The sequence below is a fragment of the Salvelinus namaycush genome, chromosome 31 (assembly GCF_016432855.1).
Source record: "Salvelinus namaycush isolate Seneca chromosome 31, SaNama_1.0, whole genome shotgun sequence".
NCBI classification, from domain to species: Eukaryota; Metazoa; Chordata; class Actinopteri; order Salmoniformes; family Salmonidae; genus Salvelinus; species Salvelinus namaycush.
This window is the reverse complement of record NC_052337.1, coordinates 25208261-25280349: the sequence shown is the minus strand read 5'-3', so window position 1 is coordinate 25280349 and position 72089 is coordinate 25208261. Positions and strand designations below refer to the sequence as shown.

The 72089-nt window shown below is 43.4% G+C and overlaps 3 protein-coding genes and 1 pseudogene across 5 annotated transcripts in view; 2 read left to right on the top strand and 2 right to left on the bottom strand.

Moving 5' to 3' along the window:
* The window catches only part of LOC120025680 (TNF receptor-associated factor 2-like), a 21184-nt gene extending 2276 nt beyond the window's left edge, over positions 1-18908 (top strand). For both annotated transcript variants that reach the window (XM_038970242.1, XM_038970241.1), the window contains exons 2-11: positions 6699-6897; positions 8092-8170; positions 8521-8619; positions 10921-11082; positions 11241-11315; positions 15043-15117; positions 16421-16657; positions 16961-17264; positions 17434-17582; positions 17731-18908. In XM_038970242.1, the coding sequence (XP_038826170.1) occupies positions 6728-6897; positions 8092-8170; positions 8521-8619; positions 10921-11082; positions 11241-11315; positions 15043-15117; positions 16421-16657; positions 16961-17264; positions 17434-17582; positions 17731-17949 (1569 nt within the window). In that variant the 5' untranslated portion in view covers positions 6699-6727 and the 3' untranslated portion in view covers positions 17950-18908. The remainder of the gene's footprint in view (positions 1-6698; positions 6898-8091; positions 8171-8520; positions 8620-10920; positions 11083-11240; positions 11316-15042; positions 15118-16420; positions 16658-16960; positions 17265-17433; positions 17583-17730) is intronic.
* A 4191-nt stretch (positions 18909-23099) lies between these two features.
* Positions 23100-38014, bottom strand: LOC120025531 (annotated as a pseudogene).
* Positions 38015-43870: 5856 nt separating this feature from the next.
* On the bottom strand, positions 43871-61669 carry LOC120026151 (delta-aminolevulinic acid dehydratase-like). 2 transcript variants are annotated; one of them, XM_038970971.1, is made up of 12 exons: positions 61616-61669; positions 60647-60769; positions 60035-60085; positions 58765-58861; positions 48263-48398; positions 48074-48157; positions 47846-47934; positions 47616-47671; positions 47429-47516; positions 47232-47318; positions 44615-44744; positions 43871-44510 (listed from the first exon to the last, which is right to left on the bottom strand). In XM_038970971.1, exons 2-12 carry the CDS (start codon positions 60760-60762, stop codon positions 44452-44454), a joined length of 993 nt encoding a protein of 330 aa, XP_038826899.1. In that variant the 5' UTR covers positions 60763-60769; positions 61616-61669; the 3' UTR covers positions 43871-44451. The 2 variants fall into 2 exon arrangements, with proteins under 2 accessions (XP_038826899.1, XP_038826900.1); XM_038970972.1 differs by lacking the exon at positions 61616-61669 and adding an exon at positions 60882-61081.
* A 25-nt stretch (positions 61670-61694) lies between these two features.
* Positions 61695-63575, top strand: LOC120026150 (transmembrane protein 203-like). Its single transcript, XM_038970970.1, has 2 exons — positions 61695-61774; positions 62346-63575. Exon 2 carries the CDS (start codon positions 62647-62649, stop codon positions 63061-63063), a length of 417 nt encoding a protein of 138 aa, XP_038826898.1. The 5' UTR covers positions 61695-61774; positions 62346-62646; the 3' UTR covers positions 63064-63575.
* The last annotated feature ends 8514 nt before the right edge of the window (positions 63576-72089 follow it).

Below are 72089 nucleotides of genomic sequence, written 5' to 3'. Positions count from 1 at the left end.
AGCATGTGTTCAAAAGCTTAGAAACACATTACAATTTGTATTTAGTTATTTCTGTTAACACAACTTTTTTGTTGTTGACATGATGTCAGAGAGCTGCAAGTGGGTAACTTGGAGCACAGAGAAGATGCTGTGTTTACGTGCTATGAGTTATCGGAAGTTCCTAGTTCACTAGAACGACCCTACAGGCTGGAATTTCAAGTGGGGAAACTGAGAAAATGTTGTTGCCTGGGTTGCCGAGTTGTGACGTTTCACCACTGACCTTTTACCTTTTCAACCAAAAGATGACCACGTCCGTTTTCGTCAACTACAATATGGGTAATGTAGCTGGTTTGACCATATTGTGAATGTTAAACAAGCAAGTGAACTTTATTATAAGCAATGTTATCGGTTGAAGAATTGTTCGGGCCAAAAACTACATGAATGAAACAAAGTCCTATTTCCGACGTCACAGCTAAGAAATAGGAAGCTCCGACGAGCACTAAAACACATCTTGATAGACAGGTTTCCCAGAAGTAATGCGAGTTGGAGGGACATTCAAGTGGATTTTTCCAGTCCTATGTTTGTATTTACACATTTACGAGATGTCATGAATGCAGCATAAAGGAAGTAGAAGTTTGACCTGCAGAACAACAATTAAGTTTAGGTATAGGAGGTTGAAACGAATTAAGGTTAGGTTTAGGAATTCGGGTTAGGTTAAGGTTGGATATAGTTTCAGTGAGGTTTAGGTTAGGGAAAGGCATAAAAGCTACCATCTGCCGGTCAAATATAGCATACACGGACAATTATCATTTGTACAAGTACTTCCTTTTTACAATCTTGAACACAGATTTTTGGTTTTCAATCTAGCCTGGTTCATAAAAACACTACACTATGAGACTGCATTAGGTCTTCCAAATTCTCTGACCTTTCTCCCATAGTGTGCACTTGTGTGAAAGCATCTGATGTTCAGGGCCTCGAGTGGCGGATGTGTGACAGCGGTAGGGTGTCCATCTCTCTGCGCTGTACTGGGGCTCCTGAATGGTGCAGCGGTCTAAGGCACTGCGTCACTACAGACACCCTGGTTCGAATTCAGACTGTATCACAACCGGCCGTGATTGGGAGACCCATAAGGCGGCACACAATTGGCCCAGCGTCGTCCGGGTTTGGCCGGAGTAGGCCGTCATTGTAAATAAGAATTTGTTCTTAGCTGACATGTCTAGTTAAATAAAAATGTAAAACAGTAGTGGGTGTGGAGTCACAGACTGCTTCATGGACTGCCACTTTCGTTGATCTTCTTAGGTCCTTGTTTCCAAAGACCTATTGGGACCCAGTGCATATGCAGCAGAGGTGCATCTGATGGCTTGGTGCATCTCTATTTGCCTTCCATAGACCTAGACGTACGTTTTATTGGTGCCCTGGTCACTTGGAATTTATTTCCACTCTGTTCGAGTGTTGCACGCTGCACGGAACAACGTTTCTCGTTAGTTGTTGCATCCCTTTGTCTGTTAAAGGTGCTACTACCATCTGTCCAGGAGAGATTAGGCTCTGTCCGGCTGTTGGGGTTGCTGCGGGAGAAGGAGGATGTAGCAGATGACTAAGTGTATCGCTGCTGCCTTTCTGAGACCAAGAAGTAGGCTTCGTTCACCTCGGCCCGGATCTAGAAATGCCTTGGCTTTTCTGGGTCAGTGGAAGGCCTATTGACAGTGCTTCTTGAGTAGGCTATGTTTTAATGGTGTGGAGCCGAGGACTGTGAGATTGTGCCCCTTTAGCGGCGGGATTTCCTTTCTGGGACACTTGTGATGAGTAGGCCTGTCCTGGAGATACTGAGTATCCCAGAGCTTGGCTAATATGGTCTTGATTCTTGAGTTGCACAGAGAACCGTGATTCAAAACCAGAGCGTTCATACCTTGGTTCAATTCCGAGATCCTCTGTGTTTATTGTAGCCTACACGAAATAGCCTACCAATGATCAGAGGTCCGTTGAAAATCAACCAACCATCACCGGATGGTCAAGTTGCCAAACATTTTGAGAAACTAAAGTTGATAAAATAGATGTGCTAATGATTGAAAAAATCTAATCTGTCTTGGATTGTATATGGCACCTCCCATTAGTTTAATCAGATAAATCTTTCTCAGAGAGCAAACTGGCCAAGACAATAGATATCTACTGTCAAAATTATATCCATAAAGTGACCGTGTACCTCATGTGCAAGAACCAGTGATTCACCCTATCCAACAAGTACATGAAATTAGGGTTTGGAAAGATGAATGAAGAACTTAAAGAGGAACGTGATAGAGGAACTTTATTTTTGGTGGCGGGGCTGCAAAGTTGCAGTATGAGCAGTGGTGTAAAAATACTTTAAAGTACTACTTAAGTCGTTTTTTGGCATATCTGTACTTTACTATTTATATTGTTGACAACTTTTACTTATATATTTTCCCTGACACCAAAAGGACTCGTTACATTTTGAATGCTTAGTATGACAGGAAAATAGTCCAATTTACGTGCTTATCAAGAGAACATCCCTGGTCATCTCTACTGCCTCTGATCTGGTGGAATCACTAAACAACAAATGCTTTGTTTGTAAATTATGTCTGCATGTTGTAGTGTAACCTTGGCTATCTGTAAATAAATTTGAAAAACAAGAAAATTGTGCCTTCTGGTTTGCTTAATATAAGCAATTACTTTTGATATTTTTGCAATTACATTTACTTTTGATACTTAAGTGTATACAGTGGGGCAAAAAAGTATTTAGTCAGCCACCAATTGTGCAAGTTCTCCCACTTAAGAAGATGAGAGAGGTCTGTAATTTTCATCATAGGTACACTTCAACTATGACAGACAAAGTGAGAAAAGAAAATCCAGAAAATCACATTGTAGGATTTTTAATGAATTTATTTGCAAATTATGGTGGAAAATAAGTATTTGGTCACCTACAAACAAGCAAGATTTCTGGCTCTCACAGACCTGTAACTTCTTCTTTTTAAGAGGCTCCTCTGTCCTCCACTCGTTACCTGTATTAATGGCACCTGTTTGAACTTGTTATCAGTATAAAAGACACCTGTCCACAACCTCAAACAGTCACACTACAAACTCCACTATGGCCAAGACCAAAGAGCTGTCAAAGGACACCAGAAACAAAATTGTAGACCTGCACCAGGCTGGGAAGACTGAATCTGCAATAGGTAAGCAGCTTGGTTTGAAGAAATCAACTGTGGGAGCAATTATTAGGAAATGGAAGACATACAAGACCACTGATAATCTCCCTCGATCTGGGGCTCCACGCAAGATCTCACCCCATGGGGTCAAAATGATCACAAGAACGGTGAGCAAAAATCCCAGAACCACACGGGGGGACCTAGTGAATGACCTGCAGAGAGCTGGGACCAAAGTAACAAAGCCTACCATCAGTAACACACTACGCCGCCAGGGACTCAAATCCTGCAGTGCCAGACGTGTCCCCCTGCTTAAGCCAGTACATGTCCAGGCCCGTCTGAAGTTTGCTAGAGAGCATTTGGATGATCCAGAAGAAGATTGGGAGAATGTCATATGGTCAGATGAAACCAAAATAGAACTTTTTGGTAAAAACTCAACTCGTCGTGTTTGGAGGACAAAGAATGCTGAGTTGCATCCAAAGAACACCATACCTACTGTGAAGCATGGGGGTGGAAACGTCATGCTTTGGGGCTGTTTTTCTGCAAAGGGACCAGGACGACTGATCCGTGTAAAGGAAAGAATGAATGGGGCCATGTATCGTGAGATTTTGAGTGAAAACCTCCTTCCATCAGCAAGGGCATTGAAGATGAAACGTGGCTGGGTCTTTCAGCATGACAATGATCCCAAACACACTGCCCGGGCAACGAAGGAGTGGCTTCGTAAGAAGCATTTCAAGGTCCTGGAGTGGCCTAGCCAGTCTCCAGATCTCAACCCCATAGAAAGTCTTTGGAGGGAGTTGAAAGTCCGTGTTGCCCAGCAACAGCCCCAAAACATCACTGCTCTAGAGGAGATCTGCATGGAGGAATGGGCCAAAATACCAGCAACAGTGTGTGAAAACCTTGTGAAGACTTACAGAAAACGTTTGACCTCTGTCATTGCCAACAAAGGGTATATAACAAAGTATTGAGAAACTTTTGTTATTGACCAAATACTTATTTTCCACCATAATTTGCAAATAAATTCATAAAAAATCCTACAATGTGATTTTCTGGATTTTTTTTCTCATTTTGTCTGTCATAGTTGAAGTGTACCTATGATGAAAATTACAGGCCTCTCTCATCTTTTTAAGTGGGAGAACTTGCACAATTGGTGGCTGACTAAATACTTTTTTGCCCCACTGTATATAAAACCATATACTTTTAGACTTTTACTCAAGTAGTATTTTACTGGGTGACTTTCACTTGAGTCATTTTATATTAAATTACTTTACTTTTACTCAAGTATGACAATTGGGTACTTTTCCACCACTGAGTACGAGAGTGCCAGCTTGTGGCTGTGAAGTAGTAGTAGTAGTAGAATAGCTCCGTCAAACTGAAGTAACATTTAAAAAAAATGTTTTTTAAGTAACACAATAAAATAACAATAATGAGGCTAAATACAGGGTACCGGTACCGAGTCAATGTTTGGTTGTACAGGTTGTCGAGGTAATTTGTACATTGCATCTACTTAGCTGGTTTGATTGGATCGGTAAATTGTGTGACAAACCCTTTGCAGTGGGGTGGTCACTCTCTCCTGTATAGGAATCGATAAATTGCCACAGACCGCAAACTCTCTTTACCTGACTCTACTTTTAACCAGAGCCCTGCTCATGTTCTGTTACCAATGGTTTACTGATTAGGGAGAACATCCCTAGGGACGCTGGGGTCTCCAGGATACCAGTAATGTGTTTTGGCGTTTTATGGTTCTGTTGTACACGGGCCATCTTTTCTCCGCTTGGCCTGTCTTACTGATATGGTTTCTATGGAGACTCAATCAAGCCTAAAACGTAATAATGCTGCAGTTACAATGTAATATCCTGCTATATATTGCAGTGGCAATTTTTAGCATGCAAATCTTGGTGGGCCAAATTCACCCAATTTTTATAGATGCATGCCAACAAAGCCCCTACACAACACTAAACAATACATGAATTGCACTATAACGGTGACAAACGGTGCCCACAAACTGTTAGGGCCTACATAAAGCTGTCCCAACAGTGGAGCTTTCCTTTCAGCACCACTTACCACCGCTACACCTGGCTATCAGCGGAGCCTTGTCTGGCAGCGAAACAGTTAATTCAGCCTCATTTACTGCCTTTTTAAAAACCATAGCTGATATGGCTGACTTGCTTAAATAAATATGGTTTATACTGACGCCTTGTGGATTTGTGTAACTCGATAAGAACCGCAATTCTCCTTCAATAATAATGAATGCCGACATGAGTTGTGACTTTTGAACAATACACAAACATTATTACATTTATGTTTAGTAAATTCATAATTTTCAGAAAGATGTTTTAAATCCTTAATGTTTGTTCTCATCATTAACACTTAGCTCTAAGTATAAGCAAGTGCAAGCAAACAATCTGCGACGAGGTAGTTCTATTTGTTCAGCACTTCAATGGACACCAACAGAAGTTTATCCTTTTAAACTTGAAAAGAGAACTTTTCAGACAGATGTTTTAAATCTTTAAACCCAGACTTGGACCACACACCCTCTCCAACGAATAGCAGGCATGCGAAGCAAAATGGGGATTGCTTTGCGACACTCGCAGTTAGCCACTTATTCCTTCCAAACCACTCATTGTTGAATTTGTGATTTCAGACTTGTGTAATATTTATGGCCGATGAGCACCGATACATTTTATCTATAATTTATTTTCATATGACAAGAATTGTAAAGGATTTGCCAGTAGAATGTCGATGTGATTCATGATGACAGCTTGTTTAGCTAGCTAGCTTGCTAGCGAAGATTTTGAAAGTATGATGTTGACATAATCAGTCCAATCAAAGCTAGGATAGCTATTACGTGATTTGACATTTTATCTGTGGCCAATGACCCTGGGCCTTCTTGGACAGGCACTTCTAATGTAAATCTATGGCAACACCCAAGGGTGTTTGAACAGCCTAGCTCTCCCTGTAGATTCTGCAGTGTCCCCATGAGTGACAGAACACTGAGCCAATCACGGCGAAGATGACCAACGCCTACGCTCCGTATTTTCACTGGCTGCCCCTCCACCACAGTAAGCACTGAGATGGGCTGAAAACCATATGCATTTTGGAGCTGCCTTACTCAAGAACGAGACCATGTTTGGTCTTTTTTTTTCATTAAAAAAAAAACTTTGTTGCAAACTGATTTGTGACATGAATTAATACCAAAAGAACATGCTTTATTTTTCAATTATTATAAAAAAATTTAAACTAATAACAAGAGCCCCACCTGCCCTTAATGGCAGGTCACCACTGGTATATTGTATGAAATAGGGTTGTAGTCTGTTGTACCTTACTGCCAAGTCATGCACTTGTCATCAAATTATCCTCGTAATACTATGTGCAGAAGTTGTATGTGGATGTGTTAGGGGGGTGCACAACTGAACTGTGCATGCATCCCACGTGCAACAGCTGCAAATGAATAAACATAACTGTTTTGAGTTCTGTAGCTAGCCTAAACTTGCAGTGGCCTGGGAGGGGGATTCGCTGCAGTTGATCTATCTACTCAAAAGTGTTTGATGTTTGTTTACACAGGAAGCTGTATCAGAAGTTGATGGAGGAGCATGGCCCTGCCCTCTTTAGACTCCTCCCTCCAAGGGATACCGAAGAATGTGCTGGCTGTTTCCATGGAAACTAAGTACCAATGCCAGCAGTGTCACCAGGTCCTGAGGAAGCCGGTCCAGGCTCAGTGTGGACATCGCTTCTGTGTCCACTGTTTCAAACTGCTCACCAGGTAGACTACAGGACCTCCTCACCTCAGCCACTCTCCCGGCTCTGCAAACCCTGCTCTTTCCCCCACCTTTAAAAACCCTTTCTCACTGAGCATGCTGCTCCACCCCACCCTGTCCTGCTGTAGTTGCAGTACTGCAGCATCTCTCTGTGGTGTTGTTGTTGCTCCCATCAGCATCTCATCCTTCCACTTGATGAGCCATCATGGACTGTGTGTCTGTCTGCGGTGGGAGTGTGGTAGTGCTGTCAGATGATCAACACTAATGCAGGTCCAGCCTCCACTGGGATTATCTGGAATGGATTTTAGCTCTGGAGGTGGTAACACTGGACCAAGCTGCTCTTGCTGATTACTACTCAAGATGTCTACTCACCAGGAGTGTTTTTACTCTCCATATCACACTGCCTAATCATTTATGTTTGTTAATCTGATCATTAACACACTGGTGTTCTTTTAACTTTGGGCACCTTTTTCTTCTGTGATTTCCCCCTTTTTAACAATGATCTTAAAGTTTTGTCACACCTTTAGTCCTTTTAAAGAGAAGTGGAATCATGGAATTTTTTATAATTCACATGCTGCTACAATTGATAGAGCAATGTTTTTGCCCCTTTAATTTGCGAACTCCAGTCAAAAATGTGCAGTGGAATTGAAAGAAGATGGAATGGAGTTGAGCATCAGCATTATGTAGTTACAGGATGTCCTGATTTATCACCTTATTATCAGTGAGTTATTGGAGTATGTTCAAGACTGGACATTTCTGACTTGTGAAATGTAAAGAAATCATTATCAGAGTTCAGACCACATAGAATCTGTACTGGGAAAAGCTATGAGTGAAGGAGTACGTGGAAGGTAATTTGTTGCCTTGCATACTGATGCGCCTGTCCTTGTACTGTGTCTTGCCCGTGCTCTCTAATTCTAGTGTTATTAATACCTATTATTAGTGTCTTGTTGTAGATCTGAGTATCACCTATTTTTATCCCACTCTTGACATGACTTGCCCAACAAAAGTGTCATGTATTTTGCAAAGTGCTACATAGTTACATGATTCATCTTTATAGTTTAGCCCTGTGCTTTATATCCCACTGGTGATCATCAGAGATGCTGGTAGTGGATCAGGTGAGGCTAATCCATTAAGGTGAGGCTAATCCACTGAAATCATGCTTAACTGTAAAATCCCATGACGTATGTCTCCATAATCAGCTCTGGACCCAAGCCCTGTGAAGCCTGTCGACAGGAGGAGATATACGAGGAGCCCCAGTCCATTCTCAATAGCAATGAGGTAAGCGTTTGTACCATTAATTTGACTTCTAAGAATATCACTGGTGAATCATGTTGCTCCTGGCGAAAAAAGGACGTCAATACTGGAGAGTTTTCATTCACAAGATTCCAATTCATTACAGTTCGAAGCTTGAGGGAGAAAATGAAACTTGAGGGAGAAAATGAAACTTGAGGGGGGAGAAGTGAACTATGTAGGATATTTCCCTGCTTAGGTAGTTGGCCAGATGTCATTTTTACCAGGCACCAACCACATCCTTCAAACATACCCCACATTGTCTGGACAGCTCACAGTGAACCAGACAGCTATGTAATTATAGTACTCTTTGTTCTTGTCCCCCCCCCCTCCCCAAGGCTTTTCCAGACAATGCAGCCGGTAGAGAAATCGCCAGCCTGCCTGCCAAATGTTTCAATGGGGGCTGCTCTTGGACAGGTTGCATCAAAGAATATGAGGTATAGTAAGGACTTAAATTCATAACTGTAGGTTTACTATTGAATTTGTGGTGCCTGATTTGGCACACATTTTGAGCTTTCGGGTTGAAACAGGATGCCTTTGTCTCATTAAGGCTCAGCCTGGAAAGTCCCTACATGCTTTGACTGGCACACTATGAGGTGGAAAGTACCGAAGTCTCCCTGGGCTAGATTAACCATGTTTACAGTATTCAGTACAATATTTAGCAATAATAGTCATGATAATGATACTGGCTGCTATACTAAACATCTCAAAATGTCCTTTGACTTTAGTGCCTTAAAAACAGGAGGGAAGTATTTTTTTGAGGAAGGAACTTTGCCCTACAGCTCTGAAGGTTAAAAAAACATGTACTGTTGTATAATACAAGGCATGTCAAGGTGTGTTTTAAAAGGCCATTTTCCTTTTTTATTTGGTCAGAGTGTTGTATTTGCTTCTTTGGGTTATAAAAGGGCTGTCAAGACTGTCAATTATATGTGACATGCTTGTCTACGCTAATGAAGTGAAAAGGGGGTTTTGGGTAATGATTGATACTGGGTACATGTATGTCTCCAAGCTGTGGGTAGAAGTTTAGCCTATAGTGTACTGCAAATCAACAGTAGTTTAACATGGGGAGGAAAAGTAGTGATACTCGCACTAACGGTATCTACACCGCAATAGGGCTGATTCAGGAGATAACTTTTTGCATACGTGCAGATGAATGTCACCCTGACAACTTGCTGATTAGCTAAACCTCTGTTGGTTTAGACTATCCAAATGAAGTGTGACCATCTGCAGATGCTTTACAGATGGTCATACTATCAACAAAACTACCTGCTGACAAGCAAATGCCTGCAAGGTTACTGTTAGGGTTAGGTTTAGAATAAGGGTAAGGGTAAGGGTTATGGTTAGGGTAAGGATAAGGGTTCGGGTTAGTGGATAGTAGATAGTAGATACTCTACAGACTATTCAAAAGAAGTGTTGCCATAATTTTTTTATCATGCAGAACAGACGTGATGTGTGGGGTTTCTCTGACCTTTTTAGTGTGATATGTCAAGATAGAGAAATGAAAGACAAACCTCATTCAATGAGACATACTTTGATACACTGGGGAATGGGAAGATATATACTGTTGCTAACCAACCAGGCATGGGCTGAACCTTTTTCCATTCAGGGAGTGATGTTAATTAAACGTGTTGTTGATGTTGGTTACGGTTAAAGTTAGGGGTGGGTGGAGCTATATTTGGGTTTGTTTATGGTAAGAGTTAGTCATAGAAGCCTACAGTGGGCCATGCCTTTATGGTTAGTCCCAGGTCGAAATGAAGAAAATAGATGTGTACTCACCAGTTCTGCTGCTCGCACTGATGCTCAGAGAGGAGTGATTCAACAGAGCAGAAATGCCATACACCCTCTCCAACGCACCTTTACCCTACCACATGTTTTTGAGATGAGACAAAGAAAAACAAACCACAGTAAATGTTCAGTTATAATTTGCTTGTTACTGCATGAACTGTGCAGCAGTATTGTGTTTTATGAGTGTGCGTTTATGTGCGTTTCATGAATGCCAAATACTTTAGTTAGTAGACACAAAGGCTTACTTTGCACATCCTCACAAATACTCCCAGAACCCACACTCTTATCATGCTTCCCGCTCAGAGGGGGATGTTTGTATTTGAACTTGGTTCAACTGTTGCAACAACCACAATCAATTGTTAACCGGGGTGCATCCCAGTATTACACTTTATATACCACAGAAGAATGAAATATAGCAAAACCATTTGACATAGAAACACAGGATCTTCAGCGTAAAAAAGCGTTAAAAAAAAGTTTATTAATTATGAACATTAATAATAACATTTCAGTTAGGCCACTCGAGGGTGATCAGGTCATTTGACTGCAGGAAAGGGATCTATGCACAAGTTTACAGTCATTGTAAACTACATTTCCTCCCACAGTACACTCATAAGTAAATGTCAAGTGTTAAACCTACCTACAATTCGAATACCATTCAACTTCAATGCAAATTCTAAGACCAGTAATAACGCCACTCCATTTTGTTTGAGGAATTTAGATAAAGTCTGATAAGGAATGACTGTCCTTTACGGTATAATCTCAAAACCCAGAACTAAACCTCATTGTGCACTAAATCTAACAAGCGCTGTCAAACTAATCAATTTGGTTCTGGGGGTTTTCAAATGTGGTGTAACATGTACCATTCTTCCTCTCAAAGCTTGTGTCCATGTGTTTACAATCTGGGTTGCATGTGATGAATTTGTTTGAATAGTGTCTTTTATTTTTGTTTCTAGGCACAACACGAGGGCAAGTGCGAGTATGAGCACGTACCATGTGAAGCCTGCCAGGTCCTCATCCTGCGCAGTGAAAAAGAGAGGCATAACGAGAGAGAATGTGAAGAAAGAACATTGAACTGCAAGTACTGCAAAGTCTCCTTCAACTTCAAGCAGATCAAGGTGAGGGAGCTTATCTGGAGAACACCAATGGCCAACAAATGTACAATTAGCTCCAGTACTTTAGAGTAAGATTGTGATGAGATGCTTATGGAATGTCCTCCTTACTCTCTGGGATGAACTGATATTCTCCAACCAACGCCACTCCTCATGTGTTACAGGCTCATGATGAAATCTGCCAGAAGTTTCCCATGCAATGCAAGGACTGTGGAAAGAAAAAGATCCCACGGGAAAAGGTCTGTGCTCTACTAGGGCTGGGCGATATGGACAAAATATCATATCATGGTATTTTTCAAATTTATGACGGTATTTGACGGTATTTTATGTTTTTGATTAATAAAAGTTCTGAAATGTGCTTTTTGAGTAGTGTGACCCTAGGGTGGCAACACAAACTCAGCAAAAAAAGAAAATTCCTCTCACTGTCAACTGCGTTTATTTTCAGCAAACTTAACATGTGTAAATATTTATATGAACATAACAAGATTGAACAACTGAGACATAAACTGAACAAGTTCCACAGACATGTGACTAACAGAAATGGAATAATGTGTCCCTTAACAAAGGGCGAGTCAAAATCAAAAGGAATAGTCAGTGTCTGGTGTGGCCACCAGCTGCATTAAGTATTGCAGTGCATCTACTCCTCATGGACTGCACCAGATTTGCCAGTTCTTGCTCTGCAATGTTCCCCCACTCTTCCACCAAGGCAAGTTCCCGGACATTTCTGGGGGGAATGGCCCTAGCCCTCACCCTCCGATCCAACAGGTCCCAGACGTGCTCAATGGGATTGAGATCCGGGCTCTTTGCTGGCCATGGCAGAACACTGACATTCCTGTCTTGCAGGAAATCACGCACAGAACGAGCAGTATGGCTGGTGGCATTGTCATGCTGGAGGGTCATGTCAGGATGAGCCTGCAGGAAGGGTACCACATGAGGGAGGAGGATGTCTTCCCTGTAACGCACAGCGTTGAGATTGCCTGCAATAACAACAAGCTCAGTCCGATGATGCTGTGACACACCGCCCCAGACCATGATGGACCCTCCCCCTCCAAATCGATCCCGCTCCAGAGTACAGGCCTCGGTGTAACGCTCATTCCTTTGATGATAAACGTGAATCCGACCATCACCCCTGGTGAGACAAAACAGCGAGTCTAAGGTGAAGAGCACTTTTTGCCAGTCCTGTCTGGGCCAGCGACGGTGGGTTTGTGCTCATAGGCGACGTTGTTGCCAGTGATGTCTGGTGAGGACCTGCCTTACAACAGGCCTACAAGCCCCCAGTCCAGCCTCTCCCAGCCTAGTGCGGACAGTCTGAGCACTGATGGAGGGATTGTGCGTTCCTGGTGTAACTCGGGCAGTTGTTGCCATCCAGTACCTGTCCAGCAGGTGTGATGTTCGGATGTACCGATCCTGTGCAGGTGTTGTTACACTTGGTCTGCCACTGCAAGGACGATCAGCTGTCCATCCTGTCTCCCTGTAGCGCTGTCTTAGGCGTCTCACAGTACAGACATTGCCATTTATTGCTCTGGCCACATCTGCAGTCGTCATGCCTCCTTGCAGCATGCCTAAGGCACGTTCACGCAGATGAGCAGGGACCCTGAGCATCTTTCTTTTGGTGTTTTTCAGAGTCAGTAGAAAGGCCTCTTTAGTGTCCTAAGTTTTCATAACTGTGACCTTAAATTGCCTACCATCTGTAAGCTGTTAGTGTCTTAACGACCGTTCCACAGGTGCATGTTCATTAATTGTTTATGGTTCATTGAAAAAGCATGGGAAACAGTGTTTAAACCCTTTACAATGAAGATCTGAAGTTATTTGGATTTTTATGAATTATCTTTGAAAGACAGGGTCCTGAAAAAGGGGCGTTTCTTTTTTTGCTGAGTTTATATTCTAAATTATTTCAATGGGTCTTTCTCCATTCGGATTGTTTTATACTGTTCAATTTAACTTAAACCTAAAATAATTTCCTGCATTTCCATCAATTTCTGCATTTCCTGCACTCATTTGAGATCATTTCCCCACTGCCACGATATGGGCAAAAATACTAGGCCTTATTTTTAACCAAATGTTACAATTGTGATTTAGATCAAAACACTTGGGTGAACTTTTGGAATCATGGAAATGGAATGTTTATTATAATTATATAGTTAGTATATAAATAATAGTGGGCCCTTTGAATACAGTGTTTCTTGACATGACAACGAATGAAAATACCATGGAAGAGTTGTGACAGGGTTGTGTGGAAAGCGGCATGTAGAGCGGGAGAGAGAGTGGAGGAAAAATGGACGTTACACACGGCGTATCACATTTAACAAATCAGTCAAATACCGTTATAGAAGGTAAAGTAAAAACCCAAACCGGTTCGTGCATCAATACCTATGTATATAGTTAAATACGGTATACCGCACAGCCCTATGCTCTACTGTACCTCTGTGACCTTTCAGGTAGCCTAGCTGTTAAGAGCGGTGGGCTGATTCGAATCCCCGAGACGACTAGGTGAAAAATCTGTCAGTGCCCTTGAGCAAGGCACTTATCCTAATTTCTCCCGTAAGTCGCTCTGGATAAGAGAATCTGCTAAATTACTAACATGTAAATGTAATTTAGTTTCATTTTTAGGTCAGTTAATCTTATTTTATAGCATTGTTGGTGCCATACTGTTTCTGCTTTCAATAAGGATGCATTATTGCCTAGCCAAGAGTAGCCCACATAAAAATACTACAGTTTACTATAGAATACTGTAGTACTTACTATATAATTCTGTGGTATACTGTAGAATCCTATAGTCCACACTAGTATCCCTCGATTGTGTAGTGCTTACTATAGAATTTTGTAGAATATTATTCTACACACTGTAGTATCCCTCGATCATGTAGTAACCAGGCAAACAAAAAACAAGGCAGTAAGAAAGGATATGTAAACATAGTCAATTGCTGGGTTTCCAGAAGAGTGCCAGTCAGTCATCAATGGAACCATCAATGGAACCTGTACATATTCTTTATCCCTTTACACTTGTGTGTATAAGGTAGTAGTTGTGGAATTGTTAGATTACTCGTTGGTTATTACTGCATTGTCGGAACTAGAAGCACAAGCATTTCGCTACACTCGCATTAACATCTGCTAACCATGTGTATGTGACAAATAAAATTTGATTTGATATTTGCATGTGGGTCCCCTCCCCCATTTCCCAATGTGTGCCACCCATAACTGAAAAACCTACATGCCAAGTATAGACCATATATTGTGTTGCCTACAGGTTATAGAAAAGAGCAGAAGTGTGGAACCTAACCGTTCAGACCACAGTCCTACCTACATACAGGTTATGGACAATTTGCTCTTTTAGTTTGTCCAGTAAGTTTCTTCTAGGAGAAAGCAACGACAAGATTACAAATAAAATAATTTAAAACCTAATAAAACAAGACTATTGTATACAGCATACTACAGTAATGTCCGCAAAACACAATAGTAAGTACTTCAGTAATTTCTTTCTCTCTGCATTGTTGGGAAGGGCCTGTAAGTAAGAGTTTCACTGTTAGTCTACACTTGTTGTTTACGGAGCATGTGACAAATAACATTTGAATTAATGTCTTCAAAACACTGCAGTAAATACTACAGTATTCACTGTACATTATAGTGAATACTACAGTAAAGTCTGGGGAAAAAACTACAGTATATAGTGATACTACGGTATACTGTAGTATCTTTTTCATGTGGGAGGCCAGAGCATGAACAGAATGGCTTATGTTAATCATTTATCACTCTTTAGTAGAAGTCGGTCTTACTCTAAAGTCTTCTCATAACACAACTAAAAAGGTAGTTGCACTTTCCATTTGAGTTGGACCTTTGAACTTAGATCAAAATAACCTGTCTCTCAACTGTCAACCTTCACATTTGAAATTATGGTGGGTATTTTCAGGGTTTGCCCCCATTCATCTTCATAACCCTGACCTTTCTCTTTCTGTTCTTTCCCTTCAGTTTCAAGATCACAGCAGATCCTGTGCCAAGTCTAAGACTGCATGTCCATTCAGTGAGGTTGGCTGCAAGGCTGTGGTATGTGTAGAAGATCAATTATATCTAATCAGATAAAACCTTATCTATATGATGATCCCTTAGATGTTTGAAAATCTTTGAACATAATGTCCCAGCCAGCTCTTTAGTACTGGTTTCTTGTTTGTCATAGAAGGAACAGGTCTATATTTTCCTATGACCTGACCTTCCTATGACCTCATTTGTTAGTCAAATAAATATGCCTATATTCGTAGCCTTGTCGATCGAGAGAAACTTGCCCATTGTTGGGGTGCAAAGATGACTATCATACTGAAGAAATATATAAATGCAACATGCAACAATTTCAAAGATTTTACTCAGGTCCAGTTCATATAAGGAAATCAGTCATTTGAAATACGGTCATTAGGCACTAATCTATGGATTTCACATGACTGGGAATACAGATAAGCATCTGTTGGTCACAGATACCTTAAAATGGGCCTCAGGATCTCATTACGATATCTCTGTGCATTCAAATTGCCATCGATAAAATGCAATTGTGTTCGTTGTCCATAGCTTATGCCTGCCCATACCATAACCCCACCTTCACCATGGGGCACTCTGTTCACAACATTGACATCAGCAAACCGCTCACCCACACAACGCCATACACTTGGGCTGCAGTTGTGAGGCCGGTTGGACATACTGCCAAATTCTCTAAAACTACGTTGGATGCCGCTTATGGTAGAGAAATTAACATTAGATTCTCTGGCAACAGCTCTGGTGGACATTCCAGCAGTCAGCATGCCAATTGCATGCTTACTCAACTTGAGACATCTGTGGCATTGTATTGTGTGACAAAAGTGCACATTTTAGTGATCTTTTATTGTCCCCAGCACAAGGTGCACCTGTGTAATGATCATGCTGTTTAATCAACTTCTCGATATGCCACACCTGTTAGGTGGATGGATTATCTTGGCAAAGGATAAATGCTCACTAACAGGGATGTAAACAAATGTGTGCACAAAATTTGAGAGAATATTTTTGTGAGTATGGAAAATTTCAGAGATTTTTTATTTCAGCTCATGAAACATGGGACCAACACTTTACATGTTGCGTTTATATTTTTGTTCAGTGTATCTCTGATTTAGATCTGCCCTTGGGTATTGGACACACCCTTAAGAGAGCCATGTCTCAAAAGAGACATCTAGTGTTTGTAGAGAGTAAATTATCTTTCTGTGCAGCCCTCTACAATTGAATTCCAGCTTTAATCTCAATATTGAAGGGCATCTGAAATTGACACTGAACAGTATCGAACAGACTAGTTAACTCGGTGTGCTAACCGCCTTGTGTTGTGTCACCGCAGATTGATAATGGAAAGCACAGTGACCACGAGCAGACGAGCGTCATGGAGCACATGCGTCTGATCCTGGCGACGTCTATGGTGCGGCTGCAGCGTCCGGAGGCCCCGGGGCCGGGGGAGTGGCAGGAGGACTCTGGCCTTGGCCTGTACCGCGCTCCTGAGGAGGGAGCCACAGCTTCTGCAGCCACAGTTGGGGGCGGAACTGCTGCCTCTGGACAGACCAGTGGCCTTGACCATAAGGTGGGTCTCATTTGAGCGGATGTTTGCTATGTAGGAAAGCTAGGAATACTACAGAAGCTAGCCTGTGTCTAAATTTAGCAGCCCAAATGTGGTGGTTGTTGTCCCTCCTCGTGTGTGATGGGGGCAATGATAATCAAGCTGGTAAATTATGAAACAGACTGGCGTCCTACATGTACCGTGTTGTTATTTAACTATAATAGATGACCTGAATATTTGTCCATCTGAAGTTGTTGAAGATACAGCAACACATAGTATAGGATTGGTATTCATTGTGTTCTCTGTTCTCCCCTTGTGGTCCTGCAGGTGACAGTGCTGGAGAATATAGTGTGTGTACTGAACAGAGAAGTGGAGAGGAGCTCTCTCACTTTAGAGGCCTTCTCACGACAACATCGACTAGACCAGGACAAGATTGAGAACCTCAGCAACAAGGTGCGTCAACTAGAGCGTACTCTCACCATGCGGGATCTACAGCTAGCCGAGACGGACCAGACTCTGAGGGAGCTCCAGTTCTGCACCTTTGACGGTGTGTTTGTTTGGAAGATCGCTGACTTCTCACGCCGCCGGCAGGACGCTGTGGCCGGGCGAACACCCGCCATGTTCTCACCAGGTTAGATCCACGCTGATTATATGTTATTCTCTACACCTGCGTATCCTTACTGTTTTTAATGTATCGTAAATATACCATACCAATACACATTTATGCACTCATGTTTTCCTTGTGAGTGTTAGATACAGATACCGAGGGCCTGTCTAAAGAAGTTTATCTTCTCCCACAGCGTTCTATTCCAGTAAATATGGCTATAAGATGTGTCTAAGACTGTATCTGAATGGGGACGGAACAGGTCGAGGGACACACCTTTCTCTTTTCTTTGTGGTGATGAGGGGCAAGTGTGACGCTCTGCTCAAATGGCCCTTCAGTCAGAAAGTGAGTTTCTCTACCTTTCTGATTCCTTATTCAACTCCATCTGTCATATTAACTTGATCTTACTTATGTCTAACATAATTAACTACAACCGACTGCATTATAAATCAAACAAAATATGAAGTCTCCCTACTCATTCTCTTTACTATAGGTGACTCTGATGCTGCTGGATCAGAATAACAGGGAGCATATTATTGACGCCTTCCGACCTGATGTCAGCTCCACCTCTTTCCAGCGGCCAATCAGTGAGATGAACATAGCCAGTGGCTGCCCACTCTTCTGCCCATTAGCTAAACTGACAGGCAAGAGCTCCTACCTTAGGGATGATACCATTTTCATCAAGGCCATTGTAGACCTCACAGGCTTGTAGAGGCTGTGGAAGCCCCCTACACAAAGGCACAAAACGCAGACTAATATATATAACTTCTGAAATGACATGATATAAGTAATATTATTATAAAATGCATATATTTATTATTATAAGTATATCATAGACACTGTTTATTTTGCTGGCTGAAGGCACTGAAATGAAAATGAATTCTGCTAGCAGATCTTTTCAATTGGTTTAAACAGAGAGAAATAGGGTGAGTGATATGGCCAACCCAAGTGTTGGCTCTGACTACTAGAAGTGCAGTATTATGGAGAGGATGCCGTGACTTTTTTTGAATGCAAGGCAATAGGAGCTTGTCAAAATTGGTCAGAAAATAGGCTTATTGCACATAAATCACGTTATGTATTTCTATCATATTTTCCAATATTTCTTAATTTAGAGACACTGATGTGATCGTGCCTAAATGACACTGTCAAGTTGTGAAAAACTAATTTTACTTGAGGTAGCACCTGTTGTACACATGGACAAGGATGTGTTAGAGATCCTGCCCATTCATCATGTGAGCAGGCACAACTTTTTAAATGGCAAAACCAACCGGTCGGTAATTTATATTAAAGAAATGTTCCACAAACTCCGCCTAGTGCTTTCTCAAAAAAGCTACAAGCCGGTCCCAAGCCCGGATAAAGGAGGATGGGTTAGGTTATGCATAAGACTAGCAGGCGCAATCTGTAAAAATAAAATAAAAAATGTGGGGGGGGGGGGCAACAGTACAATTGTACTAGTTGATCATAGATGGCAAATGCTCCTTGAGGAGCAATGGGCCTAACTAAGTAGCTAAGAGCATTCCAAAAACATAAGTACGCTTTCCCATTTAAACAGTTGTGCACTCGCATCCAGTAGCGGTGTGTGGGTAAAATCACTGGGGAAGCCAAGCCAGGGGAGGAAAAGCCATATTACAACCTGTGTGTCGTGATCATTGCGTTGTTTGCTCTATGATCTGTTAGTTCATATGCCTTGACACCGTAATATTTAGGCCTAAGGCCGAGACAATAAGAAGACACAGTAGCAGAATAAATTCAACCACAGCTTTGTTTCATCACAAAACAGGAGAGCAACCTCTGTCTGGTGAAGTCCACAAAAGATACTGCATGTAACAGTTACATGACCTACAGCATGGTCAAGCAAGTTAATGTTTCTGTCATTTTCAGACTACTAAACAACTATTGATTTAGAACCACTGAGTTACCGCAAGTTGCAAAGAAAACAGGAGCTGCCTCCACTATTCCAGCACCATTTCAACATCATCTAATCACCTATGCTTAGTCTAATAGTGACAACTAAAAGATACAAAAAAAAATGTTGTCCAACCAATGTAAGCTAAATATTATGTAGCTGTCCATGGTTCTGATTTCTGTGTGTATGCGTGCAATAGAAAAACATGTTGACTCACCCTACACCGTACCCTAGAAACGCCAATGCCATCCTCCACTTTCATGTTGCCTAAACGATCTATGACTCTGTCATACACTTATTTTTTTGTTGTCCTAGGCTACCTGGCTAAAATACTTGCTCACTAGCCTAACTTCCTTTCATTGGCAATGATGTGCCAGGCCAGCTAGTTAACATTAGCCTAACATTACTACATGTAGCTACATGTTGAACTTCCATCCTCTCGGGCCAGGTACACAATGCAGGAATTTATGGTTGGATCAGAATTGCCATTATAACCATTGGCCAGTACGGATAATTAAGTAAACCACAAGTCCAATTCTCTATCCATTGCTAATTTAGGAATGGGCCAATTTTAGCTAGCTAGCCACTGGAGGACAACGACACAATGGGATGCAATTAATTCAAGTTTTCTGTCAATGATGTTTGGCTTCTAATGTGATGTGATTGGTCTGAAGCTAAATCCAAACTGGCTTACCTTGAGACTTCTTTTTTTTTGGTGTGCCAGGACCATACACAGCTGAGTTCACTCAGTTTAGCTCAACGTTGATTGGCTATTTTATAGAAAAAATGATCAAGGGAGGTCAAATGCTACTTGGCTTCCCTTGCATTCAATGCTACGGGTGGCAACAATGTCACTCTTTTTGACCAGACAGCATAGATGGGCTACACATACAGAGACAGAGGGTCGCTATTTTGTTTGCTTGAATGCTTTCTCCGGTGAGATACATTCAGCCTCTTGCGAATTGAAGGAAATTTATGAAACACAGAAAGATGAAAGATAAATGATTTTGTATGTTATTTTGGGGGGGGAGCCTGGCTTCCCTTGGCATCCATGAATACACACCACTGCTCACATACATGCTGTATGCGCTGTACTTAAAGCCTAATAAATCATTGAACACGGTGGGTGCATAATACTGTGTATGTGCACAACAGGCTTTACCTTGAATTTAAAGTAGTTTTCCATCAAATTGAAGCAGTATCAAGTTTGTGTTACCATTAATGTCTTCTACTAAGCATGGCAAAGAATGATCAAAATAGCTGCAAAGCGGACCAAATTTGACACCTCTTAATTGACCTCCTTTCAAAGGCACCAACCACATCCTCTGCATTATCCTGAGCTTCAGGCAGACATAGGCAATACTTAATTTGAGCATTATATGCCATTTTGACTGAATGGCGCCGGAGGAGATGGCTGCCGATTTTACGGGCCCTTAACACACACAATAGCACAATTGGTTTTCGTGTTATTTGTAACTTATTTTGTACCTCGCTACTATTATTTTACTGCTGCTCTTTTATTTTTTAACTTAACACTTATTTTTTTCAACTGCATTGTTAGTAAAAGGGCTTGTAAGTAAGCATTTCAAGTTAAGGTCTATTATACCTGTTGTATGCAGCGCATGTGACAAATAAAATTAGATTTTGATTTGATCCGCTTGAGGCTCAGATGAACCGATCATCGTATCTTTCCTCAGTATACTTTTTAGTTCAGTTCTGTTAGCTAGGTAGATGAACAGTGCCTATATAGCTGTAGTGTACAAGAGTACGCCACAGTAGACATGTACCCAATTAAGATATATGATTAAATATACTGTAATAAAATACAGTATACATCATATTAACTATAACAATTATATGAACTATATTATGTTATAGGCTAAGCTGAGGAAGCTCCTGCTCTTTTCAAATACGAAATGCATATTTTATCTCAAATAACAAGATTAGTATTTATACTGAGCTAGCGCATAATGGTAAGTTAGCAGGCTATTATGCCAGCATAATTGTATTGAATAGAACAATTAAGTGTTTCTGAATGTCATACTTGTGACAGGTTAACCTTATCTATCTTGTGTAGAGTGGATGAGAATTATTTAAGGACATCTCCTTCACTTAACATATTATTGTGGGTCCTTATTCAGCTATAACTAATATACAAAAACATTTGATGTGTTGATAATGTAGATTTTTGTCACTGTAATGGTAAAGAGTCATATGTAGGTGTTTTTGTTGAAGGGCAGGTTACAGAAATATAACAGCACAGTGTGTAATGTTAATTATATGCATGTGTTATAGGAAAGCAATTATAATTAATATAGTTACCTGTTTAAGTTTGTCATTTATTTGTCTTATTTAACCAAGGAAGTCACACTGTTGATCTTGCAGGAGTCATTTTGTTTTATGCTCTCATGATTGTGACTGTCAAGACCTGTGTGCCGTAGTTACTTGTTTTCATTGGAACATTGAGGTGTTTGGTGTTTGATTTGAATGCATGTTAATTCAATCTAGCATGGAGTAGTCCTGGGATTATATAGAAGATATATTGTATCTATAACAATGAATTGGAGGTGGAAAAGTATACCTGTTTCTCAAAAGTAATGTACCTGGCTAAAATGTGAGCCTCTTACGTGGTACCAATTATCCCGAGTTGAATAAAGTTACCTCGCAAACTACATTCGTAGTATAGGGCTCTGGGGAGATCTACTTTATGAATACTATACACCTTGTGATTGTCTCTTTGCTTTGGTCAGAGAACATGAACCAAGCATGTGATTTTGTTATATGAGCATTGATTGTGCATTTTGCCCTGTGATCACAAGGATCTTTTCCACTCACATTGGAAATGAAAGGTAACAATGAAAGTGATAGGAAAGTGTATTTGAAGTTCAATCAAATCTAGCGTAGGGTTGCAGATTAGCCAGTGAGAACTGAAAAAGAGCAAGACATATTTTTAAAAACATAACTTACATTTTACATTTTCTATGCACAATAAAATGATGCATGACCAGCTGGGGTAGGTTGTGGTTACATCCAATCAGAGAACCAACAGGCACACAGACTTCTAGCTCAGGTTTCAGGAGAGAGTGTTTTAAAAGCATTAGAGGACTGAAGGCTTTTGCTGCAAGAAATGCAGATATGACCATGACCTACTGTACTGTACTGCTTTGAATTTGCTTTGTCAGTAGGCTCTATAAAAATGCAACACTTACATAAATTGTGTGCTAGTTCAGATATGGATATCTTTACCCAATGGCTGCAAAACAATTTCAAAGGAATACTGCCTTGATATTGCCAGTTTTCACATTAACCGTATGACCTTGGACCATGAAGCTGTATCCTGTGGAGGAAGGGTGGGGTATAATGATAGGTGGCACTCCCATTGTAAGCCTCCTTGGAAACATTCATTGAGCATATTTGCTGACACAATAGTAATAAAGACACGTCTTCCTATGATCCCATCCCATGACGAGTTGGATGTTTATCCCTCAGGGATAAAATGACCACAGGACTATTACAACCATTTAGTAAAATATTGATTTGAAACTGGCATCATACTGGCAGTGTTCAGGAGCAATGGGTCGGTTGTGTCACCTTATTCATCTAGCATGTGTTTTAAAGGAGAGTCAGAGTAATTTTGTAGATTGTGGAATGTAGCAAAAAAGTTCAGTGATATTTCTATCATGACAATTTGGTGAAACTTGAGTGTAACAATGAAGAGACCTTGTCGGCCATTACAGTCCTGGATTATTCGCGCCCCTCTGACACATTCACAAACACACTTTCAGGAGGTACCAGACCACTTGAATTGCTTTTGGTAATTTCAGACATCCTCAGCTCTGCAATCATATGACATCACTGATGTGATAGTACACCCAACATAAACAAATGTGAAAGAATATGTGCAAACATGCACATAGATTGAGAGAGTTAGAAACAGAAGACAAAACACACAAGTGTGATCTTTGACCATATTTTAGTGTCCACATCTCTTCTCTTCATTCAGTGAACAAACTCTAAATAAATGTATTTCTTGAAGTAGTCTCCCATGTTTCTTCTCCAGTAGCTCATTCATTCATTGAACGCATGATCGTTATAATCAATGAATGTAATTTCCCTCCCAGACCATGCACGGGTCCAGGAGGAATTTACCTGTACCGTATGACCTTCACCTTGACAGCAATTGACCTTGCTAGGTGTCACCTTCAAAAATGACATTTATGGAGAGGCCTGTGAAATTGCTGTTGCAATTATGCCTCCTTGTGGCTTACCCCAGCTGTCACATGTCCTTGGTGGTTGGTGATGTCAGGCATAAAAAGTGTGATTTTCCCACAATGAAGATAGCTACTCCTGGAGTGGGGTCAGAGATCACCCAGCCCGCCGGCCACGCTCGACTGTTCACATACAGAGATACCTGGACAGAGACAACAGCATGAAAGTCTTTCCCCCGCTCTCGTTTCCAGTACCCTCCCACCCCTCTCAGGTGGTCAGGGTTTCCTGTTGGCGGAGGTGGTGTTCTTGTTGCGGACCAGCCAGGAGAGGGTGCGGGGGATGGGCGGGCGTCTGTGTCAGGCGGACCCTACGAGCCGAGTGCCACACCTTGATGGTGGAGTCGTCGCTGGCAGAGAGCAGCAGCTCCTGGTCGGTCGGGCTGAAGGCCACAGAGTTGACCACATCGTCATGCTGCAGCCGCGCCAGGCAGATGTTGTAGTGGCGGTCCCAGATGTAACCATGTTTGTCCTCTGCACCACTAGAGGGAGAGTGATAATCACTGGTGAATGACGAGTGAAGTATTCTTACCCCTTAACTTATTCCCCATTTTGTTGTGTTACAGACAGAATTCAAAATTAATAAAAAAATGTTTTTTAAATTCTCACCCATCTACACACAATACCCCATAATGACAAAGTGAAAACATGTTAAGAAATTTTAGCAAATTATTAAATTTGAAATATAGAAATCTAATTTATATAAGTATTCATACCCTTGAGTCAATACATGTAAGAATCACCTTTGGTAGCAATTACAGCTGTGAGTCTTTCTGGGTAAGTCTCTAAGAGCTTTACACACCTGGATTGTACAATATTTGCACATTATTCTTTATAAAATTATTCAAGCTCTGTCAAGTTGGTTGTTGGAACATTCAATGTTGTCTTGGTAAGTAATTCAAGCGTATATTTGTCCTTGTGTTTTAAGTTAATGTCCTGCTGAAAGATGAATGTCACCCAGTGTCTGTTGCAAAGCAGACCGAACCAGGTTTTCCTCTAGGATTTTGCCTGTTTTTAACTCTATTCCGTTTCTTTTTATCCAAAACAACTCCCTAGTCCTTGGCGATGACAAACACACCCATAACATAATGCAGCCACCACCATGCTTGAAAATATGAAGAGTGGTACTCAGTGATGTGTTGTGTTGAATTTTCCCCAAACATAACAGACATAAGGTTAAATGATTTGCAGTTTTACTTTTGTGCCTTATTGCAAACAGGATGCATGTTATGGAATATGTTTTATTCTGTACAAGCTTCCTTTTCATTTAGGTTAATATTGTGGAGTAACTACAATGTTGTTGATCCATCATCAGTTTTCTCCTATCACTGCAATTAAACTCAGTAACTGTTTCAATGTCACCATTGGCCCCATGGTGAAATCCCTGGGTGATTTCCTTCCTCTCCGGCAACTGAGTTAGGAAGGATGCCTGTATCCTTGTACTGACTGGGTGTATTGATACGCCATCCAAAGTGTAATTAATAACTTTACCATGCTCAAAGGGATATTCAATGTCTGCTTTTTTTACCCATCTACCAAGAGGTGCCCTTTTTTGCGAGGCATTGGAATACCTCACTGGTCTTTGTGGTTGAATCGGTGTTTGAAATTCACTGCTTGACTGAGGGACCTTACAGATAATTGTATGTGTGGGGTACAGAGATGAGGTAGTCATTCAAAAATCATGTTAAACACTATTATTGCACACAGAGTAAGTCAATGCAACTTATTATGTGACTTGTTAAACACATTTTTACTCCTGAACTTATTTAGGCTTGCCATAACAAAGGGGTTTAATATTTACTGACTCAAGACATTTTCATTTTGTATTCATTTGTTAACATCTCTAAAAACTGTCACGTTCCTGACCTGTTTTCTCTTGTTTTGTATTTATTTAGTATGGTCAGGGCGTGAGTTGGGTGGGTTGTCTATGTGTTGTTTTCTATGTTGGGGTTTTGTGCGTTCGGCCTGGTATGATTCTCAATCAGAGGCAGCTGTCAATCGTTGTCCCTGATTGAGAATCATACTTAGGCAGCCGGGGTTCACGTGTGTGTTTGTGGGTGTTTGTCTTTCGTGTCAGTATTCGTACCACACGGGACTGTTTTTCGGTTGTATTCTATTTGTTATTTTGTTTCATGTTAGTGTTCAGTTTATTTATAATAAATTATGGACACTTTCCACTCTGCGTCTTGGTCCGATCCCTACACCTCCTCTTCAATCGAAGAGGAGGAAATCAGCCGTTACAGAAACACCCACCACCAAAGGACCAAGCAGAGTGGAAAAGGGCAGCGACAGCAGCAGCAGCAGCGCAAAAAGGAGAATTGGACATGGGAGGACGTTTTGGACGGCAAGGGTTGCTACACATGGGAGGAGATCCTGGCTGGAAAGGATCGCCTCCCATGGGAACAGCTGGAGGCAGCTCGGAGAGCAGAGGCAACCGGAGAGAGGAACCGGCGGTATGAAGGTACGCGGCTAGCACGGAAGCCCGAGAGTCAGACCCAAAAATTTCTTGGGGGGGCACACGCGGAGTGTGGCAAAGCCGGGTAGGATACCTGAGCCAACTCCCCGTGCTTACCGTGGAGTGAGAGGGCGTCGTACTGGTCAGACACCGTGTTATGCGGTGGAGCGCACGGTGTCCCCAGTACGCGTGCTTAACCCAGTGCGGGCTATTCCACCTCGCCGCACTGGTAGGGCTAGGTTGGGCATCGAGCCGGGTGTCATGAAGCCGGCCCAACGCATCTGGTCTCCAGTGCGTCTCCTCAGGCCGGCGTACATGGCACCAGCCTTACAAATGGTGTCCCCGGTTCGCCAGCATAGCCCAGTGCGGGCTATTCCACCTCGCCGCACTGGCAGGGCTACGGGGACCATTCAACCTGGTAAGGTTGGGCAGGCTCGGTGCTCAAGAGCGCGTGTCCTCCTTCACGGTCCGGTAATTCCGGTGCCACCTCCACGTACCAGTCCTCCGGTGGCAGCCCCCCGTACCAGGCTGTCTCTCCGGGTTCTCTCTCCAGTTGCTCTCATCTGCCCAGCGCTGTCTGAGCTGCCTGCCTGCCCAGCGCTGTCTGAGCTGCCTGCCTGCCCAGCGCTGTCTGAGCTGCCTGCCTGCCCAGGGCTGTCAGAGCTGCCCGTCTGTCCCGAGCCGTCAGAGCTGCCCGTCTGTCCCGAGCCGTCAGAGCTGCCCGTTTGTCCCGAGCCGCCAGAGCTGCCCGTCTGTCCCGAGCCGTCAGAGCTGCCCGTCTGTGTTGAGCAGCCAGAGCCGTCCGCCAGACAGGAGCAGCCAGTGCCGTCCGCCAGCCAGGAGCAGCCAGTGCCGTCCGCCAGCCAGGAGCAGCCAGTGCCGTCCGCCAGCCAGGAGCAGCCAGTGCCGTCCGCCAGCCAGGAGCAGCCAGTGCCGTCCGCCAGCCAGGAGCAGCCAGTGCCGTCCGCCAGCCAGGAGCAGCCAGTGCCGTCCGCCAGCCAGGAGCAGCCAGTGCCGTCCGCCAGCCAGGAGCAGCCAGTGCCGTCCGCCAGCCAGGAGCAGCCAGTGCCGTCCGCCAGCCAGGAGCAGCCAGTGCCGTCCGCCAGCCAGGAGCAGCCAGTGCCGTCCGCCAGCCAGGAGCAGCCAGTGCCGTCCGCCAGCCAGGAGCAGCCAGTGCCGCCCGCCAGCCAGGAGCAGCCAGTGCCGTCCGCCAGCCAGGAGCAGCCAGTGCCGTCCGCCAGCCAGGATCCGCCAGTGCCGTCCGCCAGCCAGGACCCGCCGGTGCCGTCCGCCAGCCAGGACCAGCCGGAGCCAGCCAGCCAGGATCCGCCAGAGCCAGCCGGCCAGGATCCGCCAGAGCCAGCCAGCCAGGATCCGCCAGAGCCAGCCAGCCAGGATCCGCCAGAGCCAGCCAGCCAGGATCCGCCGGAGCCGCCAGCCAGCCAGGATCCGCCGGAGCCGCCAGCCAGCCAGGATCCACCAGAGCCGCCCGCCAGCCAGGATCTGCCCCTCAGTCCGGTGCTGCCCCTCAGTCCGGTGCTGCCCCTCAGTCCGGTGCTGCCCTTTGGTATAGTGGGATTGACATGGAGGGTGGTTGTTAGGAGGAGGCCACGGGGGCGAGTAAGGAGGCGGACAAAGACATTGTTAAGGTGGGGTCCACGTCCCGCGCCAGAGCCGCCACCGCGGACAGACGCCCACCCAGACCCTCCCCTAGAGTTTTAGGGGGTGCGCCCGGAGTTCGCACCTTGAGGGGGGGGTTATGTCACGTTCCTGACCTGTTTTCTCTTGTTTTGTATTTATTTAGTATGGTCAGGGCGTGAGTTGGGTGGGTTGTCTGTGTTGTTTTCTATGTTGGGGTTTTGTGCGTTCGGCCTGGTATGATTCTCAATCAGAGGCAGCTGTCAATCGTTGTCCCTGATTGAGAATCATACTTAGGCAGCCGGGGTTCATGTGTGTGTTTGTGGGTGTTTGTCTTTCGTGTCAGTATTCGTACCACACGGGACTGTTTTTCGGTTGTATTCTATTTGTTATTTTGTTTCATGTTAGTGTTCAGTTTATTTATAATAAATTATGGACACTTTCCACTCTGCGTCTTGGTCCGATCCCTATACCTCCTCTTCAATCGAAGAGGAGGAAATCAGCCGTTACAAAAACATAATTCCACTTTGACATGATGGGATATTGGGTGTAGGCCAGTGACACAAAATCTACATTTAATATTTTTTAAATTCAGGCTGAAACATAACAAAATGTGGAAAAAGTCAAGGGGCGTGAATTCTTTCTGAAGGTACTGTAGGTGATTTCTGTGCCCAGCTGGTGTTTGCATTACATTTAGTCCAACTTCATAAAACACATGCTGAACAGGATTAAAGATTATCAAATCTGTAGATGGAGGAATATGTCCTTCATATAATACACACAATTTCTCTGTTAGTATCTGATACAAAGGCCCAATAACATTGAAAAAGGTATCGGAAGTCATTTATAAACCCATAGTAACCCCATACTGCCTGTAACTGTTAAAGCAGCCGTGACATACGTACCTGGCCACAAAATCTCTGCTGACGTCCAAGAAGATAAAGAAGCACTCGTCGTTGAGCGTGAAGGCTCGGTGGGCCCTCAGGCTCCGCCTCTCCTCCCGCAGGCTCTTCAGGTCAATGACCCGCAGGTCAATCTCCTCAGCGATGGGGTGCGGAGACATGGGGTCAGAGATCACCCAGCCCGCCGGCCACGCTCGACTGTTCACATACAGAGATACCTGGACAGAGACAACAGCATGGACGGTCTTGGTAAAGGTGTACTTGTTCAGCATTAAAAACAAAGTGAGGAAAGCAAGGTGATGTTGTAAGACAAATATTTACAATGTAATCTTGGTTACCCAGTGTTAAGTTCATGTTTTAAGTATCCCTATATTTCTGTTATTACGGGGCTATCACTCAGTCAAGAGTGAGCATGCGCAGGAAGTCTAGTCGTTGTTGGACCTAGCCTGGAGTGTAATGGCTACCTTGTAGTGTGTTCATATAGTAGAGTAAACTTTGTTAAACTGGAACCTTGTCGTTGTGTCATTTCGAGTTAACATTGGTAGCAGAGGATGGCTTCTAACTACAACGTGCCACCTCGCTTCGACGAGAAGAGGTCGTACGAAAGTTGGAAAAATGAACTGGGAATCTGGACACGCGTTACTAATCTGGACGCGAAAAAGCAAGCACTTGCGGTGGTATTATCGCTTGAGGGAAGAGCGAGAGATACAGCACTGGAAATATCCGTTGAGGATTTGAACAAGGATGACGGTATGGGAACTTTGATCACAGCAATGGATTCTGTATTTCTTAAAGAAGAGAAAGACCGTGCCTACGAGGCATATTCAAACTTTGACAGTGTTACGAGATATATTTCGGTTGCAATGACGGACTACATCATTGATTTCGAACAGAGGTACAATAGGATGCGCAAGTACGACATGGTTCTCCCAGATGCAGTGTTAGGGTTCAAGTTGCTAGACACTGCCTGTCTAGATGGTAGGGAGAAACAGTTGGCTTTGACTGCTTGTACTGTGCTGACTTTTGCATCTATGAAGTCGGCACTAAAAAGAATATTTGGTGAAAAGACGTCTGTCGCGCCAATAACAGATGGAATGCAAGTGAGTGACGCAGCATATTACACCGAGCAGCACAGAAAAGGCGCCAACAAGTCACGTTCTCAAGACAACCAGAAGAGGGCGCCATTTCCCGGCACAAATCCACTGGACACATATGGAAGGAGATCAAAATGTGCAATTTGTCAAAGCACTTACCATTGGGTTAAAGACTGTCCTCATAAAAATGAACAAGTTAAACAAACAGAGGAAAATGTAAACACAGAGATAGAGCAGTGTAACATTACACTGTTTTCAAATGAATCTGCTTCTGATACTGAGATTTTTATAGTTGAATCCTTAGGATCTGCTGTGATTGATACTGCATGTACACGGACAGTGTGTGGTGCAAAATGGCTTGATAGCTATGTCAGTGAACTAAATATGAAAGAAGTACAAAATATGATTGACACACCAAGCAACAGAGCTTTCAAATTTGGAGATGGGAGAATTGTCCATTCTACCAAGAGAGTTAAGATACCAGCAAAAATTGGTCAGACTAAGTGTCACATTGAAACAGAGGTGGTCCCTACAGATATCCCCTTACTATTAAGCAAAGCTTCCCTCAAGAAGGCAGGGGCTGTACTAGACATAAAAAATGACCAGGCAGTGATGTTTAAACAACCAGTGACTCTTGAACTTACTACCTCAGGCCACTATTGTGTAAACATTTTAGACAAAGACATCACACAGAGTCCATGCAAAAATGAGATTCTGACTGACACAGAGAACATGAGCACTAAAGAAAAACACAAAGTATTGTTAAAGCTTTACAAACAGTTTGGACATGATACAGTTGACAGACTTCAGAAGTTACTCAGCAGTTCAGGGAATAATGATGATGAGAAGTACGAAACTGGAAACAAAGTGTACTACAAACGAGTTGACTGTCAAGAGTGGAAAGGACCGGGAGTAGTCATTGGTCAAGATGGTGTGGTGATATTTGTGAGGCACGGAGGCATGACTGTCAGGGTGCATCACTCAAGATTGCGGAAAGTAAATGATCAACAAGATAGAGGGGCTGTTGCTGAGAATCAGTCTCCTAATGAAAATGACAAAAAGGACACAGTAACAGACACAAACCTACCAGATGTCGCATCCAATGATATGGACACCGAAACTGACACAGGAAATGGAGTAGAGACCTTCAACCATGCCACAGGTAATACTGTTGAGCGTTCAAATGAGGAAAACATTCAACAGCCACATGTGTTAAGAGAACATGGTTGTTCCAATCTGAAAACTGGACAAACTGTTAAATACATGGACAGAGAAAGTGGTATTCCACATACAGCAACCGTCATTGGACGAGCAGGAAAAGCAAAACACAAGAGCTGGTACAACTTGCAGTACTCTGAACCAGCTACACTTTCTGGTACAACAGGGTCAGCTGACCTGCCACTTGTAGATAATATCAGAATTGAACCAATGGAAAATCGAGAAAAACAGAATGACATTCAAAATGATGATGTACTTGAAACAAAGGACGTGTCATTTGACTCAGCTAAGCTAGATGAGCTCAGTAATTGGAGGAAAAATGGAGTGTTTGAGGAAGTCAAAGACATTGGCCAAAAGTGCGTCTCAACAAGGTGGGTGTGTACCCTTAAAGAATCCTTAACTGGAATAGTGCCCAAAGCACGTTTAGTGGCTAGAGGTTTTGAGGAGCTGGCTGCTAAAGAACTCCCAAAAGACTCACCGACATGCGCCTCAGAGTCACTCAGATTGCTGATGTCAGTGATCTGCCAGAAAAAATGGAAACTTAATTCCATAGACATCAAATCTGGATTTTTGCAGGGAACAGAGCTGTCAAGGGACATTCACATCCGACCTCCGCCTGAAGCTAAAAGCGAAGGAACACTGTGGAAACTAAAGAAGTGTGTGTATGGACTGGCAGATGGATCACTCTACTGGTACAACAAAGTCAAGGCAACAATGCTGAATACAGGTGGAAAAATGTCACAAGTGGATCCTGCAGTCTTCTATTGGCTTGATCAAGACTGTAATGTGACTGGAGTACTTGCCTGTCATGTTGATGACTTTATCTGGGGTGGCTCACAGACCTTTGCTTCAACTGTGATTCCACACCTCAAAGCTGTTTTCTAGGTTGGCCGTGAGGAGCATGATCATTTTTGTTATGTTGGCATAGAGTTTATTACAGTTGATGGAAAAATACTGATGCAACAGGAGAGCTATATCAAGAATCTTCAACCTATCCACATGGATTCTTCAAGAGCCGTACAAAGGAATTCCCCTCTGTGGAATTGAAGCTGGTCAATTGAGGTCAAAGATAGGACAAATTTTATGGGCTGCGAGACAGAGTAGACCTGGTTTGATGGTTGCAACTTGGCATCTAACACAAAACAAGCCACTGTACAAGCCATTCATGAGGCAAACAAAGTTGTTCGTAAACTGAAATCACAAAAAGTGACTTTAAAGTTTCAGCATGTTGGAAAAGATGACTCTTTGAAACTAGTTGTCTTCAGTGATGCTTCGCTAGGTTAACACTGGTGGGACAAAACGGCACTTTCTACCTGTAGTTTGTGTCACTGTCAACTACTCATTAGTTGATGCTGTGAAGTCAACCAAGTCTGTCAGAGAAAAGACTTTGAGATTAGCAGCATCAAGGAACTTATTCAAGCACAGAGAATCCAGCGGATTCTGTGGTCAACCACAAAGGAAAAGCTTGCTGACTGACTAAAAAAGGAGCATCCGGTCTTGTGCTCCTACAGGCTCTCGCTCCTACAGGCTCTCAGTAATGGAAAGTGGCAGCTTGAGTAATACAAATAAAAACTGTCACACAACCCATTTGTAATGGGGATCTTGAATAATACTTGGACATTTAATTATGTTGTTGTTTTATTTGTCTTTAAAGAAAAGGGGGAGATTGTTAAGTTCATGTTTTAAGTATCCCTATATTTCTGTTATTACGGGGCTATCACTCAGTCAAGAGTGAGCATGCGCAGGAAGTCTAGTCGTTGTTGGACCTAGCCTGGAGTGTAATGGCTACCTTGTAGTGTGTTCATATAGTAGAGTAAACTTTGTTAAACTGGAACCTTGTCGTTGTGTCATTTCGAGTTAACACCCAGAAGCTAAATTCTAATTTCCTGATTTACTTCTGGGGGAAATGCAGTTAACTGTGATTACCATTGTGCAAAAGGAAACTCTGCCAAACCCCTCCCTTCTGTTAAATTCACCCGTGTTCATCATGGCCAAAAGCAAATTTTGGTTTTCATGAATTTTTATGATAAACAGTTTCCACAAAAATTGTCAATCATCTGCACATGGGCTTGAAAATCCCTGCACCAATTTAAGCACCATGTTCGCCCAATGCTGATTCGTCCAGATAATCAATGATAAAAACCCCAAACCAGGAACTATTGCTGCTCGTAATCACACAATTATGCTTGAGCTTTGACAGATTCTTGCCGTTTAATCTGTCCTCGAGAATCTGTCCATGAGAGATTAGTTAATATGAGGTTTCTATGACAGTCATTCAATGGGTTTCAGTTGCACTCCTGTCACATCTTTGCACCGGTAGCCTTGCAATTAAGATATTCAGCCTCTTCACACTGCTGCCCATGACGCACACTCACTCCCTCACCTGTGGTCTGGAGACAGGCCCATGCCGATGATGTGGCCATGGATGTCGATCACATGGTCTAGAGAGTCAAAGAACTTGTCTGTGCTGCTCTCCTCCCCCAGGACAGGCCCAGACGTGATCATCTGGTCAGGCATGATCCGCTTGATACCTATCTGGTGGGGGGAGTAGGTAAGGCTGCCGGTGGTGAAGAGCAGGTAGGTCTTGTCCTCTCCCTCCCCAGGGGCCGAGGAGGAGAGCACATTGGGGTCTGGGGCCTTGGTGTGGGTTTTACTGATGAGCCGTGCCCACTTAAGTCTCCAGCTGACTCACCTCTGAGGCTTCACTTTGACAACCCTGAGGGCACCAGAGGAAGAGAGGAGAAAGGGTCAGAGTACAAAATAAAAATAAAAAGGAGATGGAAGTCATAAGTCAAGTTCATGTCGCCATATGAGCCTACTTGGTACACTTCCCATTGATTACACAGCACAACATGTTATTTTCATGCTGGCCTATTCCACCGTAACACACAACCTGAGTGCTTACCTGTATGACATGCTCCAGCACAGTAGCGTTGAGCTGAGGTAGGTGGGCTGTCAACAGACCCTGCAGTCTCATCTCCCTCCGGCGCTCTTTGTCCTCGTCCTCATCCTCCTCCTCGCTGTCAGTGGAACCCAGGTCAAAGAGCAGGGGCTGGTGTCTCTGTGGCTGGCTCTGAGCCAGGGCCCTAGCCTTGGACTTGGCCTCATAGTCCAGCAGCAGGTCTGGGTTGTCGTGGAGCCGACAGTGAGCCACCATGACCGTGCGGATGGTGCTGGCATTGATGTTCTGGATTTTAAAAAGCCGCTTGACCACGTTAATGTTCTCAGACTCTACGTCCTGGGGAGAGGGAGAGAGAGGATATGGGTCATGCATGAACACACGACACAGTAAATATACTGAACAAAAATATAAACATAAAATGTAAAGTGTTGGTCCCATGTTTCATGAGCTGAAATAAAAGATAAAATAAATATTCCATATTCACAAAAATCTTATTTCTCTCAAATATTTTGCACAAAATTATTTACATCCCTGTTAGTGAGCATTTCTCCTTTGCCAAGATAATCAATCCACCTGACAGGTGTGGCATATCAAGAAGCTACAATAAAAAGACAAATGTGCAGATTTGTCACAACACAATGCCACAGATGTCTCAAGTTGAGGGAGAATGCAATTGGCATGCTGACTGCAGGAATGTCCAACAGAGCTGTTCCCAGAGAATGTAATGTTAATTTCTCTACCATTAGCCGCCTCCAATGGTATTTTAGATAATTTGGCAGTAGGTCCAACCAGGACCTCCACATCCGGCTTCTTCACCTACGGGATGTTCTGAGACCAGCCACCCAGACAGCTGATGAAACTGAGGAGTATTTCTGTCTGTAATAAAGCCCTTTTGTGGGGGAAAACTAATTCTGATTGGCTTGGCCTGGCCTGGCTCCCCAGTGGGTGGACCTGGCTCCCAAGTGGGTGGACCTATGCCCTCCCAGGCCCACCCATGGCTGTGCCCCTGCCCAGTCATGAGAAATCCATAGCTTAAAATTAGGGTCCAATTAATTTATTTCAATTAACTAATTTCTTTGTATGAACTGTAACTCTGAATAGCAACAAAAAAGACGATTGTGGACTACAGGAGAAAGAGGACTGAGCGCGCCCCCATTCTCATCGACAGGGCTGCAGTGGAGCAGGTTGAGAGCTTCAAGTTCCTTGGTGTCCACATCACCAACAAACTAACATGGTCCAAGCACACCAAGACAGTCGTGAAGAGGGCACGACGAAACCTATTCCGCCTCAGAAAGACTGAAAAGATTTGGCATGGGTCCTCAGATCCTCAAAAGGTTCTACAGCTGCACCATCGAGAGCATCCTGACTGGTTGCATCACTGCCTGGTATGGCAACTGCTCGGCCTCCGACCACAAGGCACTACAGAGGGTAGTGCGAAAGGCCCAGTACATCACTGGGGCCAAGCTTCCTGCCATCCAGGACCTCTATACCAGGCGGTGTCAGAGGAAGGCCCTAAAAATTGTCAAAGACTCCAGCCACTCTAGTCAAGCCATAAGACTCCTGAACATCTAGTCAATGGCTACCCAGACTATTTGCTGTGCCACCCCCACCCCCTCTTTACACCACTGCTACTCTCTGTTGTCATCTATGCATAGTCACTTTAATAACTCTACCTACATGTACATACTACCTCAACTAACCGGTGCCCCCACACATTGACTCTGTACCGGTACCCCCCTGTATATAGTCTCGCTATTGTTATTTTACTGCTGCTCTTTAATTACTTGTTATTTTTATTTCTTATCTGTATTTTTTTAACTGCATTGTTGGTTAGGGGCTCGTAAGTAAGCATTTCACTGTAAGGTGAAATAGGCCTACCTGTATTCATGAAGATTGATCTGACCTTTCTATGATAACATAACTGTTGTATTCGGCGCATAACATAACTGTTGTATTCGGTGCATGTGACTAATACAATTTGATTTGAAACACTTAATTGAAGAATCTCTACTGATGACCAATGAAGGGGCGTAGACTTCGGCTCCGAACTTCTGCCTGACTCAATTTTTGGTGTGCGCACGAACAGCCGAAAAAAAACCTTACCGAAGACCAAAACATCACAAGCATGCGGACGCCTTTAGGGAGTTGATAACTCTGACTTAGAGAGCTGACATGGACCAAAACCTTGTTCAAAGAAACCAAGATTAGTGAAACCAGAGAGATCCTATAATTCTGTGTGTGGGACGTCCACAGTTTAATTCAGTTTGACCAGTTATACGATGACCCAGTCAAAATGGTCACTATATAAAGGCAAATAGTCCCACAGCTGTTTTGTCATCTACCAACTATAACATTTATGACCAGGGACCGACCTGAAAGGCTTTATTGAGCCAGAGCACAGAGCAGGAGGTCATGTTGCCGATCTAGTGCAGGTTGCCAGAGACGAGGTGGGTCTCGTTCAGCCAGCAGCCAAACACATCGTAGGGCTTGTTCCTCACACAGGACAAGGGGGTGTAGTTCTCTGTGGAGGAGGACAGGACAAGACACACCCATGGTTATCTATGTTACCCACATTGGATAATGACCCATTAGAGTATGAGAATAGCAAATATTGTTATATTTTAGATATCAGTTATGTTATCATAGAAAGGTCAGATCAATCTTCATGAATACAGGTAGGCCTATTTCATACGATGTTGCAAAAACTTGTCTCAGGTGTGGTGAGATTCTTTGTGTTTTCACGGATGCACTTGCTCAACTGAAATGGGTTGTAGTGGTTATAATCTGGCTTGGGTGTTTCAGAGCAAATATGCAACTTTTAAGACCTGTTTTGCATGCAAACAAACACTGAGGATATGTTTGTTGCCTTACTGTTAGGGTTATAATTAAGAGCTGTGCTGTGTATGTCATTTAGTTTTCCTCCACATGTCCTCATACTGAGCTCCATCTATGTGCCACACGAGTCACAATGTCTGTGTTGTAAGTAACGGCATTGTGTACCAAAACATGAAAGCACATTATGAGAAAGAGAAGAGAGACAAGGAAGGAGACAAAAGTGAGTGAGAAATAGCAGGTGTGTGTCCTACCAAGACAGATGACATCAATCTCCCAAGAGGAAGAGTGATTAGAGCCCAGGTAGACTCCAGACACCAGTAGCAGGGTGTCGTCAGCGTTGAACTGGGAGAACTGGGTGTAGCCCCAGTTGAAGTGGCGCATGCTGGAGCTGTGCACCATGGTAATGGTGCCATCGGGCCGCTCTGTGTCCCAAAGCTGACCAGCACAGTAGAGAGGAGGATGTTGGGTGAGGAGAGAGACGAGTGGTTTAAAAATGAGAACAGAAAAATATGAGAGTAGATGTCAAGTCTACAGCTATGAAGTGCAAATCTCAACAATTACATTTGTTTCCCCTTACATCACATTTGTGGGCACTATAAGCTTGAAACTCAGGTCCGTGATGGTTCCTGTGCTATAATATTATTGACAAATATTTATACTGTTGTTTTTGCATAACAGCAGTTATGCTAACATAGGCCTTGAGGCCCAAATGTATCTTTGTGACTGTTGTTGTGGAATAAAACAAAACAAATATTGGTGCACAATGGCCATCTTTATTTGGCTTATACCTAGCCCTAGGCTAAAGCTACCATCTTCTCCGGTCATATGATGTGACAGACCTTGACGGTGCAGTCTTTGGAACAGGAGGAGAAGCGGTGTCCTCGGTGGGAGAAGGCCAGGTGCTCTCTCAGAGTCTGAACCTCCACACAGGGGATGCAGTTAAACAGACGCTTGAACTCTGTACCACGACACAGAAACTAGGGGGAGAGACAAGTGAAAATGGATCACAAAACTATTGAAAATATCTATGCAAATCGATGACAGTACTGCAACAATAAGCAATAGTCAACATGAGATATCAGATATTCAGATGCTTCACTTATTCACGTGTGTATTGGTGGAAGTAAATATAAATTTTCCTATGCAGAAGACCATACCATTATCCATAATCAATATGTATTCCAATAAATCATTCCAAAATTAGCCTAGTTGAGGGCTAGCCCAACCCATGGCTTCAATACTCAGCAGATGAGCTTCAAATTAATGTCTGACTTTCCTCCTTTCATTATAAATGGAAGTGTCCATCATTTACCGTATTGGATGGGTTGAAATGGAATTAGCCCAACTCTGCTGCCTGGTGTTCTATGTGGCCTACAAGGGTGTCTGGGCACAGAGTGGGTGATTTGGTAGTAGCTTTAGAACAATTCCCTCCACAGGAACTCATCTCTGGACACTGCCAGCCACTGTCTGCAGGCCAGGCCAGAGCTCAGCACAGCGTCGTGGGGGAGACGCAGGAAGATCTCCAGCACCAGGCTGTCTGGCAGGCCTGAGCCATCGTCCATCCTGACAGTCTTCAAGGGAACAGCACAGGGAAATAATTATTCTGATACATAGTATTGGTATTAGGCTCCGACGAACCATCAAACAGGCAAAGCGTCAATACAGGACTAAGACCGAATCGTACTACACCGGCTCTGACGGTCGTCCGATGTGGCAGGGCTTGCAAACCATTACAGACTACAAAGGGAAGCACAGCCGAGAGCCGCCCAGTGACACGAGCCTATCAGACGAGCTAAACTACTTCAAGGCAAATAACACTGAAACGCGCATGAGAGCACCAGCTGTCCCGGATGACTGTGTGATCACACTCTCCGCAGCCGATGTGAGTAAGACCTTTAAACAGGTCAAGATTCAAAAGGCCGCAGGGCCAAGCGGATTACCAGGACATGTGCTCCGGGCATGCGCTGACCAACTGGCAAGTGTCTTCACTGACATTTTCAACCTCTCCCTGTCAGAGTCTGTAATACCAACATGTTTTAAGCAGACCACCATAGTCCCTGTGCCCAAGAACACTAATGTAACCTGCCTAAATGACTACCGACCCGTAGCACTCACGTCTGTAGCCATGAAGTGCTTTGAAAGGCTGGTCATGGCTCACATCAACACCATCATCCCAGAAACCCTAGACACACACCAATTTACATACCACCCCAACAGATCCACAGATGACGCAATCTCTATTGCACTCCACACTGCCCTTTCCCACCTGGACAAAAGCAACACCTATGTGAGAATGCTATTCATTGACTACAGTTCAGCGTTCAACACCATAGTGCCCTCAAAGCTCATCACTAAGCTAAGGACCATGGGACAAAACACCTCCCTCTGCAACTGGATCCTGGACTTCCTGACGGGCCGCTCCCAGGTGGTAAGGGTAGGTAACAACACATCCGCCACGCTGATCCTCAACACAGGGGCCCCTCAGGGGTGCCTGCTCAGTCCCCTCCTATACTCCCTGTTCACTCATGACTGCACGGCCAGGCACGACTCCAACACCATCATTAAATTTGCAGATGACACAACAGTGACGACGAGACAGCCTATAGGGAGGAGGTCAGAGACCTGGCCATGTGGTGCCAGGACAACAACCTCTCTCTCAACATGATCAAGACAAAGGAGATGATTGTGGATTACATGAAAAGGATGACTGAGCACGCCCCCATTCTCATCGACAGAGCTGCTGTGGAGAGACTATATACAGGGGGGTACCAATACAATGTGCGGGGGCACCGGTTAGTTGAGGTAGTATGTACATGTAGGTAGAGTTATTAAAGTGACTATGCATAGATGACAACAGAGAGTAGCAGTGGTGTAAAGAGGGGGTTGGGGGCGGCACAGCAAATAGTCTGGGTAGCCATTTGACTAGATGTTCAGGAGTCTTATGGCTTGACTAGGGTGGCTGGAGTCTTTGACCATTTTTAGGGCCTTCCTCTGACACCGCCTGGTATAGAGGTCCTGGATGGCAGGAAGCTTGGCCCCAGTGATGTACTGGGCCTTTCGCACTACTCTCTGTAGTGCCTTGTGGTCGGAGGCCGAGCAGTTGCCATACCAGGCAGTGATGCAACCAGTCAGGATGCTCTCGATGGTGCAGCTGTAGAACCTTTTGAGGATCTGAGGACCCATGCCAAATCTTTTCAGTCTCCTGAGGGGGAATAGGTTTTGTCGTGCCCTCTTCACAACTGTCTTGGTGTGCTTGGACCTTGTTAGTTTGTTGGTGATGTGGACACCAAGGAACTTGAAGCTCTCAACCTGCGCTATTGTTATTTTACTGCTGCTCTTTAATTTCTTGTTACTTTTATCTTATTCTTATCCGCATTTTTTTGAAACTGCATTGTTGGTTAGGGGCTTGTAAGTAAGCGTTTCACTGTAGGTCTACACCTGTTGTATTCGACGCATGTGACTAATAACATGTTTTTTAATTTGAGGCCATACAGTAACACATGCATGACAGCAGCACCCAAAACATTTAAGACCCTGCCCCACAAAATAACCCTATTTCCTACCAACTCGTTCTATAGTAAGCATGACAGCTAAGAGTTTGACTGGAGAACTCCACACCACATGGCAAGGTTTGCCCACTGAGGTCCAGCAACCAGTCATGAGTTGATAGAATGAAGTGGAATTAACCAGTCATGTGTATAATCATCAGTCTTGATCATATGGAATAATGGATACAACAAGGAATGGTGGCTATATCCATAAATTATACATGTCCACATATAGCTACGTTAGCTAGCGAATCTTCTGAAGTTACTAGCTAACGTTAATCTTGCATTCGCAAACAAACAACCCCCTTTCTGTAAATATTAGATTGCTAGCTAAACCAAGGACTTGTTCTGTTTATAGGCGAATTGCTCTGGAAGCCAATACCGCAAAATACGCCATCTAAATGTGAATCGATTCTCAATTGATTCTCGATTCTCAAACGTGAATCGATTCTAATATCTCTACTTTCATATCACATCAAAATAATTGTACAAACTTAAAATATACACTTAATGTACACTGTTTTAATCGATTTTAACTGTTGCAGCCGACAGTATTTTCCAACGACAACCCGTTTCCTTCTTCAGTTTACACACAGGTGTTGGGAGATACAGGTAACGTTAGTCCACTATGTCTCCCATGAACAAGCGCTGTAACATGGACATATGGCTGTGTGGGAACCATAAACCTGTGTGTGTCAATTTAATCTGTTGTTTATTGAAAATTATTTATCGCTGATATGAAAGTTAAGGTCCTTATGCTTCAAAAACGGTACCGCAAGTGATGCATGTTAATAATATCCGACCGAGCGTCGGGGCTCTTAAAACACTCCCCATAGAAGACGCTTTCGCGTCGTCCAATGACTTATGTGTAACGTATGTGTAAATATAAATTAGTAACGTTATTGATCAAAGGCCTGCTAGTTACATTACCGGCATCAACAATTAGCTATGTTCTACATACCTCCAACTAAAAAGAACAGTCAAATTAAAACAGACAATACTCGTTACGGTTTGTTTTGCAATGTGTGATGAATATATTGAAAGCTACACATTTAGGGAAGCAAAGACTTTCAGCTCGCTAACTAAAGTACCTAAATTAACGTTACCTAGCTAACGTTACGCGATAGCAAGATAAGCTACAAGTTAACGTTAGCTGTCATACGTTCCTAAATGTCACTTTGCCAGTGTGTATCCTTCCTTAAACATTAATTTAGCTATATCAATAACTACTTCCCCCCCCCAACATAAATTCGTATAATATGAAACCGTGAACCACCTGCCCGTCGACAATCTTTATGGAGACGAATCAAATTGCTAACCAAAGGTAGCTACTGTAGCTAGCTAACCAGGAAAAAAATGACAATGTTCTGCACCTGTAAGACTTGATTGTAAAAAAAATCATGAAAACATAAATTAGTTTTTTTTGTATTCATTTAATGTCAGCAGTATGGTTAGGTTTAAAATCAATTTTAATTCGATTAATTGTAGAAATAAACGGAGTTAAGCATAGTTATGAGTGTAGGTGTAGTCTAATCCGGTGGTTTGTGGTAACTAGTGACAAACGCGAGAAGTCTCCTGTCGCACATGTTACAGACCCGACAAGTGGATTTCAGAACACTCGCCATCTCATCAGAATGGTAAACCAGACATTAAAACCAGGGGTAAACCAATCAATTACACAGCAGCAATTGGTCGTTAGGGAATTATTGTGCACTAACAGAGAGGTTTATAAACACAAAACTAATAACAAAAGTAAGCAGTAAACAAATACACAATATATATTGTGTGTATAAAAGATGGGCCTACTCAATGTCTTCTTGGGTAGAGGAAAATAGAATGAACTAAATCATGTATTTGTTGAAAATATTTGACAAAGAAATTTGTGGACAGTTTAGCAGAGTGAGTTTCCTCTGCATTATTCATACATAATTGCTGATGCAGGCATCTGTGATGATGAATGTTCTCACATTGGCTTGTCTGTGCAGTCTGCACACTCCTCCAACAGTAGGAGCACTTGCATAGAACTGGGCACCTTTCTTCAGCTCCTGTACAAGCTACCTACCACAACCCATATAGTCTATGACCAAGATCATCTTCTGAAGCCAACCCATGTTGTGACTCATCTTCAGCGGTAAGAAAATTACAACATTATATAGCAAATAATTACAAGTCTAATATACCATCATTTACTCAATCTTTAACTAAAATCAAAATTGTACGCACTATTCAATGAATGCAATAATTTACCATTTCCTCATTCTCATCAAAATAAGACACCTATAAGAGAATGGTTATGAATTTTCTCAATTGGCCAAGGAGTTACAACTTGAAACCTGATAGGGGTGGTATCATTTTACCAGCCTGTCGCATAGCTATGTTGGTTGTCCTTGTAGGTAGACTAAAGTGCAGGATTGGATTGTGAATAATCAGAACTGTGATCTACTGTAAAGTTCTACTAATCTAACAAATTCACAACTACCTTATACACACAAATGTAAGGGATGAATAAGAATATGTACATATAAATATATGGATGAGCGATGGCCGTGCGGCATAGGCAAGATGCAGTAGATGGTATAGAAAAGTGTATACATATGAGATGAGTAATGTAGGATATGTAAACATTATTAAAGTAGCATTATTTAAGGGGACTAGTGATACCTTTATTAAGTCCATTTATTAAAGTGACCAGAGATTTGAGTCTGTATGTTGACAGAAGCCTCTCTATGTTAGTGATGGCTGTTTAACAGTCTGATGGCCTTGAGACAGAAGCTGTTTTCCCAGTCTCTCGGTCCCAGCTCTGATGCACCTGTACTGACCTCGCCTTCTGGATGATAGCGGGGTGAACAGGAAGTGGCTCGGGTCGTTGTTGTCCTTGATGATCTTTTTGGCCATCCTGTGACATCAGGTGCTGTAGGTGTCACAGAGGGCAGCTAGTTTGCCCCCTGTGATGCGTTGTGCAGACTGCACTACCCTCTGGAGAGCCTTGCAGTTGAGGGCAGTGCATTTACCGTACATGGCGGTGATGACAGGATGCTCTCGATTGTGCATCATTTACAGATGACAAATGATTGCCAGACAAATAGAAAGCTTTGAAATTCACTGGAGTTAAAAAATATCTGTTCTCCTAACGAAGAGCCCTAGTATATAAGTAATAACAATGTAATGAACATAGGATGAGGAAAATACATGAAAGCACTGAAACAGACACATACTGTAATATTGCACATTAACAAATTGTGTCCCTTCTCAGCGCTGTCCTATGTGGCTGACAGCATAGCTTCCTGCTGCTGCCCCTCAGGAAAGATCAAATCAGCTACAGGATGACAATACCAGCTCAGGGGTAAGTGTTTTGACCTGCCAAAATGTGTATGTCTAGTTCTCCTGTCGAATCTATGGGTGTGTGTAGGTACAGTAGCTGAGTAAAGCATGTTCAACTTCTACCTGTTTTTCTATTTTGCAGGGGAGGATGTGTGGACAGTCTTCAACGGGGCACCATCCAGTGAAAACCCTCCAGCCAATAAGATTCTCTCTTAGATGGCTATTTTAGAGAGGGACTAGGGGTAGGGTTTTAGTACTTTGAAAATGCATCCTTCCTTCAAGATTTCACTGATTAGTACAGAATTAGATAGTTCTGCATATGGCTAGCCGGTACTTTTCCTCTGTGCTTGTGATAATGATGACTTGTCTGTAAACTCCTTCTTTGGGAGGTGGATATATCTGACAACACCCAAGTACAGAAGGTAACCAGCAGAGTCGAGTGTGGCTGAACTGCAACCTATTTTGCTTTCATTATGTTTAGTCAAATCTATGACAAACATATTGAACAAAGTTATATGTAATTAAGAAAATGTTACTTGATGGAGCACATTTCAGACTTGGTTGTAGCTTTATTGCTGTTATATAACAAATCTCTATTTTCTGGGACAGGACCATTTACCCTGGTAAAAAAGAGCTTTACAGGTTTCTTAACCCAACCTTACAACCACTGCTAAATGTCAGCGCTAAAGCCAGAGCTATTACAGACGTCACAGAACTATAAAAAGTCAAGGCCTATAATCATGATACTCTATTTAGAAAACTATAGAATAGTAAATAATGCCCATAAACCAAAAACACAATCAACATATTTTATATTACCATTCTTTCATCTAACATTAGACAAACCCTTCAAAGCGAATTTGATACGCTTTACAAAAGTGTCTACTAGCTCCAAGACTCCCACCTTTGATGAGAATTAGTGGTTGCTGCACACAAAGAAAAAAAACAATATGACGTAACAATGTTATGTATAAAAATAAACTGTAAATTAATGTATGAAGATAGATTGCCTGTTCTCACATGTCAGTTTGGTTTGAATAGACACCATTTGTCAGTGTAGGTCAGCCTTGCACAGCTGGGTAAAAAGGAGTTTGTCACATGATCCATCTTTATGTCCATCCTTCTGTCTGTTACTCTTTCAGCCAGGTGAGCAGTTGAGGTGTGTAGTAGGTGATGATGATGTCAGCACCTAGAGCAGAGGGAAGAATATAGAACTAGAGCAGTAGAACTCACTCTCTCTATAGAGAACAAAGCACTGTTCCTCCAGACCCAAAGTCTCCCATCCCCTCTCACCTGCCCTGCGGAAGGCAGTCATAGACTCCAGTACAGCGGTGCGCAGGTCAAAAGCTCCAGCCTGGGCCCCATGCCACAGCATGGCAAACTCCCCTGACACGTTATACACTGCCAGTGGGTGAGTGGGGTGCTGGAAGAGACCAGGGAAGGATGGTAAGAAAGCGATGGAGCAGATGAAACTATTGTGAAAGATAGTGAAAACATGTAAACTCAGCAAAAAAAGAAACGTCCTCTCACTGTCAACTGCGTTTATTTTCAGCAAACTTAACATGTGTAAATATTTGTATGAACATAACAAGATTCAACAACTGAGACATAAACTGAACAAGTTCCACAGACATGTGACTAACAGAAATTGAATAATGTGTCCCTGCACAAAAGCGGGGGTCAAAATCAAAAGTAACAGTCTGTATCTGGTGTGTCCACCAGCTGCATTAAGTACTGCAGTGCATCTCCTCCTCATGGATTGCACCAGATTTGCCAGTTCTTGCTGTGAGATGTTACCCCACTCTTCCACCAAGGCACCTACTTGCAAGTTCCCGGACATTTCTGGGGGGAATGGCCCTAGCCCTCACCCTCCAATCCAACAGGTCCCAGACGTGCTCAATGGGATTGAGATCCGAGCTCTTCACTGGCCATGGCAGAACACTGACATTCCTGTCTTGCAGGAAATCACGCACAGAACAAGCAGTATGGCTGGTGGCATTGTCATGCTGGAGGGTCATGTCAGGATGAGCCTGCAGGAAGGGTACCACATGAGGGAGGAGGATGTTTTCCATGTAACGCACAGCGTTGAGATTGCCTGCAATGACAACAAGCTCAGTCCAATGATGCTGTGACACACCGCCCCAGACCATGACGGACCCTCCACCTCCAAATTGATCCCGCTCCAGAGTACAGGCCTCGGTGTAACACTTATTTCTTTGACGATAAATGCGAATCCGACCATCATCCCTGGTGAGCCAAAACCGCAACTCGTCAGTGAAGAGCACTTTTTGCCAGTCCTGTCTGGTCCAGCGACAGTGGGTTTGTGCCCATAGGTGACGTTTTTGCCAGTGATGTCTAGTGAGGACCTGCCTTACAGCAGACCTACAAGCCCTCAGTCCAGCCTCTCTCAGCCTATTGCGGACAGTCTGAGCACTGATGGAGGGATTGTGCGTTCCTGGTGTAACTCAGGCAGTTGTTGTTGCCATCCTGTACCTGTCCCGCAGTTGTGATGTTCGGCTGTACATTTACATTTACATTTAAGTCATTTAGCAGACGCTCTTATCCAGAGCGACTTACAAATTGGTGCATTCACCTTATGATATCCAGTGGAACAACCACTTTACAATAGTGCATCTAACTCTTTTAAGGGGGAGGGGGGGGTTAGAAGGATTACTTTATCCTATCCTAGGTATTCCTTAAAGAGGTGGGGTTTCAGGTGTCTCCGGAAGGTGGTGATTGACTCCGCTGACCTGGCGTCGTGAGGGAGTTTGTTCCACCATTGGGGTGCCAGAGCAGCGAACAGTTTTGACTGGGCTGAGCGGGAACTGTACTTCCTCAGAGGTAGGGAGGCGAGCAGGCCAGAGGTGGATGAACGCAGTGCCCTTGTTTGGGTGTAGGGCCTGATCAGAGCCTGAAGGTACGGAGGTGCCGTTCCCCTCACAGCTCCGTAGGCAAGCACCATGGTCTTGTAGCGGATGCGAGCTTCAACTGGAAGCCAGTGGAGAGAGCGGAGGAGCGGGGTGACGTGAGAGAACTTGGGAAGGTTGAACACCAGACGGGCTGCGGCGTTCTGGATGAGTTGTAGGGGTTTAATAGCACAGGCAGGGAGCCCAGCCAACAGCGAGTTGCAGTAATCCAGACGGGAGATGACAAGTGCCTGGATTAGGACCTGCGCCGCTTCCTGTGTGAGGCAGGGTCGTACTCTGCGAATGTTGTAGAGCATTGAGCATTGTAGAGCACTGTACCAATCCTGCGCAGGTGTTGTTACACGTGGTCTGCCACTGCGAGGACGATGTCCGTCCTGTCTCCCTGTAGCGCTGTCTTAGGCATCTCACAGTACGGACATTGCAATTTATTGCCCTGGCTACATCTGCAGTCCTCATGCCTCCTTGCAGCATGCCTAAGGCAAGTTCACGCAGATGAGCAGGGACCCTAAGCATCTTTCTTTTGGTGTTTTTCAGAGTCAGTAGAAAGGCCTCTTTAGTGTCCTACGTTTTCATAACTGTGACCTTAATTGCCTACCGTCTGTAAGCTGTTAGTGTCTTAATGACCGTTCCACAGGTGCATGTTCATTAACTGTTTATGGTTCATTGAACAAGCACGGGAAACAATGTTTAAACCCTTTACAATGGAGATCTGTGAAGTTATTTGGATTTTTACGAATTATCTTTGAAAGACAGGGTCCTGAAAAAGGGACGTTTCTTTTCTTGCTGAGTTCATGTTGTCAGAAGAGAAGCTAAAGAGGCACATTTTGTAGTCTTCATAGATAACTGATGAAAAGCTTGTTTGTGTACCCTTGGGTGTGAATTTAGTGTGGTGTGGTTATTTAGCTCAAACTATCAACACCACACCCAGAGCCTGAAACACTGTTACCAGACAGAAAGGGGTTAATGAGGGAGAACATACTGACCTTGTCTTTGACCTCCCTCACTATGTCCAGATAGGGCAGTCCTGGCTTCACCATCAGCATATCTGCTCCCTCCTTGACATCTCTGTCCTGAGATAAAACCATAAACAAAACCTCAACCAGCTGGGTAAACGGAAGATCTCTGACACAAACACGATATCCCCCTAATATACATGGACACACTTCAGACACTTTCTTACCACAGCTCGTAGTGCCAGGCCCCTTGCACCGCAGGGCAGCTGATAACAGCGCCTATCTCCAAATGCTGGCTTGGACTGTGCTGCATCTCTACACACACATAATAATAGATCTTAGAACATCTTGTCAAATGGTAACGCGTAAGTAATGCCTTTTCTGCCCATCTTAAGTTTTACAATCAATTGTTACCTGAAGGGACCATAGTAACAGGAAGCAAACTTGGCACTGTAACTCAGCACTGACACCTGAGGAGGAGGAAATACATGTATTTTCTTGGACATTTTCATTCAGGAAATTCTGCCTTTTAGCAAATGGCTTCCTTACTGAGGATTTCCTTACAGTGAGTATTCCTTTCCTTATTGAGTCCATATGAATATGCGTTCTATTTTTATGTACAAACTAGTGCTCCCATCTGTTACCTTGTTGCCCATGTCATTGGACATCAGTGAATGTTTGATAGCTCCCACTCGCCCATCCATCATATCAGAGGGTGCAATGATGTGACAGCCTATACGAGACAAACAAGAGATCTTAAACTATTGACATGGGTATAAGGCCCCATAAACAATATCAACATTGGTATTGATAAACACTATTTTTTAGAAGTGAGAGTAGAAAACAGAGGGGTGAGGAGTGACCAAACTCACCAGCGCGGGCATAGGCCAATGCCACTTCTGCCAAACGTTGGCAACTGGCACCATTGTCCAGAGTGCCATCCTCCCGCAAGATTCCTGAGGGAGAATCAGAGGGCAGTCTTATAACAATGTACTGTCAATCAAAATAAATTATATTTGCATTAGTTTTAGACAAATGGAATGTGATAGAGAGTGACTGACCACAGTGTCCATGTGAGGTGTAGGGACAGAGGCAGACGTCACAGGCCATCAGCAGGTCAGGGAAAAGAGACTTTATCTTCTTCACAGCCAACACAGCCGGAGTATTGTCTGTGTCTGCACCCGAACCTCTCTCATCCTGAGAGGATGACAAGGTGTGCAAGAAAGCTGGCGTCAGCCTTTTAAATACATACCAAGTGCATACAGATATAGGATCTTAAATTGAGCCAGTTTGCTACAGCAGGGAAATAATCCTGCAGCAACAAGAAATGTGAATTATTATGTGGATTATAATTAATTTACATTTATTTTAGGGGTTGATACATTTTACATTAGGGCAAATCAAGTCTGAAATGTTAAAGTGGAAATTACTAACTTAAGAATACTTTTTTTATTTTTTTATTTAAAGTTTTATTACGTTTTCAATCAACCAACCAAACACATTCCACATTCACAGATGTGACAGACTTAAAAAATAATAATAATAATAAAAAATTGTTTTATATAATATATACACACATACATACATACATACATACATATATATACATACATATATACAAATAATAATTATAACAAAATTTAAAATATAGAACTTGCAGCAGCACTATCAAGGTTCTTATTAGCTATTTCCAGCCTTAGCTGAGATGACGAGCCAATAATTAGTTTTTTTAGATTTTACAGCACCTTACACAACACGCATCTGCTCATCTCCCTGATCCCCCCATTCACTCTGTCCAATTTGAAATATAGTTGAGTAGTGGAGACCAGAGTCTATCAAACTTGGGCAGTCTCTTGTGGAGGTCATAAGTGAGCTTTTCAAGAGGGAGAAAGTCAACAATCTGGTCAATCCACATTTTAAATGTAGGAGAGGTATTAGAGGCCCACAATAGAAGAATACATTTCTTAGCAAAGTATGTAATGGTCATGAGCAAATTTTCTCTGTCAGGATCAAGAACAAAGTCCTGCTGGGCATTAAGAAGATAGAGACACGGGGTCATATCAAACTGTACATCTAGTATTTTCTGTGCAGCAGTATGTATAGATTGCCAAAATCTGGCAATCTCTCTACAGCTCCAAAATACATGCATATAGGTTCCACTTTCAGAGGTACATCTTTTACAGTTAGGAGAAATGTCTGTTTTCATTTTATGGAGTCTCAAGGGAGTGTAATAAAATTTGTACAAAAATTTGTAATTAGATTCTTTCATTTTTACATTAGTAGAGGAGCAGTATACCCTGTCGGAAACCTCCGCCCATAACTCATCACTGATAGTCAGACCAAGGTCCTTTTCCCAGATTATTTTCAAAGGAGTAAAGGAGGATCCTCCTTTCTCAGAAAGGAGTCTATAGATATAGGATATTTTGCCTTTAATGGATTGTGCTGTGACAAGAAGGGTTTCAACTTCATTCAACTGAGTTCTAAACCTCCTCTTGGAAGTAAATGAGGAGATGACATGTCTAATTTGAAGATATATATTTTTTTTTAATGGGATCTTGGCACATTGAATTCACTGCAGAGCTCTTGAAAGGATTTCAGTGTAGTGGTCTTCTGATGAAATAGGTCTGAAAAGGTCCTGACTCCTAGAGTATGCCAAAGATTAAAGTTGGCATCACTCAGGGCTTTTGGCAAGTCTGGGTTGCCTACTATAGGCGAGTGAGAACATATTTGGGAGGAGATGCCCAGGTATTTCTTACAGTCCCTCCACGCTAGTAGGGTGCTGTAAATCACAAATGTTTTGGCTATGTTGCCCACTTCACTAAAGTTATTAATGAATATAGTTGAGCTTAGTGGCAATGAACCACAGGATTGGGCTTCTATCTGGATCCACGTTGACTCTTGTCTGTTTGTGATCCATGTTAGCATGTTGCGGATTTGGGCAGACCAGTAGTACAATTGAAGGGAGGGAAGGGCAAGACCACCCTTAGATTCAGGTTTCGATAGAGTGGAGAGCTTGATCCTAGGTTTTTTATTGCCCCATATAAATTTGGTGATGTTTTGGTTAATTGTTTTGAAAAAGGAAGCTGGGAGATAGCATGGGAGCATCTGAAATAAATAGTTCAGTCTAGGGAGGATGTTCATACGGATTACATTAATTCTTCCTACTAAGCTAATTGGGAAGGAGATCCAGGTTTGGAGGTTGTTCTTGATTCGATCCAGGAGTGGAAGATAATTCTCCTTGAAAAGCCTATTCAGATCTGGTGTTATGAATATCCCAAGGTATTGAAAACCCTGTGTCTTCCATTGGAATGGGCATAGTGTCTTCATAGAACTGGTGAGTGTAATATTGAGAGGGCAGACAGTGGATTTGTTAAAATTAATCTTATAACCTGAAAACGTGCCATACTGAGCAATTGTGTCTAAAATGGGAGGAAGGGATTTCTCAGGGTTGGATATGTAGAGCAAGACATCATCCGCGTAAAGCGAAATCTTGTGCTGCAGGCCGCCTGCAGGAACACCCATAATACTTGGATTGCTCCTTATCAACTCTGCCAGAGGCTCCGCCCCCAACAAGTAGAGCAGGGGGGACAGCGAGCACCCTTGTCTTGTGCCCCGTCCCAAAGGGAATCTGTCAGAGTTCAGTCCGTTAGTAGTCACCATGGCATTTGGATGAGAGTATAGTGATTTGATCCATTTAATAAAGTTTGGGCCCATATTGAACTTTTCTAAGACTGAGAACAGAAAGCTCCACTCCATCCTGTCGAACGCCCTCTCAGCATCCAGTAAAGCCAGCAGGACAGGGGTCTTCTGTGCGTTTACTTGATCAATAATATCAAAAAGACGGCGAATGTTATCAGAAGAGTATCTATCTCTAATAAATCCAGTTTGGTCCGCTTTTATTATTTTGGGAAGAAGAGTTTTTAGTCTTTTGGCGAGCAATTTGGTAATTATTTTGTAGTCGAAATCCAACAAGCTTATGGGCCGGAAGGAGGAGCAGGATAGGGGGTCCTTGTCTTTTTTGAGCAACACTGTAATGCGAGCTGTGTGCATTGAGTCTGGGAGAACTCCGTTTTTGCAAAAATCCTCCAGCATTGGCATGAAAATAGGGCTAAGCTGGGGCCAAAAAGCTTTGTAGAACTCTCTGGGGAATCCATCTGGGCCTGGGGACTTGTTAGGTGGCATGGAGGTAATTGCCTCCAGGATCTCCTCAGGAGTGAAGGGGGAGTTGAGATCTTCTTGGTCGGTCTCTGATAGTTTAGGTAGCGAGATTCCCTCTAGGAAGGAGTGGAGTTCTGCCTCCGTGTGTTTTCTTTCAGAGGTATATAGTTTGCAGTAAAAATCATGAAAAGTTAAATTGATCTTTTTTTGGTCATATGTGACCTCATCCTCTGCTGTTCGGATAGCCATAATTGTACGCTCTGACTGCTCTTTTTTTAATTGATAAGCAAGCAATCTACTAGGCCTATTGCTATACTCATGGTATTTCTGTTTAGTAAAGAAAACAATTTTTTTAATCTCCCGAGTATAGTCCAAATTCAGTTTGGCTTTGGCTGCTTTAAGTTGACTCCAGGAGGTGCTGTCTGGGGATTGTTTATGTACTTTTTCACAGCGTTCCAGCTCCCTCTCCAGATCTAGCCTGTGTGCTTCCATTGCTTTTTTCTTAGAGGAAGCATATGCAATTAGATGACCTCTTAGTGTGGCTTTAGCAGCGTCCCACATTGTGGCCTGAGAAACAGGAGAATCTTTGTTGTCTTGTGTGTAGTTGTCTATCCATGTAGTTACCAATGTATGGAATGCTTCGTTTGATAGCATGGAGGTGTTGAATTTCCAGCTCTTTGACCTCGGGATGTTTTTGCGGAGGTCAAAGCGGAGGTGGACAAAGGCGTGATCCGAAAGCGCTATGGGTCCGATTGTACACGTGGCTGAATTTATTAAACTCTTTGGGATAAAAATGTAATCTATACGGGAGTAGGTGTTATGGACATTAGAGTAGTATGTATAGTCCATAGATGAGCTATTAGTCTCTCTCCAGATATCTATCAGTCCCATCTCTTTAGTAAGAGAGTTCAACATCTTTGCAGATCTAGGATTTGTGGTGGGGACTTGAGATGATTTGTCTAGGGTTGGGTTCAGGGTACAATTAAAATCTCCGGCCAACACTCCAAAGGAAACACAATGCTCATTGAACAGGGTTATCATTTTCGACATAAAAGCAGGAGTATCTGTGTTAGGGGCGTATATGTTTAAGATAGTAATTGGTTGCCCATACAGTGACCCAGTTATCAAAATAAATCTCCCCTCCGGATCAGATATGTTTTTGTCAATTATGAATGGAACATTCTTATGGATAAGTATGGCTGTACCTCTACTGTTGGATTTGAAAGATGAGAAATACACCTGTTCCACCCAAGCTCTGCGGAGTTTGGCATGTTCAGCATCACAAAGGTGTGTCTCTTGCAATAGCGCGATGTCTGCTTTTTCCTTTTTTAGAGCACATAGTATCTTTTTCCGTTTTATTGCATGACCTAGACCATGGCAGTTCCATGTCAATAGATTTAAGGTACTAGTCATCGTCATCGAACAGTAATCGAACTTTAATGCAAGTCATCTCTGGGTAAAGGTGGATAGTAGTTACAGCTGCGTTCACATAAAAGGAAAATAAATGGTTTACATAAAATAACAATCTCTGAACACCCCAGCCGAGTTCCCAAACAACTCGACATATCCCGTTGGATCTATTACCTCCCCGCTCAGTCACAATTCTGTGTTCCAACAAAAAAAAGACCGGGAACAGTTAGCAACGCACAACGTCTCCCCCTCCCCACCAAAGAAATGCCTCATCCTCTCCGCCCCGCATTGAGTAAATGACAACGTAGCCCCCGTCCAGACCACATTAAAAAAGGGAGAAAATAAAATCAATAGCCCAGCCTACATATAGTAGGCCTAGGTTATAATATGGGGCCTATCCCTCTCAGCTAAAGGAACATAAATATAGATTAGACGGCTATAATGACATTTAGCAGGGCGGGTGGGTCTTTGGATATCGGCTATATGTTGTCTTACCTCCTTTAGTAATAACAGTAATCGCATTTAGTCAATGGTCCATTTCTCATTGACCGGGGTTGTCTTTCAAAAAACGTTTTGCCTCTTCGGGAGTTTTGAAGTGTCGCAGGGCTCCTTGGTGAAGAATCCTAAGCTCGTTTGGGTATTTGAATCCCCTAAAGATGCCTCGGTCAATGGAGCATTTCTTCACCTCGTCAAACTCTCGGCGTATTCCAGCTGACAGGTCCTGGAGTAAGGTGAGTTTGGCGTTTCCCACTGTAATGGTGTTGGTTTTCGCCGCCTGTAGGACTCGTTCCTTGTCGGTGAATCTCAGGAAACGTATGGTGATTGGGCGCGGTGGTTGTCTGGCTGCTGGTGGGGGCCTCAGTGCTCGGTGAGCTCTCTCGAGTTCTATGGGCCTGTCGGTGGACAGGTGGAGCCACTCGGGAAGTTTGTCTTGCAGGTAGCGGATCAGTGGCATGTTTCCCTCTTCTTTTTCGCCCAGATTTAATAGAACACAATTATTCCTTCGCCCCCTGTTTTCCAGGTCCTCTGTTTTCTCTTCCAGCTGCTCTATTTTTTTTTTAGCATATGCTATTGTTTCCATGGCGTCTGTCAATAAGTTTTCCGTGGATAGGATTCGCCCCTCTGCCTCGTCCAGGCGCCCCGCGTTTATGGTTCTTGTTGTTTATGTCAGGCAAAGCATTTTCCAGGATTGTCACCTTGCCCCCTATCGCACTGAGCTGAGCGTTAATGGCATCTAGTTTAGTGTTGAGTTCTGTACGTTGGGATCTCAGCTCAGAAAAGATGTCTTCGACAGAGTGCGAGGTTGGCATTCGTTGGGCCTCGGGGGGGAACGGGTCCTCTTGCTCCTGGCTAATGGCGCTAGCTTTTTCTGAAGCTAGTTGCTTCTTGGAGGCTTTTTCCGTCGCTAGTGCTCGAGTCCAGGTAAAATTGTCGCCTTTTGTAGCCGCCATGACTTTTTGACTAAAGCTAAATGAGTTTAAACTTGAAGTGGAGGTAAGATTAGGAATTGGAAACTACTTGTGCGGAGCTCCTAGTTCATGCGGCCATCTCGTTCAGGGGTCACGTGATCCCCCCTAAGAATACTTTTAAAACCTTGAATACACTACAGGTTTGCAAGTTAAGATCCTACATCTGTATCGGTCTTTCTATAAATAAATAGGGCCAATGTGTGATATTGGGATCAACACTACAAAATGGTTTAAAACAAACAAAAATGATTTTCATGCAGTTCCACATGTGTACTTAATAAGAGGAATAACAATATGCATATTGGCCCATAATTCGACCTATACAACAACAACGTACAGTCGTGGCCAAAAGTTGAGAATAACACAAATATTAATTTCCACAAAGTTTGCTGCTTCAGTGTCTTTAGATATTTTTGTCAGATGTTACTATGGAATACTGAAGTATAATTACTAGCATTTCATAAGTGTCAAAAGCTTTTATTGACAATTACATGAAGTTGATGCAGAGTCAATATTTGCAGTGTTGACCCTTCTTTTTCAAGACCTCTGCAATCTACCCTGGCATGCTGTCAATTAACTTCTGGGCCACATCCTGACTGATGGCATTCTTGCATAATCAATGCTTGGAGTTAGTCAGAATTTGTGGGTTGTTTGTTTGTCCACCCGCCTCTTGAGAATGTCTTCGACATTCAAGTTCTCAATGAGATTAAGGTCTGGGGAGTTTCCTGGCCATGGACCTAAAATATCGATGTTTTGTTCCCCGAGCCACTTAGTTATCACTTTTGCCTTATGGCAAGGTGCTCCATCATGCTGGAAAAGGCATTGTTCGTCACCAAACTGTTCCTGGATGGTTGGGAGAAGTTGCTCTCGGAGGATGTGTTGGTACCATTCTTTATTCATGGCTGTGTTCTTAGGCAAAATTGTGAGTGAGCCCACTCCCTTGGCTGAGAAGCAACCCCACACATAAATGGTTTCAGGATGCTTTACTGTTGGTATGACACAGGACTGATGGGAGCGCTCACCTTGTCTTCTCCGGACAAGCTTTTTTCCGGATGCCCCAAACAATTGGAAAGGGGATTCATCAGAGAAAATGACTTTACCCCAGTCCTCAGCAGTCCAATCCCTGTACCTTTTGCAGAATATCAGTCTGTCCCTGATGTTTTTCCTGGAGAGAAGTGGCTTCCTTGCTGCCCTTCTTGACACCAAAAGTCTTAGCCTCACTGTGCGTGCAGATGCACTCACACCTGCCTGCTGCCATTCCTGAGCAAGCTCTGTACTGGTGGTGCCCTGATCCCGCAGCTGAAACAACTTTAGGAGATGGTCCTGGCGCTTGCTGGACTTTCTTGGGCGCTCTGAAGCCTTCTTCACAACAATTGAACCGCTCTCCTTGAAGTTCTTGATGATCCGATAAATGGTTGATTTAGGTGCAATCTTACTGGCAGCAATATCCTTGCCTGTGAAGCCCTTTTTGTGCAAAGCAATGATGACGGCACGTGTTTCCTTGTAGGTAACCATGGCTGACAGAGGAAGAACAATGATTCCAAGCACCACCCTACTTTTGAAGCTTCCAGTCTGTTATTTGAACTCAATCAGCATGACAGATTTGACCATGCTTGTCATTTATGAACATTTTGAAAATCTTGGCTCTCTCTAATTCTCTCCTTCTCTCTTTTTTTCTCTCTCTCGGAGGACCTGAGCCCTAGGACCATACGTCAGGACTACCGGGCATGATGACTCCTTGCTGTCCCCAGTCCACCTGGCCTTGCTGCTATTCCAGTTTCAACTGTTCTGCCTGCTGTTATGGAACCGCCACCTGTCCCAGACCTGCTGTTTTCAACTCTTAATGATCGGCTATGAAAAGCCAACTGAAAATTATTCATGATTATTATTTGACCATGCTTGTCACTTATGAACATTTTGAACATCTTGTCCATGTTCTGTTATAATCTCCACCCGGCACAGCCAGAAGAGGACTGGCCACCCCTCATAGCCTGGTTCCTTTCTAGGTTTCTTCCTAGGTTTTGGCCTTTCTAGGGAGTTTTTCCTAGCCACCGTGCTTCTACACCTGCATTGCTTGCTGTTTGGGGTTTTAGGCTGGGTTTCTGTACAGCACTTCGAGATATTAGCTGATGTACGAAGGGCTATATAAAATAAACTTGATTTGATTTGACAGTGATCTCCAGCCTTGTCCTCGTCAACACTCACACCTGTGTTAACGATTGAATCACTGACATGATGTCAGGTGGTCCTTTTGTGGCAGAGCTGAAATGCAGTGGAAATGTTTTTGGGGAATTCAGTTCATTTGCATGGCAAAGAGGGACTTTGCAATTAATTGCAATTAATCTGATCACTCTTCATAACATTCTGGAGTATATGCAAATTGCCATCCTACAAACTGTGGCAGCAGACTTAGTGAAAATGTATATTTGTGTCATTGTCACAACTTTTGGCCACGACTGTAGGCCTAGGACTATACATACTCTAAGCAGGGTTCATAAAGACATTGGCAAGCAAAATTCAAGGACTTTTAGGGACTTTTCAAGCACGTCATTGTAATTTTTACCTCAATGTTATACAATTGTATAATTTATATAAATTGTACATGTAGGGCTTAATATAGAACCCCCCCCCCCCAAAAAAATGCAGGTGTAACATGGAAAACAAAATGTATTTGTCATGTTATTTCATTAGCTGATCATATTGTGAATAAGACCACTAGGCAGTCGTTTGTCATTATATCCAGAATATCCTACACAATTGCACACAGTAAACTCTGTCCAATCTGTGGCACAAAAACATAAACTCATTATCTTAATGCCTTCTCTGTTAAACCTAACGAGACCCTGCTGTTAATCAAGCAGACAACAGCAGATGATCAATATCAATTCCCTAGGGATATTAGATCCAACGTGGATCCAGGCACAACTGTCTTCACCAATGTGAGGAATGAGACACCAAAATATTCAGGACATTCCTTGTGAACACCTTTTTTCCAGCACTCGGGCTGTTGTTGCATCGCATGCACTATCACAACAGCTGTTCATCACTTGACTGTCATTCTGACAATTCCTTCCTGGATCAGATGACGTGTGAGAATTACACTGGTGTATCATCAACTGGACACAAATGCGCATCCAATAAGTATTATGCAAAATTATTGAAGAACTCATTTCATGACAGTATTGACTTAAGTTTTAAGTATCAAGGTAAGGTGAACCTTTTGGTTAGAAGCATTCGATTTTGCAATTGCGTACATAATTGATTTGATTTTCACCCCGTAACATAAGGAGAAACTAAATGTTACGTAGTTATACTGCATTTCTGAGTTACAAAAAACTGTCCAACAATTAGATCCAGGATTCTAAAGGGTTCAAGTTCAATGTCTAATTTAACTGATTCATGCATAATATGATATAACAACAATTTACACTGCCATACATGCAAGGAAAGAAAAGTTGTTTTATGTCACACGATTTTAGACAAATCCGTCAAACCATCAACAATGATAAAAGGTTAAGCATAGGTTTTAAATCAACTTGTGAATCGTATTTAATATAGATAGCCACAATCCCCCCATATCTTAATGTAATGACATGGGGGGGAAAAATGCTGATTATTATCAATGACTTATCAACAAGTTGTCCAGTGTAGGAAATCCTCACTGGTACCCTAGTTCATAGAAATACCTATATATACACACTAAACAAAAATATAAATGCAACAATTTTACTGAGTTACAGTTCATATAAAGGAAATCAGTCAATTAAAAAAAATTCATTAGGCCCTAATCTATGGATTTCACATGACCGGGCAGGGGCGCAGCCATGAGTTGGCTTGGGAGGACATAGGCCCACCCACTTGGAAACCAGGCTCACCCAATGGGGAGCCAGACCCAGCCAATCAGAATGAGTTTTCCCCCACAAAATGGCTTTATTACAGGCAAATAATCCGCAGTTTCATCAGCTGTCTGGGTTGCTGGTCTCAGACGATACCACAGGTGAAAAAGCTGGATGTGGAGGTCCTGGGCTGGTGTGGTTACACATGGTCTGCGGTTGTGAGGCTGGTTGGAAGTACTCACAAATTCTCTCCAATGACGGAGGCGGCTTATGGTAGAGAAATTAATATTCAATTCTCTGGTAACACCTCTGGTGGACGTTCCTGCAGTCGGCATGACAATTGCATGCTCCCTCAAAACTTGAGACATCTGTGTCATTGTGTTGTGTGACAAAACTGCACATTTTTAGAGTGGCCTTTTATTGTCCCCAGCACAAGGTGCACCTATATAATGATCATGCTGTTTAAACAGCTTCTTGATATTACAGCACCTGTGATGTGGATTGACTATCTCAGCAAATGAGAAATGCTCACCAACAGGGATGTAAACAAATTTGTGCACACAATTGGAGAGAAATAAGCTTTTTGTCTGTATGGAAAATTTCAGGGATCTTTTATTTCAGCTCATGAAACATGGGACCAACACTTTACATGTTGCGTTTATATTTTTGTTCAGTATAGTTTACTGGTACCTTAGCTATTTTTGCGGGCACTCCGAAAATCAGCACACACTTCAAGCCCTTCTCCACAAGGGGACGTAGCATGCCCTCAAGTTTATTCACTCCATATCTGAGAGGAGAAAAAAATTGATTGATGGAGACACAGGGAATGGACAAACAACAAAGTGCTATTTCAATACAACTTTGAGGCAAGCAATTACATAGTGGCACTTCATTAGCAATGCATTGTGATGTATTCTCCATAGCCTAAAATCATGTTTGCCTTGGGCAACAAACCAAATCAGTCTTAGTAAGTTAGATAACTACCGAAGTTAGATAACTACCGGAGTGCCAAGTCTATGACAAAAAGGCTTCTCAACAGTTTTTACCCCCAAGCCATAAGACTCCTGAACAGGTAATCAAATGGCTACCCGGACTATATGCATTGTGTGCCCCCCCAAGCCCTCTTTTGCACTGCTGCTACTCTCTGTTTGTCATATATGCATAGTCACTTTAACTATACATTCATGTACATACTACCTCAAATTGGGCCGACCAACCAGTGCTCCCGCACATTGGCTAACCGGGCTATCTGCATTGTGTCCCGCCACCCATCATCATATACGCATAGTCACTTTAACCATATCTACATGTACATACTACCTCAATCAGCCTGACTAACCGGTGTCTGTATGTAGCTTCACTACTTTTATAACCTCGCTAGTGTATATAGACTGTCTTTTTACTGTTGTTTTATTTCTTTACTTACCTATTGTTCACCTAATACCTTTTTTTGACTATTGGTTAGAGCCTGTAAGTAAGCATGTCACTGTTGTATTCGGCGCACGTGACAAATAAACTTTGATTTGAACTATAGACACAGTATTTTCAACTCTGACACATAATAGTACCAAGGCTTAGGGCTCAGTATTGGTTTACAGCCTACTTTATTGTAACCAAATGGTGCATGATAAGGGAGGGTTGTGAGGGACAAAAAGCTAATGGATCTCTTCTTATCTTGGCCCAGTTGTTGGCTCTGGATCCACCCTGCCTCACAGTATTTATCTGGAGGTCACAGCCTTGCTCTCAATGGTCCCATCTCCCACTCATTCTCACTCAATCAGATAGCCATAATTCTAATTTAAAGTATTTTTGTTTCAAAGTCATATGTTTTAAAATATGATTACAATACATGATACATTAATAGCACATTGGGGGTATTCAACTACTGTACCCAGCATAGATGAGCAATTATCATAGATGAGATTATAAACCAAATGAACAGGTAATCTGGAGTCATTACCTGGCCTGGCCAGGTAGACTAGTGATGGGCTCCACAGCATCAGGACTGTCACTGTTGGAGAAAAGAACCAGAAAGCTGCCATGTCACAAAAACACATAGCCACCCAAATATATACAGTACCAGTCAAAAGTTTAGACACACCTCACTCAAGGGTTTTTCTGTAATTTGACTATTTTCTACATTGTAGAATAATAGTGAAGACATCAAAACTATGAAATAACACACATGGAATCATATAGTAACCAAAAAAGAGTTAAACAAACCAAAATATATTTTATATTTGAGATTCTTCAAAGTAGCCACCCTTTGCCTTGATGACTGCTTTGCACACTCTTGGCATTCTCTCTCTCACGAGGAATGCTTTTCCAGCAGTCTTGAAGGAGTTCCCACATATACTCATTTTTAAAAACTTATTCGAACATACGTGTTATTTCATAGTTTTGATGTCTTCACTATTATTCTACAATGTGGAAAATTGTACAAATAAAGAAAGCCTTGAATGAGTTGGTGTGTCCAAACTTCTCACTGGTACTGTACAGTTTACCTTACTTTGACATTTGTATCACAACATCAAGACATCCTAGTGTCTATGTGGTAGAGGAGAGACATTACGTGATGAAGATGGGGTAGATGAGGTTCTCAGGTCTCAAGTCTGAGGCACAGGTCTGCCAGTATCTGAGTGTTGGGTGGAAATAGCCACTGTGGAGGAGAGACTCGACCGGTTGCATCTTTGCCCTGAAAGAGAGGAAGAGAGAGGTGTTTGACAATGGCACATATATTCACGCCCACATTTCTGAGACGCATTGAAATGAGAGAATGGTTTACACATTCACCCACATTAACTGACCAAGCATGCGTGAAACCCGACTTAAACGAAACAATTGGATGACCCTGAGTGACAGCAGTGATAATGCTGGTTTTCACACAACTTGAGCAAGAGTAATTGTTCACATTTATGAAAGCACATCCCAGATCTGTTTAATTATATAATTTAAAGATTATTAACATGAAAAGGTCTACATCTATATTAAAATGGCTGATTTTATTCAAATAACCAGGTAATTATATTCGAATCAAATGGGTGGAGAGAGTTCGTGGATAATTCCTATTTTCTTTGGAACTATCCATAAGCACGCGGACCAGAGAAGCAAAATCCATGCTTTGACACCAGACATCACAAGTTCACAGCTGGAGACGCGTAACCTTAAAGCGATACCTGACAAAAAAAAGCGCGTTTGATAAAATAAAAATACAACGTTAGGTAAATGACTGATTTAGCAAGCAAGCTTACAATATTGTGTTTTATGACATACAACACCTACTATTAATAATGATTAAGCTGAATCTGTTATTAAACAATAGGTTTAAAACAATTAAATGTAATGACAGAAAGCTAACTTCAACTTATTCGATCAAGAATCATGTGCTCCATACACCAAACACCAAACGACTATAGCAAGCACACTTGCAACTCCTCCTGCTCATATTCCGTAGATGTATAACTTGTTCACCTTGCAACATTCAAAACGTAATTTATCAGCATTTTCTAACATATAACAAGGTTCATGTTCGTGGTCTTACCTTGTACAGTACGTCCTTGCTCCTTGGCTTTCGCTTGCACTAGTCTCACGTACTAACCGGCCACCGTAAATTCCGTGAACGTACAAGTTCTCGCGATTGTACACTATCTCAGTGAAGGAAGGAAAACATTACGAAAAAATCGGAACTCAATGAATTAAGGTAAAACCACAAACTGTTGTTAAAACCTTGTAATGTCATACAATAACCCCCATCAGTTGACACATGCAAAGAAGGAGAAATAGCTGCATGTGGTGATTGTAGCTAGCTAGTATGAGATGAAGGGCTTCGCTACGAGATAACGTTACTGTAGATAGCGAGCTAGCTCATTGTGCTAGCACTGTCTGACTGCAGCTCAGCTAACGTTTGTTAGCTAACTATCCGAATAATCTGACAATACAACATTTGATCGGTTAACTACTAGACAGCTATTTCGTTATTCGTTTGCGATTTCAACTCTCATCACTATCCTCGAACCATTGTATTTCTGAACGACACATCAGTTTCGTCTAGACTAACATTACAGATTGAGATTGTAACAATGTTTGCAACTTTTGATACGTTTGTTTCAATCGACTTCACGCTTGTTACAATGTAATTTGGTAAAATGGAACAGAAAAAATGAAGTAAACAGTTATTGTCACTTTGATGTTCAGTGTATGGCCATTTCAATAAATGTAAGTTACATTTTGTTGTCATGCTCTGAATAAAATATCTCTGTTTCTAAATAAAGGCAGAACACCTTGATTCTTTGAAGACATCCTCCACATGTGAAGCTCATCACTGGCTCACAGTATTCCGTCCTCTCTGCTCCCCACTGTCTTCAATGATGTAGATGAGCTTTATCGTCTGTGCAGCAGTTCCTCTTCTATTGCCTTCTGTGGATTCCTGCCCAGACGTCCATGTCTCCTTTCCTTCACACTTTACCACCCTGAGTCTGGAACATCACCTATCCTGAGTCGAACCAGTGACTATACCCCAGCTCATCCCTGGTTGAACAGTCCACCTGCGTCTACTTCCTCCACCTTAAGGCAATGCTGTTCTCTCTGCGGGAGCTGGTCCAATGGCTGGGCTTTGCCACTTTTGAGCTCTTCCTCCAACTGGGGGCTCTGCTGGTCTTCAGCGTGCTGGTAGCGCTGCGGGCTGACTTCTTCGACCCTGGGATGAGCTGGTGGCTGGTCTTCATCCCTCTGTTTGCCGCTGATGGCCTCAGCACCTACTTCACAGCCATCGTGTCCATCCGGCTGTACCAGGAGAATGAGAAAAGGCTGGCAGTGCTGAGGCTGCTATGGGTGCTGACGGTGCTCAGCCTCAAGCTGGTGTGTGAGGTGCTACTGTGCCAGAAGCTGGCAGAGCAGGAGCAGGCGCGCGATCTGTGGTTCGGTCTTATTGTCTCGCCACTCTTCATCCTCCTGCAGCTGCTGATGATTCGCGCCTGCCGCGTCAACTGAGGCCTGGGGCGGTTTTGTTTAGCAACAAAATCGACGCGTGCGCAACTATGGGGCAAAAAAACCCAGACCGGGTTGGCTAAGATCAGGGTTGGGCAAATTTGGTTGTGTATCAGCAGTTTTTCTCATGTTATGTCAGTCATTGACAGTCACTCAATTATACCATGTCAGCTAACATTTTTTAGATTGGTAAATTAGTCTTGCCAGCTATTTAAACTTGGTCTAATTAACGACCAGGGGGGCCCCATTGATTTTGTTACTCACTCACTCAGATATCATATTAAAAACAGCAAACATTTCTCTCCCTAAGGTAGAATATCAGGAAATTAGCTGTAAAACTGCATATTATTCTTTCCGCTGTCACGTTTTGCTTGCAAGGTAGGGCCCCCAAAAGGTTAGGGCTGGCTCTTACGGCATGTTGGGGCGGCAGGGTAGCCTAGTGGTTAGAGGGTTGGACTAGTAACCGAAAGGTTGCAAGATCAAATCCCCGAGCTGACAAGGTAAAAATCTGTCGTTCTGCCCCTGTTAACCCACTGCTCCTAGGCCGTCATTGAAAATAAGATAATTTGTTCTTAACTGACTTGCCTAGTTAAATAAAATGTGTGTGTATGGATGTAGGTACACAGACCCAGACCTCATGATGAGTTCAGAATTCTTTGTGACCCCCAAAGTTCGCCATCCCTGGCTTAGATTGTTGACAACATGTAAACTATATTTAGTCTCAATGTTTATTGAAAACATAAATATATTTGCACAATGAGTACTTGCTGTCTCTCAAATACATTGTTTGTTAGCTAGCTAGCGAAAACACCTCTAAACAAGATATGGTATCAATAAAAAGATACAAGCTGCAACGAGCCACCTACGATTCCCCGCATGGCAGGTTCTTGTCAATGGTCGAGTTAATTTTGCATGGCCCGGTGCCCCGGGTAGACGGAGGTCTTAAGTGAATTATCCTCCCCACCTTGGGCACCGGGCCATGCGAAACGAAATTCACTATTATTGCTAGATATCATGACAACGCATGCATTCCGGGCTACATCGATGTGCTTGGATCACTTTCGTGACGTTGTGAGCCAACCCGTCTATACAGGTGGGCTGTTTTAATTAACAGACTATTGTCAAATATTCGGTGGACTAATGGCTGGAGATGAGGGTCATGGGTTTCTCCTCCGTTCTGACCTCGTCTGAGGACAGTGTGACAGTGTTTCCATGCGCTTTGTCTGCATGGCTCTCCCATTAACATTGCTGCCTGTGGATAAAATGTATCGTATTTGATCTGTGTTATGGTCCTCTTGTTCAAGCATAGCCTAATTTTATCCTTCAAACTAATTTAATTCCTAACGTGAAATGTGGTGCTGGGGAGGGACAATTGAAGTACTGTCTTTTGATTTTGGTTAGACTGTCGCCAGTTTTTTTTCTTCTCCTTTTCTTATCTGCTCGTTTTTGGTAACCTTGTTGTTGTTTGTATATATGTGTAAATAAACATTTAAGCTGGTAAAGTTGATTATGTAATATTATTTAATCTCATCAGAAATCTATGAAACATTAATCAGCCCTCTTTTGGTCAATTCTGAACGGATTCCATGCCGTTATGTCCCATGTAGACTTAGATCTTTGGTATGTCCACTGTTATCCCGTATGACGACAAAATTTGGGCACAAGGTGTCGCTATTTACATTGAAGATGGGCGTGTGACCTTGGACACTGATGGTCGACAATTTGCTCTGCTCCACACACATCTTTAAATACTTTAATATATTAAAACCATTTAATGGTACCTGTCATGTTTAGGTCAATAATTCAATTGAAATGAAATGCATTATGTTATTATTTAAAAAGAACAATTGAGGAGTCGATACGTGCTTTTATGATAAAATATTTCAATTTATTCACTGAAAGGGTTAAACCGTAGAAGGGGGGCTGAACTGAATTTCCTTGACTGACAGTTCCTCTTTACTTATTCAACAATAGAAAGAGGAGGGATTTCCTTTGATGGGTGGTACTCTGTGAAAATGGGGTGTATTCCAAATCGATATCACCAAATGAGGTTGCTTCTTGGGGCGCTGTTCTTAAAACTGAATAATGACGTTATAGATTTACAGGTGCGGAGGGCGGGGCAGAAGTCGCAGACAGAGGAGGAAGAACGTAGAAAGACCGAAAGAGACCGTGGGGATGTAAGTGTGTATGCGATTTTCGGCGCTGCAGGGACAGCGACATACAGCGTTCTTTCCCAGTCGGGTAACACCATCTCCCAAATACATTACATTTCTCCCCACAATGTCTGGTGGAGGAGAAGTCCGTGTTCTCCGCCAGGAGGCTGGGCAGGAGAGCCCGACGATGCCGGCCTGGAAACGGGAGATTCTGGAGCGGAGGAAAGCAAAGGGTGGCGGGTCTGGAGCAGGAGCAGCTGAGCCTTGCCCTAGCGCGAGCTCATCGCGGGTTAATGGCGAAGTAACGGGAAACAGCAGCGCCTCCAAAAAAGACAATGAAACCAACGCTGATTCAGTTCGGAACTACACCATCACTGCAGCGAGCCAGCACTTTGCAGGCAAGCGTGGCAGTTCCCCCACCTCCCCAGAGCTCTCGCCGGTGAAAACAAACAAAGACCCCTTGACTGCCACCGACCCATATGACTCGGAGAAAACGTTAAGCGATGGCGAGGGACAGGAAAGCCTGGTTCTGCAGGACAGTCTAGGCCCATTGCAGGAGAACCCCTTCATCAAACTGGAGAAGGAGCGAAAGAAACGGCAGGACAGGGAGAACGCCATTCGTCCCGTTCAGCACATACTGGAATTGTATGGCAGTGTACCTGGAATTCGGACTATACGCGCTGAGAATATCATTATCATAGAATCCGATCCGGATTACTTTACGGGGGCCAGTGGAATAAAAAGCGGGTTTTATCTGCAGCAGAATGGGCTAAGCAGTTACAGCTCCCTCAATGACCTCTTGGACAGGACAGCTGGTGGGGTGACCGAGATACGGGCAAAGGAGGTGGTCATTTATGACACCACACTAAGCAGGAGCGAGGAGAACTTGAGCACGCTAGGTCATCCTTGTCACGAGGGCGCATTCGAGACAGGAGAGGGTCAGGGCAGGGTGAGCCGCATGCTGCAGAAATTTGACAGCAACTACAGAAAACTGCAACCCAAGTCTCGCAGCACAGAGAACCTACTGGACTTGGAGACCAGTTCAAGCAGGCCAAGACAACGACCCAAGCCACAGCCAGATCTGGTGCCAAAATACAAATCACACGCCCAGCCTAGCTCACCAGTCCGCACCCTAGGCAACACACAGTCATCTTCTTCAGTCTTGCCCAGCTCCCAGTCTTCCAAACCAAATCTACAGCTCCCTCTTTATGAGCCTGACAGCACCCTGCACTCTGCCGGACCCCCTCAATCAGTGTCTTCCTACCGCCAGCGTTTTGAGGTGAGTGGGGGCCACAGTGTGGTGGTCAACCCCAGAGAGGAGGCAGAGGGGCCCCAGACCAAGCCTTTCCGAGAGAGAGATTGGGAGAGCACAGAGGTGCCCCCCAAATCCAAGGTGCCATGCTCTCCGGATACCTGCTGTGCTCGTGCCGAGTCCCCTGCCAGCCCCACCACACCCCTGATGTCTCCCCCCTCTCCAGGGTTCGAGATCCGCCCCTCGCCCCGCCCTGACCTCTCCCAGCTGCCTTCCGGGGACATCCAGGCTCGTGCCCTTGCCAACCTGCGCCTCCAGTCCCGCAACTCCTTCACCGTCTTCCCCAAACGCCACAGAGCAGCCTCTTCCCCGGGCAGCACGGCCCCCTCCAGCCCCATCAAGTTTCCTCCCTCCCAGAGAGTGGCAGAGATGCCCACTCCAGGAGTGCCAATTCCCATCACCCCTCCACCCACCCCAGCAGCCTCCAAGAGGAAAGAGGAGGTGAGGGCAGCCAGGCCAACCAAACCAGACCCACCTCCCCCCACCGCCACCTTGCCCCCCTCTCCATCCCCAGCACCCTCCCCAGTTCCCTCTGTCCAGTCGCCACCTCCAGAGGATGCCCCTGTTGACCATCTACCTGTCACCAACATAGATGACATAGATGTGGACCCCTTGAAGCCTGTCGCCCCCAGTCCCACTCCAGTGATGCATGGGCGGAAGGGGAACACCTTCACTGTGGTGCCTAAACGTAAGTCAGAGCCTCAGCCTGACTCTCCAGAGCCCCAGGAGCCCTCCGGAGGGGCCCAGACCCCCCCCACGCCATCCCAGGCCCCCTACGCACAGCTGGGTTCCCTGCTGAAGAAGCGCTACCCTGCTGTGGAGGAGATCGAGGTCATTGGTGGTTACCAGTCCCTGGGACGCTCCTGCCTCATCAAGACAGGCTCCACTGGCAAGAAGGTGAGACACAATGCCCAACTCGTGGTACTTCACATGCTGTTTGAACATTAATCTAAAGAAGCCTTTTTTACAGTGATAATTTAGCCCTCGTTTTCATTTTCCATTTGTGCTTTGTCATTTAGTATAAATGAACAAAATGTTTTTATGCGACTATGCATATGAGTGGGCCAAGCCCCGAGTATCTGGTCTGGAGCGTGAAGTCATGAGCTCTGCTTGTCGGCTACTGCATAGCAACCTAGTGGTGCCAAAAGCCCTGGTCTGCCCTAGAAAGCCTATGTAAATTACGATTGCCAGAACGTCCCCCAGATAATTTTTTAGACTGCTGTTTTGCGCTCTATTTTTGTTTATTATGATCAAGTTTGATCCCCACGAATAATTATTTTAAATTTCTCTACAAATTTAGATATTTAATTAAATAGTGATCCATTCTGACTACTACATTTGTCTACACACAGGACCATGTGCTCGCGCCCTCATGCTATTGACATTAAGGTTGACTCCCAGGCAAGATGAAAACAACTACATAGACCATGATCCTTTGCTAGTTCCGGCCACTTTCACCATGATCCTTAGTAGGGCTGTCCCCGACAAAATAGAATCTTGGTTGACCAAGAGACATCTGTTCTTTCGACCAATTGATTGGTTGAAATTTTAAAACATGTATTTTTCCATATAGACACATCCTGTGTTTTAATCAAATCCACTATAAGCACTGAGTTTGTCTGATGCTTTAAGCGAGCTGTTTGATTAAATAATTAAGACACAAATGACTAGAGGGAGTCTGACCACAATTGATTTGATTGTGCTGCCTGGCTCAGACTTGCGGCGCTGTGTTAAAAAAAGACAGCGAGTGACTGTGTGACTAGCATACATTGTCTCTCTCTCCTCCCTGCTGCAGCGACCACCACAGAACATCAGTATTTATCATGCTGTCCGTGTTGCTGAAGCTGCAACATAATTACACCCATTTCTGACTGAGAAGTTATGTTACTGAAATCAATAATTTGTTTAGGAAAAGCATTCCCTATTCCCTCAACCTCTGGCTCTCTTTACGTGACACATGTATGCTTCGCATGTACGTGACTAGTAGGGCCTGACCTATATCATAATCACATCAATAAATTGGTTATAACAAACTCTGAACACCGTGACACCAAAATGGATGCAGAGGACGCGCACTTCAAATTCAAATACTTCCGCCTTAATGTGCCATTGGGAGTTTTCCATAGAAATAAGTGGATGATGTTGGAGCTATCACTATCAGCTGGTTTTAATGTCTATGGAGTGGACTAGGCTAAGCTTCTAATTTAGGTCTGCTTTTCAGCCCATCTCATTATACCACACCTCTGTAGATTATATTGTTTGTGTGTGTTTGTGTGGCACTTTTATTTTGCAGTGTTTTGGACCACTGTCCTGCAAAAGTATGTTATTTATTTCCTTGTCAGCGCTTTATTGGGTTAGTCTTTGCTTGAAGCATACTGATCTGATCAACCTGTTACTTGATCCCCAGGATTTGGTTTGGAAAACCTGACTTGAGTTGGTTAGTACCAGACACCCACCTGTCTAAGTTATGGGACTGAACGGGCTGTCTATTTGTCAGGTTCACCCCAGGACCCTGGTCTAAGTAGGCCTGTTTTATCTGTCCTTGTGTGGTGTTTAGGCCTTTCTTTACCAACAGGTTAATGTAAGGCCTCATTCCAAACAACCCTGTCTGTCCCAAAGAAGGAAGGAAAAGAACAATGTACAGCGCATTCGGAAAGTATTTAGACCCCTTGACTTTTTCCACATTTTGTTACTTTACACCTTTATTCTAAAATTGATATTGTTTTTCCTTCATCAGTCTACACACAATACCCCATAATGACAAAGCAAAAACAGGTTTTTAGAAATGTTTGCAAATGTATATTTAAAAAAATATCACATTTACATAAGTATTCAGACCCTTTACTCAGTACTTTGTTGAAGCACCTTTGGAAGTGATTGCAGCCTCAAGTCTTCTTGGGTATGATGCTACAAGCTTGGCACACCTGTATTTGGGGAGTTTCTCCCATTCTTCTCTGCAGATTCTCTCAAGCTCTGTCAGGTTGGATGGGGAGCGTCGCTGCACAGCTTTTTTCATGTCTCTCCAGAGATGTCCGATTGGGTTCAAGTCTGACTCTGGCTGGGCCACTCAAAGACATTCAGAGACTTGTCCCCTCCTGCATTGTCTTGGCTGTGTGCTTAGGGTCGTTTTCCTGTTTGAAGGTGAACCTTCGCCCCAGTCTGAGGTCCTCAGCGCTCTGGAGCAGGTTTTCATCAATGATCTCTCTGTACTTTGCTCCGTTCATCTCTTCCTCAATCCTGACTAGTCTACCAGTCCCTGCCGCTGAAAAACATCCCCACAGCATGATGCTGCCACCACCATGCTTCACCATAGGATGGTGCCAGGTTTTCTCCAGACATGATGCTTGGCATTCAGGCTAAAGAGTTCAATCTTGCTTTCATCAGACTAGAGAATTTTGTTTCTCATGGTCTGAGAGTCTTTAGGTGCCTTTTGGCAGACTCCAAGTGGGCTGTCATATGCCTTTTACTGAGGAGTGGCTTCCGTCTGGCCACTCTACCATAAAGGCCTGATTGGTGGAGTGCTGCAGAGATGGTTGTCCTTCTGGAAGGTTCTCCCATCTCTACAGAGGAACTCTAGAGCACTGTCAGAGTGACCATCGGGTTCCTGGTCACCTCCCTGACCAAGGCCCTTCTCCCCCGATTGCTCAGTTTGGGCAGGCAGCCAGCTCTAGGAAGAGTCTTGGTGGTTCCAAACTTCTTCCATTTAAGAATGATGGAGGCCAATGTGCTCTTTTGAACCTTTAATGCTGCAGAAATGTTTGGTACCCTTCCCCAGATCTGTGCTTCGACACAATCCTGTCTCGGAACTCTTGGTTTTTGCTCTGGCGTGCACTGTCAACTGTGGGACCTTATATAGACAGCTGTGTGCCTTTCCAAATAATTTACCACCGGCGGACTCCAAGTTGTAGAAACATCTCAAGCGTGATCAATGGAAACAGGATGCACCTGAGCTCAATTTCGAGTCTCATAGCAAATGGTCTGAATACTTATGTAAATAAGGTATTTCTGTTTTATTATTTTATATAAATTAACAAACATTTCTAAAAACCTGTTTGCTTTGTCATTATGGAGTATTGTGTGTAGATTGATTTGCCTGTAAAGGTAACAAAAAAAGGGAAGGGGTCTGAATACTTTCCGAATGCACTGTATATTACTCAGGCCTCTGTTGCTAAATGTAGGATGTTCAACATGGAATTCTACTAACTCTACTGCAGGAATTGTCAACTGGTGGCCCGCGGGCCAAATTCAATTTTATTTGGCCCCACAAAAATTAAAAAATTCACCTCAAAATTATTTTAATGTAGAAAATCTATATCTAAGTATTTCCACTCATAAATAGACATGTGATCGAGTATCAATGTAATCAAGGTTTCAAAATACAATATCTATTTGGCTTCTTGCGTCAATTTGCAGAGTACAAATTATTTATATTTATGTTCCGGCCCCCCCGACCAGCCGCTCAAGAAAAAAAACGGCCCGTCGGCTTAATCTAGTTGATGACCCCTGCTCTACAGGAAGTAATCCATATTTAGTAGTAAGATTGAACGGGGAAGGCAGAAGCTGTTGATTTTTAGCACCAGCCTTCAACATGGTTTGCAACATGGAGATGTGTTTTTGTGACCAAGGTTGGGATCAATTCCATTCATTAATCAAGACACTCCTATACATTTCAATTTATGAATAGAATTGTAACTCTTCCCAAATGGATATCATTGTTTGTTTATTGGCTTTTTTTCTGAGCTCTAGGCTACATACTTGACAGTGCAGCACTGTCTCTGTCATATCCTAATCCTTTGGTCTCTAGGTATTACCAGTCTCAAGCAGGTTGTGTGTGTGTGTGTCACTGTTTGTCCCTGGCCAGGAGACAGAGAACACAGGCAGTAATGAGGCCCCTCAGAAGCAATCAGTGTTTTTGTACTCTGAACTCTATAGAATTCATTAGGCATGCTATGTTTGGGCTCACAAAATTCCCTCGCCTTTGTTGTAATGTACATGCATACTTCTCCTCCCGGTCATCATTTCACCACGGCCAAGGTTCCTCTGGTATTAAAGCTAGGGCAGGGCAGCAATTACAAAAGCATCAAGGGTAGGCCTATGGAATTTTGTGGAATTACTTGGCTATGGTTCTGTGAGTTTCCTTTTCAGCATTTGGGATGAGTTTTTCAAATGCGCTTTTTCCATTTCAAGAGGAACTGAGCTTGCCGGATGCAAAGTTTTTCAATCACATCAATATAAGAGAGTGGATCTTGAAACCAGTGTATCACCGCCTACTACGTTCTTATGTTTCTGAAAAAATTTACTTCCACTCCCTCATTTATTGGCCACGGTTGCTTGTCCAGTTCTGAAGGTTGTACTGGTATTTTGTTGTTTGGGGGGGGGGGGGGTGGGGGGGGGGGGGATTCTGCAGCATGTTGGAGTTAAGTCTATGCATTGCTTTCAAATTATTATGACAGATTCAAATAAGGCCCTTACATGTACATGCTTTACACCCAGCCCTACTGTAACCCTGTATTCGTTATCTTGGATAATGTGTCGGATAACCACGCTTGTCCTTTAAGCCTTTA

Coding starts and splice junctions, on each gene's coding strand:
- LOC120026151 (XM_038970971.1), bottom strand. CDS start 60,762: ATGCAACCGGTCGAGTCTCTCCTCCACAGTGGCTATTTCCACCCAACA. Junction 60,086..60,646: donor ATCTACCCCATCTTCATCAC/GTAATGTCTCTC, acceptor TTTCTCCAACAG/TGACAGTCCTGATGCTGTGG. Junction 48,158..48,262: donor CACCTCACATGGACACTGTG/GTCAGTCACTCT, acceptor ATTCTCCCTCAG/GAATCTTGCGGGAGGATGGC.
- LOC120026150 (XM_038970970.1), top strand. CDS start 62,647: ATGCTGTTCTCTCTGCGGGAGCTGGTCCAATGGCTGGGCTTTGCCACT.